At 42.7% G+C, this 57,500-nt stretch overlaps 2 protein-coding genes across 5 annotated transcripts in view; both read right to left on the bottom strand.

Moving 5' to 3' along the window:
• The window catches only part of LOC310822446 (cone cGMP-specific 3',5'-cyclic phosphodiesterase subunit alpha'-like), a gene marked incomplete at both ends in the record, with an annotated part of 33,561 nt that extends 30,085 nt beyond the window's left edge, over positions 1–3,476 (bottom strand). The window contains 4 exons of the mRNA XM_083694783.1: positions 51–191; positions 382–471; positions 1,055–1,207; positions 3,009–3,476. Of these exons, the coding sequence (XP_083550909.1) occupies positions 51–191; positions 382–471; positions 1,055–1,207; positions 3,009–3,476 (852 nt within the window). The remainder of the gene's footprint in view (positions 1–50; positions 192–381; positions 472–1,054; positions 1,208–3,008) is intronic.
• A 4,777-nt stretch (positions 3,477–8,253) lies between these two features.
• Positions 8,254–16,372, bottom strand: LOC310822531 (centrosomal protein of 55 kDa-like). Of its 4 annotated transcripts, none has more exons than XM_083694899.1 (10): positions 16,247–16,372; positions 15,672–15,887; positions 15,287–15,568; positions 13,779–13,844; positions 13,349–13,499; positions 12,639–12,762; positions 11,989–12,181; positions 11,183–11,254; positions 10,561–10,686; positions 8,254–8,842 (listed from the first exon to the last, which is right to left on the bottom strand). In XM_083694899.1, exons 2-10 carry the CDS (start codon positions 15,846–15,848, stop codon positions 8,645–8,647), a joined length of 1,389 nt encoding a protein of 462 aa, XP_083551025.1. In that variant the 5' UTR covers positions 15,849–15,887; positions 16,247–16,372; the 3' UTR covers positions 8,254–8,644. The 4 variants fall into 4 exon arrangements, with proteins under 4 accessions (XP_083551025.1, XP_083551027.1, XP_083551026.1 ...); XM_083694901.1 differs by having other exon boundaries at positions 8,254–8,839; XM_083694900.1 differs by having other exon boundaries at positions 16,252–16,365.
• Between the last annotated feature and the right edge of the window lie 41,128 nt (positions 16,373–57,500).

Here is a 57,500-nt window from a genome sequence, read left to right as displayed (position 1 = left end):
GAATATATGTAAAGTAGGAATATACTTTCTAAGACATTTCTCGAACCCACCTTTTCTTTGGTCATGTCCAGGAGGCCTACAGAGTATCTCTCACACTTGAGGTAAGTCCTCACTGTGTACAAAGCTTTGTGGAACTGTCTCTCAATATCCGTCAGCTCCTCAAAGACTTTGCTGGCCGACCACAGCAACACCTACAGTAGGATGGAGAAGGGGTGGAAATCGTGACTGAGGCCTTTGTACTTTTCTTTTGTTCATTTTACAAAGCATCATGACTGGGGGCCAATGGGTGTCTCATCTTTGAGAGGTGAATATTTGCATTGTTCAGGGTAGACAACAGGACTGTCTGACACTAGAAGAGACTTCTTTGTTCCATCCCTTTACCTGACTTCTTCTGCTCTCCACATCCCACATGCAGAAAGAATGGGCCTGCCCTGCAAACACACTGGCGAAGTTCACATACTTATTGAAGACCTGAAAAGATGTGGAAAACAACAACAAAACAACAGTGTTTATAATGTAATATTGACTTTTCACTTAAAAATGTTTATAAAAGAATGACAGACAGGTAAACATTAAAATAATATTGAGGGCAAATATGACAGATATGATTATGCAAGATCTCACTGCAACTGAGACCAGAGACCCTGTCTTTAAAAGCCTATGGAGGGAGAGGGAAACCCTGGCTTATCAGTCATAACAGTCCCAGTTACTGTCTCCAGTTTAGCCCTACACTTACTGGGTCAGGGACCGGAAGCTAATGAACATGACGTGAGACCATACTGGGTCAAATACTGATTCTAGCTTCACTGCACTAGACTGTTTCTGTTCCATAGAGCAGATGTTCTACCTTTGAACCGATGCAAATATTGCACCTGCTATTTTCAGAGGGGAATACATGACCAGTGACATGACAGACAAGTGTTTTGGATTGAGATCTGAAAAGCGTTATCATCTTAACTTATCCCTTTCTTAATCATCTCCTATTGAAAATAACAGCTGCAAACTGTGTGACGGCGAAAGTGTTTGGACGATCCGGTCCAAGTCTCCCACTCACGTCCTCATCGCTCTTTGAGAACTCTTTGGCCCCTTGCTTGTTCAACGCCATGACCACGGCTATGAGCTCTTTATTACAGAAGATGGGGGCGGTGAGCATGCTCTTGGTTGTGTATTTGGTCTGGTTGTCCACAAAGTCACAGAATTTGGAGTTCTGGAGATGGTAACAAAAAAACACAAAGATGAGTATTAGAATGAGAAACTACAAAAAAAGTAAAAGTAACAGTAACAATACACATCTTAATATGCATCAGAAAACACAATACAGGTCTTAGAACTGTGGAAACACAATACAGGTCTCAGAACTGTGAAAACACAATACAGGTCTTAGAACTGTAAAAACACAATACAGGTCTTAAAACTGTGGAAACACAATACAGGTCTCAGAACTGTGAAAACACAATACAGGTCTCAGAACTGTGAAAACACAATACAGGTCTTAGAACTGTAAAAACACAATACAGGTCTTAAAACTGTGAAAGTGATACAATTATAATCCAATATAGCTGTGCTTAGGTAATCAAATGGCTGCAGTCCAGGGCAGTGTATTGAGGGGTGACCATGAGCATTGCACTTTCAGTTTTGATTCTCTGGAGTCTATAAAGTTATTCAATTTGGATATTTCAGGGCTTTAAATCATGATCACAACAATCTAGCCTGGATCTTTGAATTTGAGGAGTGATTTCATTGGTCAATTCTGCCTCTCTGGGTCCTGGGGAAACATTAAAGGCTGTATCACAGCTGGTATACTCTGTGAGGGGTTTACATGGAACTACATGATTAGTGTTATGCTGGTCTAGCTATAGTGAGGTTGTTCTCACGCCTCTTTTGGAGGTCAGCTGATCTGGCTTGGATTGAACTTGACAGTTACAGCGGATGGGAGAATGTGCTCCCAATTCCATTGGATGTTACATTCCAAGAACCCTCCCCCAACTTGCCCGTAGGATGGTAGCTTGTTGTTAGAGTATGTGCATCCTCTTTCCCGTCTGGGTAGGACTATTTTGTTGTTGCCTATGCTAGCTTGCCACATTGATTGAAATGGAAGAAAACCTGAAGGAAAAACTGAATTCAGTTTTTTTTGGAGCTCCGCCAAAGCAAGGCATTTGATTGGTTTGATATGTTCCGAGGCGTCACTAATTTCCAACCTTTTGTAGCTACTTTCTGCAAAGATTTCCCCAGGCTTTCTGAACTAGGAGCCTGGTCTCAGAATCAGAATCAGAATTATTTTATTTGGCCAAGTATATTTGCACATACAGGAAATTGGCATGGTGGGGTTGGTGCATGGACATAAAAAACAAATAGCAAATATTGACAAGAAATTTACAAAATAGCAAAATGTTAACAAAATAGCAATATAGAGGCTGTGAAATGGTTGTGGGGCATGTACACTATAAATTAGAATAATTATAAATTACACTGTCAGTGCATTGTGTGTATGACAGGGTGGGCGGGGGAGGGGGTGGGGTGGAAGTCCCAGAGTCAGTGAGAGGCAGGGGGCTTGTTTGTGAGCCCCACTGCCATGGGGAAGGCAACAAGGTTAGTGTTGCACTGGCGCTTAGATACTGTAGCTTTCAGACAACTTGTAACTGACAAGCACCGAAAAGATATCCCAGTAGAAGTCCAGGGCTGTTGTTGTTTTTTTTCTGACCGGAACCATTTTACTCCAGTACTAGATATTTAGGCTTTACTAAGTTCAAAAATCTCATAGCACTGAGTAACCCTAACCCTACCCTAACCCTAACCCTAACCCTAACCCTAGGGGCCGGATTCCTTAAGCCTGGTCCTGGACTAAATAACGTTTTTCAACGTAAAATCTCTATTTTAGTCTAGCATTAGGCTTAATCTATGTCTGAGAAACCAGCCCATCGGGACAAACAACAAACAAACAAACAAACAAATAAATATCTATTGGAATTGAGTAAACAATGGCTACCCTTCCACACACTTTTACTCACCTTCTTCACATCTGGGATGTTAAAGGACTTCTTGGAGTGTGCTGTCCAACCCACAATCCCCATATCAGTGGGGAAAACTATCTCCACATTGGGGTTCACCAGATTCTTCTCAAACTGAGAGGTGGCCGTCACGTCAAAGAGGATGTTCGACAGCTCGGGCGTGCCGTTACGTGACCTCATGCCAAAGTAACTGCAGCGGTCGGCCCTGACCACCAGAGCGATCCTCTGGATGATCTTGTGCAAGGCCTTCTCCTTGACCGGGTTGTGTATATCCTTGAGCAGCTCAAACATGAACTGAGCCTCCTGGATCTCGGTGGCATCCTTGAACGAGGAAGCACCTTTCACCGGGACCTGGTTGCCGAAGGCTGCATTGATCACGTCCGCTTTCAGCAGCTTCTTGTCGTAGTACTCCTTGGTCACCTGAGGGTTATTGTCCAGGAACTTCTCCACACTATCCTTGTCTGCCATTTTGGTTCTTGTTTTTTGCTTATATTATTCCCCCTGTCTCTGCTCTCATAGGTGCATCCCTTGCAAAGGGAAGATGTAAGATGTGAGTTGGTACAATCAGGCAGCAGAGTAATAGTGTTGGTGATGGTGTCTGTCTGTGGCTCCTACTGCTGCATCCCAAAATCCCAGCTCAGCTCCAGCCTCCAGCCTCGACCTGCTCCTCCCCAACAGAAGGTAGCTGGTGGCTTACTGGGTAAGGGGATCCGGAGGAGCCCACTAATGACCCCTAACGCATAAGTCATAAACCCCTTTGAGCTTTCTTAACCTGTAAATACAGCCCCTCGTCATTTCAGAGGGCCAATCCTATCAAAGGTAATGACAGCTGAGTTATGACAGGTACAGCTATGACTTGAGAGAGAAAGACAGACAGACAGACCTGAGATTTCCCTGTACACACAATATGTAATAAGCTGTAATAAGCTGTGTTACAGCACACTTGATCATAAATACATATGTGTTACAACATGTGGAAATCATCAGGTGCTGAACAAGCAACGTAGTCAAGAGGAAACAATCTCTATTCACTCTGGTGGCTGAGGAGAATACCTTATGTAAAGAAGGTCATAGGACAGCCTTCATAATAAAAGCTGTTCTAAAGAGCCCTGGTTAGGAGCTGCAGTCTGAGGGGGTTTATTTGAGGAAGAGCAACCCTGTGGAACAGAGAACTGTATGCAGAGACCCTTGTACACAGACAGGCTACTACTGTATACATACTGTCATCAAAAATGAACCTCAGATCAAAACACATTTTAATAAACGAAGTGCGTGATCATTTGTCTTGTTTTTACATACATTTCCTATACATATTTTGCTTCCACAGGGCTCTTAGCTAAAATAGTGTTAAGTAGCAGAGAAGGCCATCAGCCTGTGATCTAGCAAGATTGTCATACTCACCACCTGAAGTGACCTGTACTCTACAACAGAAGGACAGCTCTGTGTGCACGCACTGGCACTGTACTCTGTTGTGATCTAATTCTAGCAGAGGTCACGGGGCACTGATCCCAATAGGGATGTATGTTTACCTCACTGGCTCGGCTCTGCTTAGCTAAAGTCCATTTCTGCACATTAGTAGCCATGTACACTCATGAACACTTTATTAGGAACACCTGTACACCTTCTCACGGTGGAGGTGGCATGATGGTGTGGGGAATGTTTTCTTGGCACACTTTGGGCCCGTTAATACCAATCAATCATCGCTTGAATGCCACAGCCTATTTGAGTATTGTTGCTGACCATGTGCATTCCTTCATGGCCACAATTTACCCATCTTCTAATGGCTGCTTCCAGCATGGAAATGCACCATGTCACAAAGCAAAAGTCGTCTCAAACTGTTAGATAGTGTTCCTAATAAAGTGTTCAGTGAGTGTATATCCACTGCTAATGCCCAATATAGGACTGTTAATCACTGCTCTGGGTGTAATTCCCTCGGTTGGCAACGGGAGCACTGCTCCACGCCAAGACCTGCCTGATGTACACATGCATCACAGAGAGAGAGCTAATATCACTACTGATTAACTGAGCTGGAAATCATACAGGTAAACGCCAATAAATAAAGTTGCATTGTACATTAATTGATTGATAGAAATTGAAAATGTTCAAGGCCGTATACATGCAATGACCAGTCCCTCCTCTGGATAGGGGATTGCTATGGTGAGGGGGGCGGCAGGTAGCCTAGAGGTCAGAGAGGCTGGCCAGCAATCAGTGCGCAAAAAATGACCACATTCCAACAATGGATTCGATTCGATTGCATGGCAAATAAAACATTGTGTGTTTGTTTGTTTTTGCAGTGAGAGGGGTCAGGAGGATGAATCGTTCCCATGGATAGTGGATGTGTGTGGGGCGGTGGAGCTGTGTTGCTGGGTGATAGTGGACACTACCGGTGGTCCCTCCCATGTCCGTTGGCTCTGATAGTGGACACTACCGGTGGTCCCTCCCATGTCCGTTGGCTCTGATAGTGGACACTACCGGTGGTCCCCTCCCATGTCCGTTGGCTCTGATAGTGGACACTACCGGTGGTCCCCTCCCATGTCCGTTGGCTCTGATAGTGGACACTACCGGTGGTCCCCTCCCATGTCCGTTGGCTCTGATAGTGGACACTACCGGTGGTCCCCTCCCATGTCCGTTGGCTCTGATAGTGGACACTACCGGTGGTCCCCTCCCATGTCCGTTGGCTCTGATAGTGGACACTACCGGTGGTCCCTCCCATGTCTGTTGGCTCTGTACATTCCTCTGTGTGAAACATGGGGGTAAAAGCACACATTACAGTCGTAAACCACTTGTGGATCTGTTACCATTAGCATGAAATTAATAGAAATAGAAATAAGTGAACCCCACGACCCATCCATCCATCCATCCATCCATCCATCCATCCATTCATTCATCCATCCATCCATCCATCCATCCCTCCACCCATCCATCCATCCATCCATCCATCCACCCATCCATTCATCCATCCACCCATCCACCTATCCCTCCATCCCTCCATTCATCCATCCACCCATCCACCTATCCCTCCATCCATCCATCCACCCATCCACCTATCCCTCCATCCATCCACGGCCCATCCACCCATCCCTCCATCCATCCATCCACGGCCCATCCACCCATCCATCCACCCATCCATTCATCCATCCACCCATCCACCTATCCCTCCATCCCTCCATTCATCCATCCACCCATCCACCTATCCCTCCATTCCTCCACCCATCCATCCACCCATCCACGGCCCAGCCGCCAGGACACAGCGCACTGCCACAATCGGCGGGATCATACTGACGAACAGCAGGTCGGCCACAAGCAGGTTCACGGTCAGGACCGTCTTGTTTGCCAACTGACTGCGTTCCCGGAACACTAGGATCACGGCTTCGACATTCCCGGCCAGGGAGACCAGGAATATGGCGATGAGGGCCAGGGAGACCAGGAATACGGCGATGAGGGCCAGGGTCTCTAGGGTGGCGGCCAGCCGGTCAGAGTGGTGAAGCTCTGAGAAGAAGGTGAAGTAGGAGATGTTGTTGAGACGGAGAGGGAGAGGGTGAAATGGACCATCCATTTAGGCAAAAGGGCGGACAGAGAAAGACCAGAGAAGATATCCACAAAGTTTAGTGCTGCAGTTACTGGACAACGGCTGACCGGGTAATCGCCTAATGAGAGAGAACACCAGAGAGAGAGAGAAAGAGATAGAGAGACAGAAAGAGAGAGAGAGAGAGACAAAAAGAGAGACAGAGAGAGAGAGAACCCCAGAGAGAGAGAGAGAGAGACAGAGAGAAAGAGAGAGAGACAGAGAGAGACAGAGAGAGAGAGCATCAGTCTGCCTTTGCGATGCTGTGTTTACTCCATTTGCCAGACTTATCACACCATTAGGAGCTAAGAGTCGCCCCGGTGGTGGAACAAGTTTCCCACTGCTGTCAGGACTGCAGAGTCACTACCAATCTCCCGCCGTAGACTGAAGACCCATCTCTTCAGGAAACATCTTGACTGTCCCTCCTAAAGACCTCTTCATCCCCACTACCCCCCTGTACAGTTAAAAAAAAAAAAAAGGCATTGTGACTGCCAATAGCCTCTGGTCCTAGCATAGATATTTTTTCTTATGATGACTGATGGATAGATTATTCACTTACTTTAGACAAATGTACTTGTTGTAAGTTGCTTTGGATGAAAGCGTCCGCTAAATGTCAAAAATGTCAAAATGTAAAAGAGGGCCATACAAGGGTAGGGAGATTAAACAAACTCAGACTGCGTCTTCTCTGTGTATTAATTCTCATTGGTTTCTTCAAAGCTACCTGATAATTTAGGGCTATGTACTGTAAGTGATGAAGGAGGAGACTTGAAGCACAGGTCTTCGATGTTCTTTATGGTTTTATTTTTTATTTTTGATGAATGGTTGACCTAGTAGTGGACTGGCCATCTGGAGCACCGGTAGAATTCCCAATGGGCCAGTCGATCTGTAGGCTGCGGGGCTGGTGAGCTACTCCATCCCCCCGGCCATTTTGTTGTCCCAGTCCGTCTCTGGCTTGACCCACATTCTAATCTTCAATCAGCGGCTGGCTTTGGGGCTGGGTGGATCTTGAATGAACCACAGTTGATCTCATTACACACCACTCTTTTATTTACCTAAAATGCCAGCAGCAATCAGATTAACACACAGACTGCTCCAAAGGGAGTAATCAATGAATGCCTGTAGTAAAGGGTCAGGGTTAGGGTTAGAGTTAACCCATTCAGCTGTACACCCGAGAGGATGAAAGTTCACTGTGTGTTAAGTAAAATATCACTGAATGAAACCTGAATCCAACATTTGTAAAGAAATGAAGATACGTGGGGAAGTGCTTGCAGATATTTCTGGGGGAAATTAAAAAAAAACGTGCTGCTTGTGCTTCTCAGATGGGATAATCTTATATCCCAATTTTCGATGAAGATGTTTCTAAAAGAAAGGTGAAAGTTCAGGTTTGCGTCATATAACCAGCTTCTTATAATGCAGTTAGCCCCAGAGTAAAGTCCCGGGTAAAGTCCCAGTTGTCATGCTCCTTTTAAAACCTGTAGTCTGAGCAAAGATTCTTCACCTCCCCCATCCTACCCACCCAGAAATGCAAATCCCCTGCTGTAAATAGTATGGAGGCGGGCTTTGCTCATATAATCTTATTTTAACTATTGATCTGGTTTGAAGAGTATAAGACTAGGCTGTAAGGTGATGGCCAGATAAAACCTGTGAAAAAGGCGGTGAGACAGAAAACAACACAGGCGGTTATATCAACAGAACTTGTTTAATGGGCAAAATATCATTTTATTAAACTGACAGACTATCATCGCATCTGGAACCATAAACTTTGAGAAAAAATATTTGTATCTTCTAACAGTTGATCTAGATCTAGTGGGAGTGACAAAAAGGGTCTACAGAATTTAATTGGAGAAAGCAACAGAACAATTCACAACAGACACTAAAATGCCTCTAAATCTGATGTTTCTAATGTATATAATGGTTTTAAAACAGATAATCTAAATTAAGATAGGCCTACTCCTAAGCCGACAACTGCTCAAAGATTAGGCCTACTCAAAGAAGAGCAAAACACACACATGTAAATTCAAAAACTCTGAGTAATACATATCAAAATACACATTAAGCTCCCGGGCCTTGCTCAGCCCAGACAGTGGTCAAGGTGAGCCAACAGTTCTCGATGGTGGCTGGTGGGGTACTGGGCCCGACAGCTGGGACACTCCAGGAAACTCTCGTCCAGCAGGTTGGGGAGGTGGGAAGGGGAGGTCACACTCTCTCTGGCTGTCTTTGGGGGAGGGTGTCTGGCCTGGTTTGGGTAGGGTGGTCCCCTAAGCTCCTTCTGCCATAGGGGATAGGGGATTGTACTTACAGTGCTGCTTGAAAGTTTGTGAACCCTACAGGGATGGTCATAAATATTAAAATTAACTTATAAAATCTTTATCTAAACCCCAATTCGTAATAAAGACATTCCATATAAATGACACCAACAAAAAAATATGATATATTTTCATTGTTTATTTAACAAAACTCTGATTTCATGTGTGCAGAAATATGTGAACCTCTTTAGTCAATAGCTTGTGGCACCTCCATTAGCAGCGATAACTTGAAGTAAACATCTTGTATAGCCACTAATCAGTCTCTGACATCTGTTTTGAGGGATTTTTGCCCACTCCTCCTTACAGAACTCAGCCAATTGAGTGAGGTTTGAGGGGTGTCTGCCCGCTTCAGGTCCTGCCACAGCATCTAGATTGGATTTAGGTCAGAACTTTGACTTTGAATCCAAAACACAAATCTTCTTTCTCCTGAGCCATTCTTTAGTAGATTTGCTTGAATGCTTTGGGTCGTTGTCTTGTTGGAAGACCCATTTTCAGCCGAGCTTTAGCTCCTTCGACTTCCTTGACTTTCTGTTCAAGAATCTCCTGGTATACCTCAGAATACATGGTTCCCTTAATGATGTGGAGTCGTCCAGGTCCCAAGGAGGAAAAGCAGCCCCAGATCTCGACATTCCCACCACCATGCTTGACTGTTGGGATAAGGTTCTTTTGGTGGTAGGCAGTGTTGGGTTTTCGCCAAACTTAGTGGTTTTGATTGTGACCAAAAAGGTCAATTTTGGACTCAACTGTCCAGAGAACGGACTTCCAGAAACCTTCAGGCTTGTCCAGGTGGTCTCTAGCAAAGTTCTTTTTTGACAGCAGAGGCTTCTTCCTACCAACCCTCCAATGAATGTTATTTCGATTCAGTGTTCTTCTTATTGATGAAGCATGCACAGTTGCCTGAGATGCAGCAAGGGAGGTCTGCAAATCTCTAGATGTTGTGTGGGTTGGCTTTTACCTGATTTATTATTTTTCTTGTGGCTCTTGGGGATATTTTTGAAGGGCGTCCACTTCTAGGCTGAGTTGTAAATGTAAATGATTTGCCTCACAGTGCCACACAGTGCCACTTGTAAATGATTTGCCTCACAGTGGACTGATGGAGCTCAAATCATGTTGAGATGATTTTATAGCCTCCTCCAGACTGATGTGCTCTCACTACCCTCTTCTTGATGTCCTCTGAGATCTCCTTTCCTCTTTGCATGGTGTGTTTTGCATTCACCTGTATGAGTAACACGAAACTGACCAGGTTTCTTATCTCTATTCATCTGAGTCCCGCCAAAACTCTCTCCTTTGATTGGTTCATTTGGTACCCAATTATTTACCCACCTGATTCTACTTACCTACTTGATTTAACCAATGCAACTTGGGGTTCACTTATTTTTGCACCTGCACTCATTTCTTTATAATTGAGTTTTTCTACTATATGCATGACTTCCTCTAAACCAACATATGGAATTGGTAAATATAAACCTGTTATGTCAGATAAAAAAAGACTAGTTCTGATTAAATAAAGATTTCATGGTGAAAACTAAAAAAGTATAATTGCACAAGGGGTTCACATACTTTCAAGCACTGTATGTTCGGGGGGGGGGGGGGTCATGCACATCATATGATCAGAAGAACTGGACTGCATGTGAAAACAAAATGGCATGCACACTTCATACTATACTGCTCCTGTATTAACCTCTGACTCCAGTTTGGCGACATGGTCCTTAGCTTTGCGGAGCTCCCTCAACACCTTGTGTAGCTGTTTTTGTAAATACTGGCAATCTCTCCTCTCATCCTCCAGGTCTTTGGCTGACACCTGGATCTAGTCAGGGAAACACAAAGCATTTGAAACAGGGTTGTTATTATTATAATAATGACACTTATAAGATAATATTCCGCACAGCTCAAAGTAAATACTGCATCAGGCATTTATGATAACAAAAACAAATGTTCTAAATCTTCTTAGTACAGAATTGTTTTTAAAGCAGAGCATTGTGATACTTTTGTAGAACCATTACATTGTGCAACACTAGTTTACTACCCCTCTTGAGTTAGGGTTAGGGTTAGGGTTAGGGTTAGTGACTAGTGAAGGCCAGCCACTCTGAATGAGCAGCAGGTGGATTGACTGATGGCAGGAGCTGATTAAGGGAATTCACAGGCAGTACCTTTAAATGAGCAGGTGGATTAGCAACAACCCAGTGTTTCCCTTTAATGCAAGGGGCTTGACTCAGTTAAGCAAGTGATCAAAGATGCAGGCACGATGCAGGAAGCGGAGGACGGGAACCAGGGCATTGTGGCATTGTGCTAGGTGTGTGTACCTGCTGTTCTAGGACGGTGATGTGTTTCTCCTCCTCTTGTTGACTCAGCAGAGACCTCTGCAGTAGATTCACCTTCACAGAGGGGAGGTTCAGTTTGTTGGTTGTAGCCCAAAATAAGCATTAGTCAGATGTTTTCACCACCTTTAAAACAGTTATTCTCTTTTAGGTTACTGTGCCCCCAATCACATGTTGTTCTACCCAAAGAACCCCCTGATTTTCATTGGGTCCATAGGTCCACCATTAGGTCTAGACTGTTAGAAAAAATTATTAATTTGTCCCTGTAGGGGTACCCTTAGAAGAACCTTTTGGGTTCCATGTAGTCCCTTTTGGGTTCTATTTAGAACCCTGGGTGGAAAGGGTTCTACATGTTTTTTAAGAGTGTACTGTATGCTCTATGAGTCTTCCCAAGTACTCCCTGTGGATAGACCAAGTACCCCAGTACTCCCCTGGGGATAGGTCAAGTACCCCAGTACTCCCCCGGGGATAGGTCAAGTACCCCAGTACTCTCCCGGGGATAGGTCAAGTACCCCAGTACTCCCCTGGGGATAGGTGAAATACCCCAGTACTCCCCTGGGGATAGGTCAAGTACCCCAGTACTCCCCTGGGGATAGGTGAAATACCCCAGTACTCCCCTGGGGATAGGTCAAGTACCCCAGTACTCCCCTGGGGATAGGTGAAATACCCCAGTACTCCCCTGGGGATAGGTCAAGTACCCCAGTTTAACTACAATGTCCGTTGTGTAGACTCTGCCACTCACGTAAGTGGATCACATCACAGTCCATCCCGAGTCCTGAACGCTGTCGTACCTGAAGCAGAAGCTCGGCAGACCTGTGTCTCTCCTCCTCCAGCCTGCCCCGGAGGTCCTCCGCCTCAGCCCTCAGCCTGCCCTCTCTGTCCCCAGAGCGGCGCCTCTCCTCCTGGGCACTCTTCCAGATGCGCTGCCTCTCTGCCTGGAGCTGTTGCTTGATCTCAGACATCTCTTTATGCTTCTCCTCACATCTTCCAGGGAATTCCATTTCAATGCAATCAATTCAGGAGATTAATTGATAAAGAAATTCTAATTAAAATGTGAAAAAAAAATCTAATTGAAAGTACACTAAAATGGCATTTTTCAGTTCTTTTTTAAGAGTTCTTTTTTGGAGTGGGGCAGTTCCACTCTTACATTTTTATTTTTTATTGGATGGAGACAGTAGAGACAGACAGGAAAGTAAGGAGGAGAGGGCATGTCAGCAGGGCTTGGGCCGGATTCAAACCCATGCCAACATGGGCATGTGTGTGCACTGTAGGCCATGGTGCTAGATCACACATTTTTTTTTGTTCTTGAATTGGAATTTAATTTCACTCAGCAGGTGCCCATGACCCTCTCTGACCTTTGTTTTTGTCAACAAAACGTCATTGATTCTAACAGGATAAACAGCACACATCAGCAGTGGACCAACACTCTGGCCTAGGGTACCTCCACTGCATCTCAGTCAGTTCTCTCTGGGCTGTGTCGACCTGCTCCCTCTGACCCTCTAGCTCCGTCTTGGCTGTCAGCAACAGTTTATCATAGTGCTCCTGCATCTCGACTGACCTTCTCTCTGGGGGCAGGGGTTCAGGGTGAGGAATGAAGCGTAAAGCATATGTCTCTTCAACAAGCATTGCATGGACTATCAAAGCTCTAGTGTGGCACAGGGCATACATGTGTACCTACAGAGCAGCAGTGAAATGTTTCAAGAGTCTTTCCAACAATATCTAGAAATAATAATAAAAATAATAATAATAATAAATTACATTTGTATTGTGCTTTCTCACGGACTGAAAGCACTTTACATATCAAAAAGATGAAAATAAAAATATAGGAGGACAGTCACAGAACAAGCACAAGCATAACAGCTCTATAAGCCTGCCTGAACAGCTGTTTTTTAGCAAGGTCTTAAAAGAGTCAACATGAAGGATTTTTGCAACCCAACACCCCGTGTTTAGTCTTTACTATCTGTTATTAAGCAATTCTGGAGGGTTTTTTGCAAATGTTGAACAAAGGGTTGGAGAGAGACCAGTCACAGCCAGTCCACTGCCCACGAAAGGGACTTTGACCTCTAGAAACCCTTGTTTTGACAGTTTGTTGTGCCCCTGGATTGTGGATGCCCCGGCAGTGAGTGTCCCCTGCCCACGGCCCAGTCTCACCATCTGAATGCGCCTCATTGTGCTGCTGCGTGAGAGCCTGCTTGGCCTGGTTCAGCTGCTGCTCCAGCCCAAACACCCGGGACAGCACCGCCTTCACGTAGCCCTCTCTCTGCTGGTCGTACGCCAGCCACTGCTGGTTCTTCTCCAGGGCCTTAGAGACACACAGAGGCTTGAGGATACGCATAATACAGAGATGTTTTGAACACACACCCACCCACACACACAGAAACGTGTGCGTGTGCGAACACACGCACGCACGCACGCACGCACACACAGCCAAATAGGTTGTTGTCTGAATGGAGGGTGGTCCAGGGTGTAATCACCTCATTTAGGACTGGTTTAAGCTCACAAAGGAGTGGCCTGATTTAGAAACAGAGGAAAAGAGCTTAGGTCGGAAGAAACTCTACGGCTCCGGTGACATCATACTCACATCTCTGAGGTGCTCTTGCATCACTGCAGCACTGCTGGAGGACGCCTGTCCATCTGAAGGGCCGCTCTGTGAGGCAACAAACAGCCACTCAACACATCAGTCAGCATCACTGATTTCAGATATCAGCATATTCGGAGCCTATGAGAATAACAAGGCATCCAGAAGAGGAACCAACACCAACATTCTATTGGTGGGGCTTGTATCAATGGTTTGGTAGATGCTACTGTATCATTTCAATCAATGACTGTGACATGAGACGTCCAGGGTTTACCAATGAAAAACTGCTGGATGATTGCTCTCTCATGTACAGCTGAATACTGAATAGGAATTGCCCCCAACAGGCCATGCTGAGAGCTGAGAGACACACAGAGAGGGTTGACATATACGCATAATAGAGAGATGTTTTGAACACCCACCCACCCACCCAGGCCAGGCTGTTGAGAGGAGAGATCTATATGCTCTTTGTCAGCTACAACTTGCTTTTAATACTGATCTAAATCTTGTTTTGAATGCTGACAAAACAAAATTCATGATGTTTTCAAATACAAAATCAAAGCCACTGAACCTTCCATCTATCACCACTTTTCAGGGCTCTGAGACTGAGTCTGTATCTCAATACAAATATCTAGGAATTGTAATTGATGATTCTCTCTCTTTTAAGCCTCACTTTCAGCAATTGGTGAAAAAACTGAAGCTGAAATTGGGTTTTTATTTTAGAAACAAGTCTTGCTTTTCCTTCGAGGCCAAAAGGAGACTTGTTGTTACCACCTTTATGTCTGTGCTGGACTATGGCGGTGTTATACACATACATGCATTTTTGCAATGTGCTGGATACTGTCTATCATGGAGCAGTGAGGGTTATTACACATTTTAAAGCCCTTACTCACCAATGCTCTTCGTATGCTCGGGTTGGAAGGTCTGCCTTGTCCACCCGTAGACTTAACCATTGGTATATTTTTATTTATGAGGCTATTCTTGGTCTGCTTGGAATCAGTTGCAAAATTACCTGAATCTTCGGGAGCTTGTCTCACTTCTAAATGACTTGGAGGCAGGCACATCTGGCTGTAGATGTTTTGGCTGATTCATATTGCTCCTGTTTGGTCCCTGATGTTGATGACTTGTGACGAATATTGATGAATATTTTTGATTCTGTAATTTATTCTTTATTTTCATCGTAAATTCTGATATGTTTTTGTTTTGTTTTTATGTCTGCAACCCTGTTAATTGTGCTGCTGACTGTCTTGGCCAGGACGCTCTTGTAAAAGAGATTTATCATCTCAATGAGACTTTTCTTGGTTAAATAAAGGTTATATATGAGACATGGGATGGTGTAAAACAAATGTGTAACCTAAGACAGCGACAAAAACACCAGTGCTATGTCCTCAAATTCAGGAAAAACATCTTCTCCTTGCAACAGTCTCTCACCAGTTCACATGGGTGTCTCTCTGGTGCATATTTAATGTAAATGCTGCCATCTAGTGTTCATACTCATTCTTGTTGATACATGCCTGCTGCCCAGCATTATTTCTTCCCTCCAGCTCTTGGCACTTAGCAGACACTGCCACCAGCTTGTTCTTGACGTCCTCCGTCTCGGCTTGGAGTGACTGGAAGAGTCTCTCTCTCTGCTCTGCCTCCCTGAGGTAGTGGTCTATCTGGGCCTGTAGACCCACCACAGTCTCCCTGTCTCCTCTGCCTGTAAGGAGCTGCTGTGTCAGGGAAGCTATGTCTTGGTCCTTCGCCATCAGCTGTTGTGAGCTCTTCTCTCGCAGAGTCTCAAGTGACAGGATTCTCTGAGGAAATACGAAATAACTTATAAGCAAAGGCAACAACTGAACAACTTACAACAACAACAACAAAACATGACAGAACATCTAAGAACAACAGTAGTCTTACCTCTAATAGCTGCTGATTATTTTCAGAATCTGATGGCTCTCCTTTCTGACGAGCAAGTTCATCCAGTGACTTCCTGAGATACGCATTCTCCTTCTTGATTCTACTTATTTCAATGTCCGTTTTTGAGCAGCAGCACAGCCTTCCGCCTGTCTTGTTGTTGTTCTTTTTGGACGCCATGGCATCGATGTTATCAGCTAGCTCGCTAGCAACTGTCACCTGAGCAGGAAGTGAAGATATCCATATTTCAACAGTAACTTCTACTGTCAAAGATAGCTATTTGGTAAAGAAGATTTTGACTGAGTTGTATATGGTTATATACTGTAGCTTATTATGGGTAATAGAGAGATAACAATTTAGCTAGCTGGCTAGCTCGCTTAGCAAGCCACGTCTTGACAACAGCAACACACACACACACACACACACACACACACACACACACACACACACACACACACACACACACACACACACAGGGGTTACATTTGACAACAGCTGCTGATATTAGCAAGTACGAACTAGGTAGTTTTTTAGCTACGTAGCTGCGACAGACATAGATAGACAGATAAATTGGGTACCTTACGGAAAGTCGCTGTTCTACTTGTCACAATCTGTCGTATATCATCATATTAGCTACACTTCTTTAATATAATAATCATCTTCCAAATGCTGACAGACAGACTGGCCTCAAAGCAACTTCCGAAGATCCACAAGGAAGAATTTACGTCACTTCCTAATGTCTAAACTTGGGTACCAAATCAAAGATTATAAATCTACTCAGTATGTCTCTTCCCATCGGCACTAGGTGGCGCCACATCATAAATTATAGTACAGAATAGTCTTGTTAAATATATATATATATATATATATTATTGTAAAAACAACAACTATTGTAGGACTAGTATTATAGCCTAACACACGAATAATCACGTATACCCACAACACCGTGCAGCCCATCTTGCAGACCCAGAAGTGAGTGCACTGAATTTGCCTAGTTTATTACTTATGCAATGTAGTTTTAATTTCAAAGAGCAAGCTATAATTAACCTTTTTTATGTCATGGTATGAGGGTGGCCAACCTTCATTCCACTTCCTATTTTATCATCTGGTGGTGATACACTGGCTGGAGTATGCTGCGAATCTCACGGGAGTAAAAGCGACACACCATTTCTCCAAAAATACTGTATACAGTACTGCCATACTGTAAAGATCATATTTACTGTACCAACCGCCCTCAGCATCTTGTATTGCCACTGTATCATTCTCACACACTTTGTTGTTTGCAGAAATTCCACTAACATAATAGATAACAGTCAAACTTATTTGAAGCCCAGTGTTACGGTCCCTCTCCCTGACCGGCCCTCTGGCACCACCTTGAGGCCCAGGCGATCATCGCTGGAGCGTCACTCTCCCAGTCGACAGCGCACCTGTTCCCTGTCTCCACTCAGGACACCTGCGAACCATCAGCAATCATCTCCCTATAAGAACCCTGCCTGAACTCCACTCCGGTGCCAGAACGTACTGTGTCGGGAGTTCGCTGGTTTGAGCTCCACCCCAGGGGGAGCCGGATGTGAGCTGATGACTGGAGGGTTGCTGGCATCATATCTAAGGTACCTACCACTGCCGTTGTGCCCTTGACACCCCACCGCACGAGACCCTCAAGCCCAACTGCCTGGCGTACCTCTCCAGCCAAGGCACCCAGGAATCACCAACTACCAACACTTCCAATTTGTTTAATACAATGACAAAGAAGCGCGAAAATGTAGAAATATGAAACCTTGGGTCTGTTAAACTCGACTGCCAATCAAAAGTGCTTGTGTCGTTATTGGCCAATCAGTAGCCCGTTGCTGTGCCGCAAGTTGCCTTGACTTCGGTTTTAGCTTTAGTTAAGGTTTTAGCTTTAGTTAAGGTTTTAGCTTTAGTTAAGGTTTTAGCTTTAGTTAGGTTTTAGCTTTAGTTAAGGTTTTAGCTTTAGTTAGGTTTTAGCTTTAGTTAGGTTTTAGCTTTAGTTAGGTTTTAGCTTTAGTTAGGTTTTAGCTTTAGTTAAGGTTTTAGCTTTAGTTAGGTTTTAGCTTTAGTTAGGTTTTAGCTTTAGTTAAGGTTTTAGCTTTAGTTAAGGTTTTAGCTTTAGTTAAGGTTTTAGCTTTAGTTAGGTTTTAGCTTTAGTTAGGTTTTAGCTTTAGTTAGGTTTTAGCTTTAGTTAAGGTTTTAGCTTTCGTTAAGGCTTTAGCTTTAGTTAGGTTTTAGCTTTTGTTAAGGTTTTAGCTTTAGTTAGGTTTTAGCTTTCGTTAAGGTTTTAGCTTTAGTTAGGTTTTAGCTTTCGTTAGGCTTTAGTTAGGTTTTAGCTTTAGTTAAGGTTTTAGCTTTAGTTAGGTTTTAGCTTTCGTTAGGCTTTAGTTAGGTTTTAGCTTTAGTTAAGGTTTTAGCTTTAGTTAAGGTTTTAGCTTTAGTTAGGTTTTAGCTTTAGTTAGGTTTTAGCTTTCGTTAGGCTTTAGTTAGGTTTTAGCTTTAGTTAAGGTTTTAGCTTTAGTTAAGGTTTTAGCTTTAGTTAGGTTTTAGCTTTCGTTAGGCTTTAGTTAAGGTTTTAGCTTTAGTTAAGGTTTTAGCTTTAGTTAGGTTTTAGCTTTAGTTAGGTTTTAGGTTTTAGCTTTAGTTAGGCTTTAGGTTTTAGCTTTAGTTAGGTTTTAGCTAATAACTGTGTGTAACTAATAACTATGATCAACTGTCTGTCAAGGTGAGAATGATATTATGACAACTATTCCACTTTGCTGAGCCATACTGAGATAGTATAGTTGTGATATATGATAACTAGATTGAATTGTTTATTTTCTCTGTACATTGGGCACACAGAATGCTTGTTGAGCTAGTTAGCTGCGTAGAAGACAGAAGTTAAATGACAGCCTCCTAGGTAGTTATTACTTCTAGAAAATGTACACTTAGGCGCCGAAAGTGCACCAGGGACACACGCCTCTGATTGGTTTGGAGTTTTATGTTCTTTTTTCAGCTTTACGCTCTTTATCATCCAATGATAGATGGATAGATTAGAAAGCTAGATGGATAAATCGATTGATCGATATAGAAATATTTTTCTCTTGGACAAACTTTAGGTAAAACTTTGACTTGACTTTGGGTGTGGCAATGGTCAGGCTGTAACACATAATACATGTATAGCAGTCAGATAACTACATACTACCTACAGTGTTTATTTAAAAGACTTATTGATGAGTATATATTTACTAATATATACCCATCAATTAATATAGGTTTAAGACATTTGAATACATTGATTTACTTATAGGCTATTACATGAGGTTACACTTCCCTAACATATTGAGGTTACACTTCCCTGACATATTGAGGTTACACTTCCCTAACATATTGAGGTTACACTTCCCTGACATATTGAGGTTACACTTCCCTAACATATTGAGGTTACACTTCCCTGACATATTGAGGTTACACTTCCCTAACATATTGAGGTTACACTTCCCTGACATATTGAGGTTACACTTCCCTAACATATTGAGGTTACACTTCCCTGACATATTGAGGTTACACTTCCCTGACATATTGAGGTTACACTTCCCTGACATATTGAGGTTACACTTGTGGTGGAAATCAAACCAAGTTTAATAAATTCTTGGAGAGAAACAGACAACTGTCTTTGTGTTATTTATTGTTAGTCAAACAGCGAACACAGATACAGAATAAGTCATACTGCAGTATGGATCAGAGTAGCACTGTAGGCTGTCTGACCAAGAGCAGCACTAACACAGAGATATTAATACAAACTAGATAAAGAAACAAAGCATTAGTACATCTGGTGCAGAGAACAGGGAGTACAGCCTTGAAAACTGGCCTTGTGGATTCACATCCGTGTGTGGCGAGTTCAGATAGGAACTTGCTTGTTTGTCACATTACTGTGATAGGAGTTGTTTTTCTTCTTTTCTTATAGATATTAAAGTCATCTAAGGATACATTCGTAAATTTCCTTCACAACACTTCCCTGACATATTGAGGTTACACTTCCCTGACATATTGAGGTTACAGTTCCCTAACATATTGAGGTTACACTTCCCTGACATATTGAGGTTACACTTTCCTGACATATTAAGGTTACACTTTCCTGACATATTGAGGTTACACTTCCCTGACATATTGAGGTTACACTTCCCTAACATATTGAGGTTACACTTCCCTGACATATTGAGGTTACACTTTCCTGACATATTGAGGTTACACTTTCCTGACATATTGAGGTTACACTTCCCTGACATATTGAGGTTACACTTTCCTGACATATTGAGGTTACACTTTCCTGACATATTGAGGTTACACTTCCCTGACATATTTAGGTTATTCTTCCCTAATATATTTAGGTTATTCTTCCCTAATATATTTAGCCTTTTTTGTCTTCCCAGCTTTTCGTTGATCCATTGCTGAACGGTGCCGACTGTACTGTTACCATTATTACTGTATAACTACAGTGTTATACTGTTACCATTACTGTATAACTACAGTGTTAAACTGTTACCATTACTGTATAACTACAGTGTTAAACTGTTACCATTACTGTATAACTACAGTGTTAAACTGTTACCATTATTACTGTATAACTACAGTGTTAAACTGTTACCATTACTGTATAACTACAGTGTTAAACTGTTACCATTACTGTATAACTACAGTGTTAAACTGTTACCATTACTGTATAACTACAGTGTTAAACTGTTACCATTACTGTATAACTACAGTGTTAGACTGTTACCATTACTGTATAACTACAGTGTTAAACTGTTACCATTACTGTATAACTACAGTGTTAAACTGTTACCATTACTGTATAACTACAGTGTTAAACTGTTACCATTATTACTGTATAACTACAGTGTTAAACTGTTACCATTACTGTATAACTACAGTGTTAAACTGTTACCATTACTGTATAACTACAGTGTTAAACTGTTACCATTACTGTATAACTACAGTGTTAAACTGTTACCATTACTGTATAACTACAGTGTTAAACTGTTACCATTATTACTGTATAACTACAGTGTTAAACTGTTACCATTACTGTATAACTACAGTGTTAAACTGCTACCATTACTGTATAACTACAGTGTTAAACTGTTACCATTACTGTATAACTACAGTGTTAAACTGTTACCATTACTGTATAACTACAGTGTTAAACTGTTACCATTACTGTATAACTACAGTGTTAAACTGTTACCATTATTACTGTATAACTACAGTGTTAGACTGTTACCATTACTGTATAACTACAGTGTTAAACTGTTACCATTACTGTATAACTACAGTGTTAGACTGTTACCATTACTGTATAACTACAGTGTTAAACTGTTACCATTATTACTGTATAACTACAGTGTTAAACTGTTACCATTACTGTATAACTACAGTGTTAAACTGTTACCATTACTGTATAACTACAGTGTTAAACTGTTACCATTATTACTGTATAACTACAGTGTTAAACTGTTACCATTACTGTATAACTACAGTGTTAAACTGTTACCATTACTGTATAACTACAGTGTTAAACTGCTACCATTACTGTATAACTACAGTGTTAAACTGTTACCATTACTGTATAACTACAGTGTTAAACTGTTACCATTACTGTATAACTGCAGTGTTAAACTGTTACCATTACTGTATAACTGCTTGCCCTTTCTTTCTACTGCAGTGTGTTGTGCCCCTAGGTTTCTCTCTTCTCTCTTTTCATCAATCTTAGGACCTGGCACTAGCCGTTGGTCTCCCAGCAGAAGACCCTCCCGGAGGAAGGACACTCCTGTTTGAAGACTACAGTCCCTCACAGCCAGTGGAAACTCAAGGTAGAATTTTTGTATTGCTCATCTATCTACCTGCTCAGTAGGCAATCACTAGGGCCAGACTTGTAATGAGTCCTTGTTAGATTAGATTTACTGCAGTGTGCATCATGTTCTGGCTTTCTCTTCTGATCTATTTATTAGGAACGTTGATCTTTTAGGTACCGAGACCTTTGACCTTTACTCACAGCCAGTGAGAACTTGAGGTAAAGTTGTAGTAAAGAGGCAAATGTTTTAATAAAGCCATACTTATTGTGAACATTCTCTCTGTGTGTATGTGTGTGTGTATGTGTGTGTGTGTCTGTGTCTGTGTCTGTGTCTGTGTCTGTGTCTGTGTGTGTGACAGTGAGTGAGATTCAATTGTGATAATCATAATTGATAATTGTGGTGTGCACAGGTTGTTGGGAGTTCAGTGGAAGCTAAGAGTAGCCTACATGCCCCTCTAGTGTGCTCCTTTATCCAAAGAGACTTACAACAAATATATTTGTTTAAGTAAGTAAATCATCTATCCATCAGTCATCATAACATAATCAAGTAATCAATGTGTTCTCATTTTAGCTTTCTCTCTGGAAGGTGGGTGGAAGCACAAGTATTACATTCACATCTTTGGCTTATTTGTTCATTTATTTGACTTGACTCTTCTAGCATGTCTTGAAGAGGCTTTTTGTAAAAGGTTGGTTTCTGTTATAGCCAAAGTATTTATTCGATTCCCATCATGTGAAAGCTATGTGTGTTAAAACATTTGAGCATTCATGTAGTATTTTGACAGTCAGTTTAGTGTCTTACAATTTGTGTTGTCTATGTCTAGTGAACACAATGGAGTTTTAAGTTTTTTTGAGGAGGTAAGATTCTACATTGAAAATGATGTGTACCACCAATCCACCATTTTCAAAGGCGATGCTATGAATGCTACTGTCAGAAAGGCAACCAGGCAGTAGAGTGCAAATACAGTAGTGGTAGTAGTAGTAGTAGTAGTAGTAGTAGTAGTAGTGGGTAGTACAGTTTTTGGTAGTACAGTTTTTGGTCGTACAGTTTTTGGAAGTACAGTTTTTGGTTGTACAGTTTTGGCAACACTAAGGTTCAGTTGTTCAATGTAGTTTAACCTAATTGAGTGTACATGTTGACACCTCAATAACTTTTGACTTTAATTTAAACACTATTTATTAGCAAATCTTCAACAATAGCAGGCTCTAATTACATTTTAGTTTTTCCTAGACAACCACTTGTATTACATTGGTAGTAGTGGACTGCTAAAGCATCTGGTTGTGATGAGCAACGAGGAGAGGGGGAGAGGGGGAGGGGGGAGAGGGGGAGAGGAGGAGAGGGGAGAGGGGGAGAGGAGGAGAGGGGGAGAGGGGGAGAGGGGGAGAGTGCTCACCGAGGTACTGGTGGACACCGAGGCAAAAAAAGGACTCAAGCAAAAGTCAGCTCAGCCTATTAGTGTGAATATGTCATTGTTTCTGTTTTCAATTCCAATAAAGGACAATGGCAAATTAATGACTAAATATAATTCTGATGTAATATGTAATGTATATGTTTTCAGTGTCCAAAGTGTCAACTCAATGACACCATAAAAACCCAGCCCTCTATAATGCACCCCATCGTAGTTTGTGAGGCGTGGTCAGTCCTCTGCATCGATTTGATTGGGCCTTTTCCCACCACACCAACTGCCCTCACAATGACCGGCCTGTTCACCAAATGGGTGGTTGCAGAGCCCCTGAGGAGCGGGTCTGCAGCAGATATGTCATCTGCGACTGTTGGCAAGCTGTTTGATTTTGGACTGGTGGACAAAATCACCACTGACCAAGGCAGGGAGTTTGTGAACCAGGTGTGTAGTTTTACCCTTCCTGTGCTGCTTTATGTTGGGTAATGAAAATGTTGAAACTTGGAACCCTGCAGCTGATGTAATTTATTTGAGATCAATTAAGCCGTATTCACGATCGTCAAACAGTGCGTCACCTTAGCCTACCATCCTCAAGCGAATGGCCAAGACGAACGCACAAACCAGACCATCGAGAGGACTCTGGCAAAGTACACTAATGAGACCCAGAACATCTGGGGTGTCCATTTGAAGGCTGTTGTGTACGCCATCAACACTTAAAAGCAGGTCAGCTAAAGAGATGGGGTTTTTTGCAATTAAAGTGACAATTTACAGTAACAAATTCATAAGGTAGACATTTTTTCCACCCGCACCCAAAAATGCCTCTGGCTTTGAACTTTGAAGTCCTATGGGTGATGACTCTGTCATCGGTAATCCAGCTGATGACATAGACAACACGATTGAGCAGGTTGAGGCCTTCCATGCAGAGGTTAGTTTTCTTTGAATGTTGGTCTTCTTTCAGCTGTACTTATGGGTTTTGGTCAACATCGAAAAGGCCCAGGGCATTCAGAAGGCAGCCTTCGAGTCCAGGAAGAGGAAACAAGTAAAATCGTTTCACATACATGAGGGAGAAGAAGTCCTGAAGGCCAACAAAAGGAAACAGGGTTGGAAAAGGGGATGCTTGGAGAACAACTGGACCTTACAGAGTGGAAGCTGTCTCTGGGAAGGGTGTTGCTACTCTGGCAGACAGTTCAGGAGTCATTCTTCAACAGAAGGTTAATGTTTCTCAATTTAAGCTGTTCCTGAAGTGAGAGCAGCAACAAGGTATGAAGAGAAATAGTGAAAACTTAGAAATGCTCAATGCATATTTATTTTTACTCCCTTAACTTTTTCCAGAGACTGGTCCGGACACGGTCCATGTGGAGGTTTTGTCAGATCCGTCAGCTACACAAACCTCCACGGCTCAGTGTGAGTAGATTCAACATATTCTAACTATCTTTTGAAACATTAGGGACAGATCAGGGTTTTTTTCTTGTGTGAAATGTGAAAGATTATTTTTTTCCCTTTATGGTTTCTTAACAAAGGGTCAGCCATAGAGGAAGACCATGCCTACTGTGGCATCAGTCAGACTGAGGCTGAGACAGGTCAGAGGTCAGAGCAGGTTTCAGCTGAGGGAGTTAGTTCACCTGACAGTGTTATGCTACACTAATGTACTGTATGTGTCTCCATAACATAATGATTGGTTTGATATAACTAATCAACTCCTTGAAACATTTACAACAGGACAGAAAGCATTTTTCTACTGAATGTTTCCGAATGCAGCTAGTGGCGAGCAATTCTATGGTATTCATTTGTTTCTTGGTGGCGTGACTGGACTAACCTCCGAGAAGTTGGTGACCATGCACGATCTTGCTTGAGGGTATGAAGGGCAAGAAAACTGCATTATATTAGGTGTATTACGTTATTGGGTTTTATCGTCAATGTCTTAATCACCTGATATTGCTGTATTGACATGCGCAATCCAGAAATAAGTCATCAAGTTAATACCCAAACAGGGTCTCCGTCCAGACACCAATGCCGGTCCTCTCTACAGTTAGTCCATCAGTTTATCCAGTCCTCTCTACAGTTAGTCCATCAGTTTATCCAGTCCTCTCTCTAGTTAGTCCATCAGTTTATCCAGTCCTCTCTCTCTCTAGTTAGTCCATCAGTTTATCCAGTCCTCTCTCTAGTTAGTCCATCAGTTTATCCAGTCCTCTCTCTAGTTAGTCCATCAGTTTATCCAGTCCTCTCTCTAGTTAGTCCATCAGTTTATCCAGTCCTCTCTCTCTCTAGTTAGTCCATCAGTTTATCCAGTCCTCTCTCTCTAGTTAGTCCATCAGTTTATCCAGTCCTCTCTCTCTAGTTAGTCCATCAGTTTATCCAGTCCTCTCTCTACAGTTAGTCCATCAGTTTATCCAGTCCTCTCTCTAGTTAGTCCATCAGTTTATCCAGTCCTCTCTCTAGTTAGTCCATCAGTTTATCCAGTCCTCTCTCTCTCACTCCTAACTCTGATTGTGTTAACTCCTAACTCTGATTGTGTTAACTCCTAACTCTGATTGTGTTAACTCCTAACTCTGATTGTGCCACTAGTTTATAAATTCTGTTCTTCTTATTATCATGTTTAAAATAATACTGCAGATCTGCACGTTTGGACCACATAAGTGATTTTTGGCAAAACAACTCTACTATTCTATTCAAAATCTATTCTACTAAGAACTATTGTGTGATGTTCATATATTTATTTATTGTAATATTGTACTTTTATTCATCTTTATTCTCACATCTTTAAATGTTCCAATATATGAATTGTCATCTCACCTGTAGCCTAAGCAACAACAAAATATAATTTCAGGAACTGTAGTGGAAGACATCCTAATTTTCCACTGAAGTAGCCGCCATCTTGTGAATGTTTGGTGAAGGAGGATGGTAGAATTCCCTCAAGGTGCTCTGCCTCTATTCTAGTACAGTAGTTATGTTGCCAGTTATATTCTGCTAGGACGCAGTTCCCTGACTCCTTGCAAGTGTTTCAGGTGCCTACTCAAAACCAGCAACATACTGAATTTTCGGCTGGACCACAGCCAGCAACAGGGCAGGTTTCAGAGCCATGGAGCCTTCTGTCCAGCACCTGGAGGAGGAGAATGAGCCCAGCTGCAATCACTGGGTCAGTCCAGAGGCTCAGATGCAGCAACAGGCAGAGCTGTTTGCTGAATGTCAAAATGTCACAGCTAGTGAGAGGAGGTCCCTCTCTCGCTCTCACTCTCCCTCCCCCACTTACGACCTCTCCTCCTCACCCCCGCCCGTGTCCTTCTGTAACATGTACCCCTATGTCTTCTACAGACCCTCTCCTCCTCACCCCCGCCCGTGTCCTTCTGTAACGTGTACCCCTATGTCTTCTACAGACCCTCTCCGCCCAGCCCTCTTGCAGAATCTGAGGAAGATGAAGGTGAAGAAGGCTTGGAGTATGCAGCATCCCATGCTGCTCCATGGTGCCAGGATTTTATGGAGAGTGTCAGAAAGAAGGACTTCTCCAAACTCCGGGTCTGACCTAGGCCTACCTGATGATCCCCACTGCTCTTCGGGGAGTCCGGAGAGTATGCCAAGGAAGGTCTACAGCGGGACATCATACCCCAGCCTGCAGTTGAAGACAAGAATGAGGGGGGGCGCTAGTGTGCAGCGGATGGAGTAAGACGTGCTTTTGAGAGCTCCTCTCAGTTTGGTTTTAATTGTTTAAATTTGCCGTCTAACCCTTTCAGTCAAGTTTGCTCTCAAAACGTATCATAACCTGTTTATCCATCTCTACATGATCTAGACCTGCATAAAAAGTCCCGAAAATGCCGAACAAATGAAAGGAAAAAGCTAAAAATGAACACCTAGCAAGCTTCATGGCTAACGAAGGTGAAGCTGATGAATCAGACTCTAATGGCGAACACTGCCCACCAACAGGTGCAAAGTGGAAAGAGGTGTCAGACGCAATTCTGAAAACCATTAACGACTGGTTTGACCAATTTGAAACGAAGTTTGTATCTCTTCATTCCTCACAAAATATTTTAGCTGGCTGAATGGATTCCATGGAAGAGATGGCCTCAGACCATGAATCCCGCCTGACTGTAATGGAGAAAACCATAAGCGAGCTACAAGGAAAACACTCGCCTCCGAGCCAAAGCTAACAACCTAGAGGGCCGTTCTCTCCGCAATAACATCAAAATTGTGGGCATTCCAAGAGAGGAGAGGGGAAAACCGACAGTTTATGAGCGCCCTTATCCCCAAACTGCAGGGTGAGACACACTTCCAAAAACCAGTGGTCACTAATAGTGCACACCGCACCCAACAGCCAAAGCCCACGAAGGGAGCCAGGCCTCGCACGCTCATTGCCAGGGTCCACCACTACCAGGAGAAAGAGATGATAATACGACGTGGTCGACAACGACCCCTGGAGTGCAACGGACAGCGAGTTTTCATCTACCCAGGTTACACAGCTGAGGTGATGGAGGAGCGGCGCGGGTTCCGCGAGGTTATGCCAGCCCTGCGGGAGTTGGAGCTGAAGCACAGCCTGCGTTTCCCTGCCGAACTCCATCTCCAACAGAACGGGCAGCCGAGATTTGTTGACGGGAACCTAAGACACAATGCTGGAGATGGATAGTCAGGATGGCTCCGCTGGACAGTGGAGATATTTGCTGAGAGCATCAAGGAATACCTCAAAATATTTAAAGATGGTATCACTTTACATTTTCTATATTATTTGAACGGCGGAGGGGGCAACTGACTTGCCACAGCTTGATATTTGTTTATAGGCTGGTTAGTTAGCGGGCTTTTAGAGAGGCGCTCTTACAAGCCACACGCTCGGCGGTCCTCACTAAGCGATATGTGGAAGGTGATGCTTCGTTTGGGGAAGTGTCTGTGGGGATGGGGTTTGGTGGTTGTTTGCTTCAATGTTGTTCAGAGCTGCCAGACTTTCTGTTTCTTTTTATTGCCAATTTTCACCCTGGTGTACCTTTTTAGGCTGTTTTTATTTTCCCAGCTTTATACATGTCAGGGCTTAACGGTGTAAATCAGGTAGATATGAGTAAAATAACATTGGTTTCATGGAATGTACGTGGGCTTGGACATGCAGTCAAGCGGGGTAAAGTGTTTGCACATTTAAAATCTCTTAAAGCTGACATCATTTTTATACAAGAAAGTCTTATCAAAGCTACAGAGCAGAGGCGACTGAGAGCTAACTGGATATCTCAAGTATATCAGTCACCTTTTACATCAAAAGCTAGAGGTGTTGCCCTTGTTTTCTGCAAGAATATCCCATTTCAGCTTGCTTCAATTGCCACAGATCGAGATGGCAGGTATATTATGATTCCTGGAAATTCGCTCCCTGTCACACTACTGAATATATATGGTCCAAATATTAATGATCCAAACTATTTCCGCAAAGTGTTTGATTTAATTCCATACCTCAGTACCACCAGTCTGTTAATGGGCGGCGACTTTAACTGTTACCTTGACCCATACCTTGATAGGCTCTACTCCTGTACTCCACCCGCCATTGCATCTGTCCAAACATTAAATAACCTGATTAAGTAGAAATATGGTAGATATCTGGAGACTACAACACCCAATGGACAAAGACTATTCGTTTTTCTCTCATGTCCATAAATCCTACACAAGAATTTATTATTTTCTAGTGGACGCAAAATGATCTAACATTGATCATACTAAATATCATAACATAGTAATATCAGACCATAATCCAGTATCACTAGAATTGAAGCTTGCTTTGCCCAAACAAAACTATTGTTGGCGCCTTAACCCGTGGTTGCTTACAGACCAAGTGTTTATTAACTATATGACAGCTCGGTTTGAGGAGTACCTTGAGGTTAATGATACAGGGGAGGTGGCAGATTCCACACTATGGGAGGCCCTTAAAGCAGTTATGAGAGGTCATATCATTTCCTTTGAAGCCTCTGAAGAAAGGGAACAACGCCATCGACTGGTGGAGATTGAAAATACACTCCCAACTCTTGAACAGTCTTATAGGAACTCTCTTTTGCAAGAACATTATAATAACATCTTGAATTTAAAATATGAATATAACCGCATTCTTAGTGGAAACATTGGTAAACTCTTACTCAAGCTCAGACAGAGACACTTTGAGTTGGGTGACAAACCGGAGAGGTTGTTGGCCAGACAACTGAAGGGAGCACAGGCATTTTGTGCAATCCACAAAATTAAATCCAAAACAGGTGATTTGTTAACTAACCCTAGGGAAATAAACAACTGCTTTAAAGAATTTTATTCAGAATTATGTACCGCCAAGTCTCAGGCCACTAGTGCAAACCTTGCCATCTTCTTTGATTTGCCAAAGCTGGATGAATCATCTAGGTTAGAACTAGACTCAAATTTTTCTTGCAGCGTGTGGTCAGACAGGAAGACATCTGTCTCCCTTACTCTTTGATGTCGCTCTGGAGCCCCTCGCTATAGGAATCAGGAGTCACCCCAATATCAGGCGTATTAAGATAGGAAACCTGGAAGTCGTGTAAGCCTTTATGCAGATGATACATTGTTATATCTCTCTGACCCAGAAGACTCTGTTCCTCCCTTGTTAGATTTTATTAAATAATTTGACAAGCTCTCTGGCTACACAATCAACTGGGGTAAGAGTGAGTTCATGGCTCTATCGGACAGTATAGATTCAGATTTCCTTAATGCTCTACCATTTAAACTTGTATATGATCACTTTACATACCTAGAACTCAAAATACTCCAAAATCCTACTTTTATTTAAACTCAACTATGCTGAGATGGTCACCAAGCTAAAACTGAACAGAGAAGTGGAGGATTCTGCCCTTACCTATGGTGGCGCGTATCAATGGTGTACAGTAAACATGTTGTCCCCCACCAATGATGTAGTGTCCCCCTATAAAAGGAGAGAAAGCTGTGAATGAAGCAAGACATTTATTTATAATGACAGTCCGATTGTGACCACCATGCTGTGACCAAAGAGAAAAATTATTTGGACGCCATTAGGCCACTATCGTACAAACACTGTTTTGATATAAGATGCCTTCACTTCAAACACAAATTTCATCAATAGGTGAAGACAACAGATTTGCACGGCCAATATTTCCACCAGTCTTACTTCTTACAGATTTGCGCTGATTTCTTAAAATGTTCTTCCCAAATTCGTGAGGCGATATGCCAACTAGGAGCCGTGTCCACCAAACGCGTTTTTGCCTCCAACAATGCGGAGTGGAAGAAGACGTGACTGTTGTTGCTAGGCAACCTCATACCGTGCTTTAGCGGTCAAGGTGGCTAGCAACGATTAGTGATTATGCAAACGTGAACTTCGTATACATTTCTATGCAAGTAACAGAGTAGCTTGCTAGCAAGAAGGGGTGAAATACATTTAGAGAGTGTTTGTTTCATACAAAGAGTGTAGATTTATTCCAGGAATTGTACATCCTAACATCCTACACATTGACATCCTAATTTTCCACTTAAGTACCCGCCATCTTGTAATGTTTTTGTTTGTCGCTCCTCCGTCAATTTGATTGGTTTCTTGGCCCCAAGTGACGTAGATGCGAGGCGCTCCACTCCAAAAGTTGAAAACAATTCAATATGAGAAATCAATAATAATAATAATAATAATAATAATAATAATAATAATAATGACAATTCAATATGAGAGCAGCACTCTCTGACCCATCTTTCACTGTTCATCGGTAAATACTTTTGCAAAGAAATTTGCTGGAGAGAAACGTCAATATCAAGAGAGGTTGAATCCACTGCACTTTCCTAATGAGCGGTTTCCTAATGGCGGACCTTTCAGCGCAAGCCCTGCCAGACCTTGTGTCGAGCACAGCCAGACTGAAGGTGGAGAAGGTGAACAAGACAGAGCAGGTACAGATGAAATAAGATTGTTGATATTTTTAATATATGTAAATTGTCTCCCGGTAATTGATCCTATACAGGCCTCCAACTAATGGGTTAAATCCTCTACCTAAAGGGTCTTACCCTACTAGGATTCAAGAAGATAAAAATAATCTAGTGTCGAACAGACTCACCCTGCTATTGACCGTCTACTTCCCACAGTTTCCCCTGCTACCGGTTAATACCAAGCCCTGTAAGTGACCTAGAAATTAGGACTCGAAAGCCCCAGTGGTTAAGGACGGCTCTATTCTTCTATGAGTGGCAGTTGGTGTAGTTGCAGGAATCAGATTTATAGATGAGGACAATTCATCCAAAGGGCATATTTCAATACAGAGGCTAGAATAACCATCCAGATCCTTTGGTGTAATATGTACAGTGTAATCTATCTTTTTATGTTTAACAAGGAGGATAACACATCATTTCAGGTGGTAAGTACTATACTACAAGTATAAATCTACTAAAACTTTTCCTTGGTTTGCAGAGTTGTTCTTTATTCAAGCATTAAATATGACAGCAGGATAATACAAGATATCAATAAAGTGATTTAATTGAAAAAGAATAAAAATACAAAAGAAGATGAAAAGTAATTACTGTAAGTCTAAATACCGAGGGTTACAAATTCTCCCGTTCTCTCACTCTGGTCCATCACCGCCTCCGCAGTCGAAGGACTCCGATGGTTCTCAAAGTAAAAAGAAAGAAAATATATTGAAAATGCGATTCTGGTCGATTCTGGTCGATCACCAGACCCTCGGCCGAGGGATTCCCGATCTCCGAGTAAAAAGAAAAAAAATAGAAGACCCAAAGTAATTAAAGCAAACCCACGCGATAGAAAAGGAAAATCAAAGGAATTAAAGAAATCATCGAAATGAACTAAAATAAAATAAATCAAAGAAATTGAAGTGAAAGTAAATAGATTGGAGTAAAACGTCTTACCAAAAAGTAAAGGAAATAAAACCAAATACTGATAGACATTATACGTAGTTCTTGAAGTAAAATAAATCCCGATCTGGCTGTCCCTAGTCTGTCTAACTTGTAATCACTTTAGAGAGGCACAGTACAGCGACTGTGGCCATTGCCGAAATACTCTCGAATCCTCTATCAGCCCGGCCGATTTCCCCGAAGCAGCACTGTATCCTCAGTCGAGAATCTACAATGGCCCACCTCCCAGTTCAAGTGAAGTGTCACTCAACCCGTAGCAATCCCTTTCGCTGATTATAGGCAGCCAAAAGAGTGAGCCCACTTCTGATACTAACAGCAATTCAGACTGGGGGCTTTCCTTTCGAAAACTCTCTCCAGAGAGGATTTTGGTCGTGGAACCCCGATTGGGCTCGACCTCTTGGTCTCTATAGGGATCCGTCCTTCTGGGGGATCTGTGGATCCCCCCCCCCCCACTAGATGGAGCCAGCCCCCCACGCCTGAATATCTTTTTTGTTTTAAAGGGTAGATCAGCTTTGAAATTAATAAATATAATTTAAGTTCTATCAGATAACCTCCCCTAATTGGAGAACATGAAAAGAAAATTATTATTATACTTCTACTTACTGTACAGTCTTACTGTAAAGTGACTCAATGCAAGAGAAATGAGACAGACAGAGAGGTAGTGCTCTAAAGGACCTGTCTTAAGGCGCTCCAGTTACCCAAAACTGACGAAGCTTAGGAAATCAGGCATCCTCACCAAACCAATATCTCAGGCGCAGCTGAAATCAGTTGTCAGGCATGCTGTCTGAGACCATCTAGGCACAAAGGGCATCAGGAAGCAGCTAGCTGAGTCAGTCAAGTGTGAGGTGAAACACATAACTTCAGCATGAGGGTCGAAACCAGCAGCACAACAGCCTGCTAGTGCCAACACTGCTTCTGACATGTTGAAGTGTGTTTCTCAGGTGGTCAATCCATTTAAACCCAGTGAACCCGTCTCCCGGAGGATCCTTCAGTCCTTCTACTCTGGAGCTGTGGAGAGCATCCTGGCTGGCGACATCACCGTCTGGTACGGTAACAGCACGGCCCAGGACAGGCGAGCTCTGCAAAGGGTGGTACACCTGGCAGAAAAAACCATGGGAGCTCCAACCCCCCCTCTCCATGCCCTGTACACCAGGAGGTGTAGGACCAGAGCCTATAGGATTATGAAGGACCCTCACCACCCGAAACATGGACTGTTCCAGCCGCTGCGGTCAGGAAAACGCCTCCGCTGTCATGCAGCAAGAACAGAGAGGCTAAGGCTGAGTTTCTTCCCCCACGCCATCAGAATCGTCAACGATGACCCCACCAGTGCCCCCCTCAAGTCACTCACACATGCACTGTCATCTTAACATATATGCACACACATAATCATCCATCTGCTATTTATATTGCTTACTTATATGCTTACTGGTTATACTGTTCATATTGTTTATACTGTTTATACTGTCCATATTGTATATTCTTTAGTACTTCTATTTTATTTTATTTTATTCTATTTTAAAACGTATTGTTGCACTACTCTGTGGCACTGTCACTTTTGCATTTCACTGTATACTTGTATGCACGTGACAAATAAAGAATCTTGAATCTTGAATCTTGAATCACACAGCCTACGAGATGTATTGTTCTGCTGCTCTTTTTTGTAAATTTGTGAATTTGTTATTGCTATTTTGTTAATATTTTGCTATTTTGTAAATTTCTTGTCAATATTTGCTATTTGTTGTTTATGTCCATGCACCAACCTCACCAAGTCAATTTCCTGTATGTGCAAATATACTTGGCCAAATAAAAGAATTCTGATTCTGATTCTGATTCTGATTCTGATTCTGATGACCTGTCTGGAGGATTCTCAGGGGGAATAAAAATTGCCTAAAGTACAGTGATCAATCTGATGACCCTTCAGAGGAGGTGACTGTGAATAGAGAAAACCTCAACAGCGATGTGACAACATTGACCACCAGTATTTTGGAGGAGGTCAAGGTCCAAGTCATTATAAAGATTTAACAGGTCCGCCCTAATGCATTTAGAGTGGCCACCGCAAAGGCAAGTGAAACTACCCTGGATGTGGTTCCCAATATGCTGGAGGATGTGATATTCTGGACCATGTACTGCAGGGCAACATTGGATTTATCACACATACCAGTGACTTTGAAGAGGGAATTCCAGAGCTATTAATCACCTACATTGTCGGCTTTAGAGGTGGCACAAGATAGAGGAGGCTTCCTCAAAAGTAGAAGTGATCGCCGGTGAGTTTATCAACAGCGCTTATGGCCACATCCTATGTGAGCCAGATATGTCTGAGCCAAACACCGCCGAGGGCCACGCCACTGAAGTGAGTGCTGTTCTTGGACCAATTCAGAGTGACCTCTCTGAAACTGCTGTAAGCCACACACCGTCATAAATGTCCCTCTCACAGAATGAAAGCAACAGCGACATTATTGAGGTATGTCAGGTCCCTGCAGGGAAAACAGAGGAGCAAAAAGTGATCCAAAGGAGACGACCGCCTGTGAGCGTTGTCAGCGCCATGCTCCACCAGCTGTAAGCGTTGTCAGCGCCATGCTCCACCAGCTGTAAGCGTTGTCAGCGCCATGCTCCACCAGCTGTAAGCGTTGTCAGCGCCATGCTCCACCAGCTGTAAGCGTTGTCAGCGCCATGCTCCACCAACTGAGCCACAGAGGACACATTGCTGTTTTCTTACAACGTGGTTAAACAGATGTAGCCTACAACACATTTCCCAGAGGCCTAAAGTTATGCTAAAAGATATCACTTAAGAGGTGCGTACACACACGCCCACACATGAACGTGAACCCACAAATAATGACAACTGACAAACAACTTTTGGGGCTGATGATTGACACCACACGACATACAACCACCGACAATAACTGAAGGAGTTTCGTCTGAGACATGAGGCTGTTTTGTTTGATGTATGACGTATAGCTCATTTTGATGTCAGAAGGGAAGCCAAAAAGGCAGAACAAAGGATGAAACTTGTGTGTTGTGCAACTGTTGTTCTACCCACTGGTTATAGACGCACATATAGCGTAGATATTTGAGATATCTTCTTGACACATGTTTGCAAAACAGGGTATTTTTCCTGTAAGTTGTAAACCACACAAGCACAATGTTGTTCAGACCACTTCTTTGTCAGTGTTTGGCTGTAGGTATATGCAGAGGTGTCAACTCAAACTTCAAGAAGCACGGAGAGAGATCGGGCAATAGCAAGAATGTGACCGAAAGTCAGGAACAGCTCTATTTGACCAGTATTTGCCACATCGCTTACATTGCCACAAGCAATAACTTCCCTTCTTGCCCCAGATGAGCAAAAAAAATCAAGGCATTAAAGCAAACAGACCTAAAGCAGCAAGTAGCAAGTTTAAGCAGGTGCAATGATGAGAGCAACTGGAATCACAACTTCTCTGTTAGAGAGCAGTTAAGACTGTATGTCACAGCATATACTGATATTCTATATATACATGCAAATACATGAGGAATCCGTTCCTTGCATTACAATGAGCCCATCCTCTGATTTCTACCTCCACCAGCCTCCCCTAATGTTTAGACACTGCCTCCAAAACCTGTTATTACACCTGGTTTATACTGTATATATACTGTTTCAGCTTTATCCAACATACATTTTTTGTGTTTTTTAGGAATTCATAAATGACCGCACTGAGTTTTACTTTGATAAATTCCATGGATACTGGATCGGCTTAAGTCAGTCAGCTGGAAAGGGCAGATGGCTTTGGGTTGATGGAAGTAACCTGACTGGATGGTAAGGACAATACTGTAGCCAATATTAAACATATAACACATAAGCATGTTAACTTTGACAGTGTATCAAATCATCACATCATTATCATCCTTTTATCCATGTATCTCTTAAAATCATTTTTTCATCATTTTCAATTTTGGTACTTTTCCCAGGTATTGGATGACTCAACCTTTTGGTGCCAGTGGCAATTTTGCTTTATTTATCCACAACAGTACAGGTTTGTATACCTGGGATACAGCTCATGGGAACATGAAAAACAAATGCTTTTGTGAAAATAAAGCCTTGATACTGTCTAATTAAATGGCACATTAATAGTTAATCTCTCAAAATAATTTGTTTAAAGCTTTTACAGAACATGGGATTACATTTATGTTCACATACTGTACAGATTTCTGCAGCTATAACAAAGTTTGTGCATCTCAGACTTAGATCTCAGATGTGTAATATGTCAAATATCTGTGTGCAATGTAATGAGTTCATACATAAAATAAACTATGCAATACTTTTGCTAAAACAGCAGGTTTGATGGGCACTTTGTTTTTCATGCATTGCGGCAAATTTGACATAGAATGTGCATCCTAGCATTGTGACACCATAGGTATGTGCTCATATCTAGCAACCAATATCTGAGATCTATTTCATGTTGTTTAAAAACATCCATGTCAAAAGGATGTGATCGCATAATGAGATCATATAAGAAGTATTTACTATTCAGAATCAGAATTCTTTTATTTGGCCAAATATATTTGCACATACAGGAAATTGACTTGGTGAGGTTGGTGCATGGGACAGAAAAAACAAGCAAATATTGACAAGAAATTTACAAAAAAGCAAAATATTAACAAAATAGCAATAACAAATGTACAAAGTTACAAAATAGAACAATAAAACAATACAATACATAAAACAATACAGTACTCACTGCAATGTAAGATGCTTTGAATGAAAGCATCAGCTAAATGTCATATATATATTATTAGAAATGTATATTACACAATAATGAACAGGAGAATCATATCAATGTTTGGTGCTCTTTCACATCTTTTTTTAGAGGTACTCTGTTGACTCATCTGTTTCCTCTTTCCTCCTTAACAGTCCTCTTTCCTCACCACTGTTGCTGCATCCCTTCACTATTTATGTTGCAGTGTGTTCAGTCTTTTCAGCGGCGGGCGGAGTCCCCTTTTTGTACTTCGATGACTTCTTCTTGGTGCTAGCATCGGTCTGCTGATAGAGGTCTCCAACACTTCTTCGTTTAAGTGACAGCTACAGTGTCCCCTTAAATGACTTGCTCGCTCGTCTTTGGACGTTTTCTCTTTATTGGTCGAGCGTTGTCAGCTAAACGATCTCCCGTGAGCGTTGTCAGCTAAACGATCTCCCGTGAGAGTTGTCAGCTAAACGATCTCCCGTGAGAGTTGTCAGCTAAACGATCTCCCGTGAGAGTTGTCAGCTAAACGATCTCCCGTGAGAGTTCAGGACCGCCGCCACCGTCCCTTTGGCTCTTGTTGACCTTTCGACCTGTCACTTTTTTTTTTACCTTACATTTGCATTTACATTTACATTTATGGCATTTAGCAGACGCTTTTACCCACAGCGACTTACAACAAGTACATTTGTCTAAAGTAAGCGAATCATCTATCCATCAGTCATCATAAGAAAACAAATCTATGCTAGAAGCAGGGGCCATTCACAATGCTAGAGGAAGAAAGGATTACTTTTTTTAATTGTTTTATTATTAACAGTAGAGGAACTGTACAGAGGGGTATTGGGGGGTGAAGAGGTCTTTAGGAGGGACAGTCAAGTGGTCCTCTGTGGCTCAGTTGGTAGAGCATGGTGCTAGGTTGTGGGTTTGATTCCCACTGGGACCATATATACTGAAATGTATGCACTCACTGCAATGTAAGTCGCTTTGGATAAAAGTGTCAGCTAAATGGCAAATATTATGTATTCAAATGGGAATCCTGATACTGTAAGTACTGACATGGTCCTATAGTCAGGTCAAAAAAATAAGAAGTAAAATAAGGGAAGTTCAAACGGAGCCAACAGGAAGGTGGAGGCTGTCATGAACTCAATCAATCAATCAACCTGTATTGTTGTGTCATGAACTCAATCAATCAACCTGTATTGTTGTGTCATGAACTCTCCAGTTAAATCTTCTTTTTTATCTTTTTGCTCCATTGTACTCAGCAGGCTGAGTGGTGGTGGGTTACCAGTACAGCCACCAGTACAGCCACCAGTACAGCCACCAGTACAGCCACCAGCATAGCCACCAGTACAGCCACCAGTAAAGCCACCAGTACAGCCACCAGCATAGCCACCAGCAAAGCCACCAGTACAGCCACCAGTACAGCCACCAGTATAGCCACCAGTACAGCCACCAGTACAGCCACCAGTTAGAAGCTATACTTTTCAGACAGAAAATACAGGTTAAATTGCGCTTTGATAACTGTATTGATCATTCCAACCATAAGCTTTCAGACAGAGGAAAAAGTGCCACTTCTGAAGCATCTGTACCCTTTCACAAAGCGTTCGGTCAAGCTAGGTCGATACAAATGCATATTGGCTAAATTACAACTAATTTACAATCAATAAATACAAACACATATTAGCTAAATTACAACAAATTTACGATCCATAAATCCAAACGCGTTTAGCTAAATTGAACCAGAAATTACGCGGAAATTGACATGCCGGGCATCTGAGCACGCTACCCATGCCATCTGTGCACCCCAAGTCGGATATATCCCTGCACCGGCTTGCCTTTCAGACAGAGAAAATGGGGTAGCCTTAGCGCTACGAAACTATCCCCCGAGTATGTGTAGCAAAACAGAGACTCAAGAGTCTGGCAGGAGACACTAATGTTGAACTGACCGGGAACACTGCACGAAGCAGAAGTATTATTTCAGTTCATATAAACAATAAAACAGTAACTGTCAGCATTTTCAATTCTTTATAACTCCACCATTCAGACCACATTTTAGTGTTTCGGACTACTAAGGTTTGTCCATACAGTATTTCTATCTGGGGGGAATAGCACCCAGCTGAGAAGCAGTTAGAAGAATGGGGAAGAGGTTGGATTTATATAAGCTCAAAGGTGAGTTTCAACCTCCTTTATTGATCACATCTCTCTTCCTTTCTCATCAAATTATTTGTTAAGCTTGCACGTCAAGAATGACCACAGAGTTGAATTAGAAAAAAAAAGTTTGACTGCTTAGACTTTGTACCAAAGCACAGACAGATATGTACTGTAAATGGCTGATTCAGGACTATTTTCATATCTTATTGACTCTATTCTGGATAACACCCTGCAGTTTTAATCTATTACCTCCCACTTTAGTTGTGGTGCACCTCACTGATGGAACAATCTGTAGAGAACGTTTCAGTTGGTTGCTCTGGTGCCTCGAGGGCAGTTTAAAGTTTTGATTGAGCACCTCTTGGTTGAAAAATGTTTTTGTTTTTTTCTTGATTGTGTTCTATTATGTTGTAATTTTGTATGTGTATTATGTATTATTGCAAACGGTGTGAATGCAGGGCTTCCTTGTAAAAGAGACCTTGGTCTCAAAGGGACTCCCTGCTAAAATAAAAGTTAAATAAAAACTCCCATGAACAAATTACATTCTTACCACTGCAAAAATGAGCCAATGTCTTTCTACTCCACAGAGAAAGAAGAGGAAGAAACTGCATTTATGAAGGGATGGAAAGCGAGTTCATCCAGCTTTGCCACAGCAGGTATAGGTTGAGAGAAAATCATTGATGTCCATTTTTTATTATTCAATTGAAGGAGTTTCTCTTGAGTAAGTTGTTAACTGACTTAGATTCACACATGTTTTATATACTTATCATGGACTTTTGTAAATCAAGTACTTCTTATTAATAACATCTATCCACTCCTAGTTTGATTACTAAACAAATGTTCTAAACAAGTGTGTTTTTCTTGTGTGTATGCTGACTAATTGTTATCTTACAAAAGTAGTCTAATTCTATAATCTTCTTTTCTATATCTAGTGGATGAGAAGCCTGCTCCCCACTCTCAACAGTTTAGACTGGTAGCAGTGTGTTTGGGGATGCTTTGTGCTGTCTTGCTGTCAGCCATTATAGGCCTCTGTGTCTACTGTGAGTATGTTAATGAATAATCTAATATGTCAGAATGAACAAGGGATTAATCCCATAGGAAAAGGGTATATGGTGAATACTAAACAGCAGCTTCAAACACCTCTCTCTCTCTCTCTCCCCTTAGTCAGCAGCGTCATCTCTGAACACAACGCAAAGTCGAAGCTGACAGAGAACTACACTTCCTTACTGGTGTCCAATCATGACCTTATGAACCTCAACAACAATTTGAGTGCAACCAATCATATTTTGCAAAACGATTACAGCAGCGCAACCTCTGAAAACCAGCAGTTGAACGCAGAGAGACAAAATCAACAGTTGTCAATAGAGAAGGATGGATTTAAATGTCCCCTTCTTTCCACAGCCAGCAGTACTAGTACTATCATCTCTGAGGACCGAGCAAAGTTGGAGAGTGAACTGAAGCATCTGACAGAGAACTATACAAACCTTCTGGTGGCCATTCAGGATCTAATGAACCTCAATGACAACCTAAGCTCAGCCAATCATGTTTTGCAAAGCAATTACATTAATGTGACCTCTGAAAACCAGCAGTTGAAGGCCGAGAGCACCCATTTGGAGAGACAGAATGAAGACTTATCAAGAGAGCGAGACGGACTAAACTGGACTATTGGGGTCATATTTCAATTGAACAACTTCTCAATTAATACATATTGCCCACGTAAAAATGCTGGCAACAAAGGTGAGTTATCATCAAACCCTGTGTTTCTGTGTAGTCCATATTTACTTATGTATTTAAAAAGAAAAAACATAACTTATTGTGTATGTTCCTCTGCATGTTTTATAACGCACAGAGAGAGTGTGTAAACCGTGTCTAGATGGCTGGGTGCTGTTCCAGTCAAGCTGCTACCTGTTCTGGCATGATGACGAGAGTTGGAAGACCTGGGAAAAAAGCAGAGAGTACTGCAGAGAGAAGGAGGCAGATTTGATTGTCATAGGCAGTCAAGAGGAACAGGTGGGTCACCGCCGTCTGTTCAGCCAATTAGACACAATGTTTTGTATTTAGTTGCTAGGTTGCATTGTTCAGTTGCTAGGTTATTTAAACATTCTGCCAGGGATCAAATCTGATGGTACGCTTCTTTTCGTGTTCTGATAGTTTGGTGTCGCTGGGGCCTTAGGGGTTAGAGGTTATCTCCAATGCAGAAAATAAAATAAAAATTTAAGAGGAACAGAAAGACCATTACACAGCATTGGGAGGCTTGTGTCTCTGAAGGATAAATATACTTTGATAGTCCATTTCCTACTTATGACTAAATAAAACCCCTGACCCTGTTGCCGCTGGAAATTTTTATGAACCATTTGATAAGTGGACACACAACCAATCTATACTGTACTAACAAGGCACTTCTGGCTCCCAGGATGGTTAAAACGTACAGTTCGCTGTTAGCCTTTAGTCTATTCATTACCACTTTGGCCTATTGTAGGTTCCTGCCTCCAAAAGCTGAATACTGTTAAACCGTTTTAATTTACATTATATTTACATTTAAGTCATTTAGCAGAAGCTTTTATCCAAAGCAACTTACAATAAGTACATTTGTCTAAGTAAGTGAATGAACTATTCATCTAGTCATCTTAAGTACAAGTGCCATCGGCAGTCACAGTGCTAGATATAGCAAGAAAACAAAAACACATTTTTTTCTCTCCTTTTTTGTATAACAACTGTTGTTTGACATTCACCTCCTGTCTTTAGGAATTCATCAAGAACAGCGTTAAATTCTACTACGGTAAACATCATGGATACTGGATTGGCTTGACTGAAGTAGTAAACGGGCAATGGTTCTGGGTTGATGGAAGTCACCTATCAGAGGGGTGAGAGCACTACATTCTGTAAACAATAGGAACAAACAAGACAATAAATAAGTTTTTTCAATAAACAAAATATTTTCACTAATTGGTCATGTTTTATCCCAGGTACTGGACGCCTCACCTTCTTGGGAGCCGGGGTAACTGTGTTTTAACTGTCCAAGACAACACAGGCAACTGGAATAAAGCACCGTGTGCCATGTATAACCGATGGATCTGTGAGACTAAAGCCTTAATACGGTCTGATTAAATAGAACAGCAATGACATCTAGGCGATGTCATCCAACGAGCACTTCTCCCAACAAGACACATACTCGAATGTACAGTACCAGTCAAAGGTTTGGACACACCTTCTCATTCAATGGTTTTTCTTTATTTTTTAAAATTATTTTCTACATTGTAGATTAATATTGAAGATATCAAAACTATGAAGGAACACATATGGAATTATGTAGTAAGCAAAAAAGTGTTAAACAAACCAGAATATGTTTTATATTTTAGTTTCTTCAAAGTTTCTTCCACCTTTTGCTTTGATGACAGCTTTGTACACTCTTGGCAAGTTTGTGTCCAAACTTTTGACTGGTAAATATATATATATAAACGTATATTGGGTATATATATAAACGTATATTGGGTATATATATATAAACGTATATTGGGTATATATATAAACGTATATTGGGTATATATATAAACGTATATTGGGTACGACATCTGACAGACGTGTGTGCTGTCTGGGTACTGTGCCAGTAAGGACGTCCTGATGCAATTTTCAGAAATTGGTCGGAGACGGGAAAATTCTTCTAAAATTGCGGTGTATTCCCGACATTAGTGACAGTTGTGTTTCCTGGATTCCAAACAACCTTGGCTTGTGAACTACTGTATATGAATTAATGAATATGTAACATAAAGGAGCTTATTCACTTTACTTGCAAAATGCTTTCATCTTCATTCATCTTTAACCCTCGTATTGTCTTCACTTTTTGGACCCTGGCATACACTTTTTGGACCACACAATTTCCATTAAAAACTCTTTAACATATATTGTCTTTATCTCAATTCCAACATGTATGATTAATATTTGCAATTAATCTCTGCTAGATCATATTTAACAATGGAAGTGTAATTCGTTTTTTTGTGATAAAGTTATAATTTATGTAAAAAATCTGCTATAATAAGGACTTGGGTGGAATAAATCATGCTTATCTCTGAAAAGTTGAAATGAAACAATGTTTTCATTGATGTTTATTATTTTTGAACAGATATTCTCAATTGATTTTCACCTTATTATAATCAAAGCTGTAAAAAGCAAATACTGGTGATGAACAACAATAGAAACACGAGTACCAAACTTACCAAACAATCGATTTAGTCACTGGATATGAAATACATCTCTCAAAAATGTCTAAAAAATAATTTGAGATGATTTACAATAAATAGAAACACAAAACATGAACAAAATGTACACTGCTTTATTCACTGTCAATGAAATACAGTACACGTCTGAAAAATACATCTCTCAAACAATTCTGAAATAATATTGGATACATGTGAATTAGAAAAATGGTGTGTGTGCATGGGCATGCCTGTCTACACAACACATGATGCACAGAATTTGAGAGTATGTGTACTCCAGATGTACTTTTTGCAGTTTCTGCATGTGGTTTGTGTCTTTGAGTCCTTTGAGGGTTCACACACCTCGCAGCGCTTCCTCTTGTTGCCACCAGCTGCAATCTAGAATGAAAATGAAAATGAAAATACTTTTTTTCCCACCACATCTCCTAATACTCAATTTCAATTTGACCCACATACACACAGAGACACTCAGAAACATGCACGCGTGCGCACACACACACACACACACACACACACACACACACACACACACACACACACACACACACACACACACACACACACACACACACACACACACACACACACACACACACACACACACACACACACACACACACACACATAAACAACAACAACAGGACACTTACTTCAGGCACTGGAGGTTGTGGTTGTGTGGGTCGTGCAGGTGGGACAGCAGGAGCCTCCTCCACCCTCCTCACTATGGCTAAAGAAGCTGGGTTCCTGGGTTGTCTCCTCTGTATGTGCGGTGTCACCGGTGCCTTCCCTAGCTCCTCTAGAAAAAGGTGTCTTCTTTGGAGCTTCTTTTGGTTCCAGTCTGCGTTCATTTCCATCCAGATTGCAAAAGTGTTGTAGGCTGAGACATCTAGGATATTGAAGAAGATCACAAGTGGCCACCCTAAAGTTCTTCTAAAGTGATGTTGTGGCCACTGAGGCCCTGTGACATATCCAGTACCACCCGTGTCCCCTGGTGTCTCTCAGGGTTTCCTCCTCCTCCTTCCCAGAATGTTTTGTAACAACATTGTGCAGGTTGTTTGTGTGTGTGTGTGTGTGTGTGTGTGTGTGTGTGTGTGTGTGTGTTTGTATGTGTGTGAGTGAGTGTGTGTGTGTGTGTGTGTGTGTGTGTGCATGTTTCTGTGTGTCTGTGTGTCTGTGTGTCTCTGTGTATATGCGGGTCAAATTGACCTGAACACCCTGTGAAGGACATAAATGTGTAGGGGGGGTGTAGCATGTGCACTCAAGAATGAACTCATTAATTTTTTTTCTTTGACATGTTCTTCACAGTAAATAAGCCACGGTCATGGAGTTTCAGTTTGAAAAATTGTTTCCTTGTAAATTTTTTCTTCAAGTAAAAATTTAAAATGGGTCAATTTGACCTGAACACCACACAAGGGTTAAACAATTAATTAATAGGCTATGGGAATATTGTACATGACATCACAGAAAATTCCATCGAAGTGAAGGTAGTTCCATCGGAGTGAAGGTAGTTCCATCGGAGTGAAGGTAGTTCCATTGGAGTGAAGGTAGTTCCATCGGAGTGAAGGTAGTTCCATTGGAGTGAAGGTAGTTCCATTGGAATGAAGGTAGTTCCATTGGGTAAAAAACATTGACGTTGTACATGCGCTCATATCTCGTCACCTCGTCAAATCTGTCTTCATTTTGTTTAAAACATGTCCATGCTAAAAATAGGTAATCGCCTTATGTGACAAGGCCCCAATTCAGTGTGATTTCACATTTGGAGTGCAATAGGGATCTATTTTTCAGACCTTTAGATGATTTTTCCAATAAATGTTTACCTATTGTATTGACCAAACGTATCTAACTTAAGGGTGTAGCAGAGTTGATCCCCCAGGAGACACTAATGTTGACCTGACAAGGGAACACTGCAGGAATCACAAGACCTGTGAATTTGGTTAAATCACTGACATGTATGCCACCAAAAGCAGAAGTATTATTCATATAAACAAACAACAAGGTCATATAAACAATAAAAGTAACTACAGTATTTATATCTGTGGGAAATAGTACATAGCTGAGAAGCTGTTGGAAGAATGGCAAAGAAGTTGGATTTATCTACAGCGGTTTTCACAAACCACAATGTTTATCAGCTCAAAGGTGAGTTTCAATCTCCTTAATTGATCACAATCGCTCTCTTCCTATCTCATCTGATTATTTGTTAAGCTTGCACATCAAAACTGACCACAGAGTTGAATTACAAATGAATTGCAATTAAAACATTTTTGACTGCTTAGAGTCTACATATAATGAGTAGTTTTAAGCATGTCTTCATTAAGTAGAAGCCCAGTCACATTTGAAGGTAGAATCTTTCCAGTGTTTTTGTTGGGATATTAGCAGCTGAGTGGACAGTGTCAAATGTTTCCAACTGACATAACGGTCATATAAAACGCAGGGACCCCAGAGTTCCCTCTGTTAACAACCGGCCGTCACCATAGCCTACTAAATACCATATTATAGTGGCTATTAACATTATTCTTCAAGTAGGAGCGTTCAAAAACCTTTCAACGGCAGTCCCATGACTGAAATATTTCTCTAGTTTTAACCAATCTTCCTCCGCTGCTCTCTGTCACACGTTATTAATATTATTATTATTATTATTATTATTATTATTATTATTATTATTATTATTATTATTACTATTACTATTATGATTATTATAATTATAATTATTATTATTATTATGATCACACATTATTATTATTATTATTATTATTATTATTATTATTATTATTATTATTATTATTATTATTATTATTATATAAACAATCCTCCTCTGCTGCTCGCTGTCACATATAACATTGTTGGAATAATCTTCCTGCACATGTCTAACTGGCTGTGGCCTTCTTTGACTTCTGGACCACGTGGCTGTCTTATTATTTGTGAAATGAGATCTGTTAACATTTCCTAATTATTTCCTCATTATTAATTACATATTTCAACCCGAACCCGCGGTTTCCATGCTTATATTTAATTCTTGTAATGTGGTTCACGAACTAATTTGAAATAAAGTGTTTAAATCCATAACTTAACTTGTGTTTTAATGTTTATTTTCTATTGGATGGTTTTTTTTCTTGTTTTTTTTTCAATTTGTGCGCAACAATGATCCTGACAAACTTGTTGCTTGGTAACCAGCGCCATCTAGTTGTGACATCACAAAGTGTTGATGTCACTGGGTGAGTTATCCTGTCTGAGCGCAAGTTTAGTTTGCCATACAGAATAAACCATTGATACACATACACACTACATACGATTTACATGGCTATCCTTCTTTGATGCTCAGCTGTATAGCGTCTGTGTCAATATTCATGGTCAAAGATACGCGAAAGGTATGGTACATGTATTTTTAAGAATTGTTACTGTACTTTATTATTGTCTGAAAATGTAAATTGAAAGATTATGGATTACAAAAGATTGTGGTATAGAAGATAACATATACTATTGAGGCCTATAGAAAGTGTATCAGACAAACCTCACAGCCTCTACATGTCTTTTGGACTATACTGTCCATTAACCTATAACTCATTATCAAAGATCATTGCCAAACATTTTTGAAACCACAAATTATACTTATCTACTGTTTGTGGTCCCAGGTTACTTTGGAGTAAACATGGACTGCAGCACCATTCAAGCAAATTCTTGGGTGCAGTCCTATTTTGATGAGCAGGTAATTTTGCCATTGGAAGATAACTCTCTTGTTTGAATGATTGCTCCACTAATATTGTTTGGTTTTGGTTTGTTTAATACAAGGATCTCTTTTAGCCCATAATAGGCTAGTTACACAATGAAATTACAAATAATAAATGTAATCTTATGTACACAGTATCTTAATCATTTAATTCTTGTTAAGTTTTGTGTCTAAGTGTTTCTTAAAACATCTTATATTATCATGTTATTAGGTCATGGATAGCCTCTTGGATTCTGTGGCCAATCAACATGGGGAGAAGGCTGAGGTCCCCATGGTGAAGGAGGAAGTCAAAGACGTCCCTCTGGCAGAGCTCAGGACCTCTTCCGCAGAAGTGGACCTCATGGCTGTCATGGACGGCCTGGTGTATGCTGCAGCAAACGATGTCCAGACTAGGGCTGAGCTCCGCCAGGCAGCTAAGGAGGTCTTTGAGCACCTGATGAGGCAGGTGGACAGTGCAAGGGGGTGCAAGTTGCTTGACCATGTCAATAGCATGAAGGAAGCGTCACAGACCATGGTGCCAAAGAAGATCGTGGTGCACAGCTCTACCGTGAAACACATAATCTCCCATGCGTATCTCCAAATCAATCCGGTGGTCTTGCAGAATGGTATCAGTCTTAAGATCAGTCCCCTCTGCAAAGAAACCCAAGATCTTCTCCTGGCCTTCCCATGGGTCCGAGAGACTAACGAGAAAGAGCTGGCCAACACTCTACTGCAGCCCACCCATGTCTACGAGGTCTCCACGGCTGTCGTAAAGAGATTGGAGAAGGTGCTAGGCCCCAGATCTGTGCTTGCTAAAGCGTTGGAAATGGATTCATATATTCTAAAGCACTACATTGTCCATCTAGTTGCTCTTCACATTGCTCAGCGGGTGCCAGATGAGTATTTGACCAATGAAGAGGAGAGCAATATTAGTCAGAGCATGGTGATGAGCTGCCCCCTTCCCTGTAGATTTGTCATAAGCAGTGAATTGGTTGAGGACTTTATCATCAAGTCCATGCTGAAAATGCACCCTCTGAATGCCAATGACACTAAGCAGCTGAATCAGCAGGGACTGCTGGCCATGTGCGTGAAAATTAGTGCAGCAACCTTCAAGACATTGAAGACAATCCCAGGCATAACAGTGGATGAAAAGTTACCGGCCCCAATCTGCAACCTGAGGCGCACAGTGCTTCACCTCCAGAGCACCATGATCAAACAGTGTGGAAGCTCAATCAAGCTTAAGAAACTGGTTGCAATGAAGGACCCTGCAGTTCTTGCTACCATTCCACATTGCATTATTGAGGAGATATTGAAAATATATCAGTCTCTTAGTAATGCATTCCCAGACGGCACCCCCATCCCATGCCGTGAGGTGACCAAAGGAGCTGAGGACGCTATGGAGAGCGAGCTCTTCTCCAAGGTAAGACATTTTAGTGTTGAATGGAGTATACTATGTTTACGACCAATGTAGATTTAAATTGTTCTTACCGCGGCATGAATATGTCCACCACAAATTTGCTAAGTTTATCTTATCTTATTTCATCTTAAGGTTCTACCAGAATCCTTGAGGGAGACCATGTATGACCACTATGAGACCAGAGTGAAGTACATGAAGGTATTCCAAAGGGCGTTTCCACCAATGTCAGATGACGATGTGATGGAGTACAGTCGCAGAGTGACGCAGCCGCGTCTATCCAACAGAGATGTGGTTTGGGTCGAGGCAAAGTACTGTGTGGGTGATGATGAGGGAAAAGAGGAGGAGATACCAGACAACACAGTGGTTAAAAATCCACTGGCTCTGGACTGTAGTCTCGCTGCTTTTATAGAGTTGTTTCCAAAAACGGATATTTTTGCAGAGACAAAATCTGATCTGGCTGATTTCAGTAAGAGCCCGAGCTCTGAAAGCATTGTCTATGTCCCAAGAGGAGCTGAGGTTCTAACACAAGATTCAGCACAGGGTCACATCCAGGGTGACACAGAACCAGAAAAGAAGCTAGTTAGTGACCCTGAAAAAGACTGTGTTCCTGTGTCTGTTGTGAAACATGTCCTCAAAGGTATCTTTGGCATGGAGGGCGCGCTCCATGACAGGGTAGATGGCCAGGTACTCTACAGGTTTGATGATGAGATGATTGAGCAAATACATCTGCAGCTGCAGATAGAGACAGCGAAATACAAAGCCAATCGAGTGTTTCTACGGAAACTGAAGAAGCTCAGTGACCTAGAGAGTCAGATCGCATTTGCCAAAGAGTTGGAGTTGTCTATCAGGCAGGCATTCGCAAGGTTCTTCCCTAAATTAGTTCTATGCAGAAGGGCCCTCATGGAGACACCACGGATAGCTTTGACTGCCTGTCACATCATCACCATGGAGATTATGGCTGTCTTGAAGCCATCTTTGACCTTCGCAAAAGGCACCAAGAGTGGAGACCACACGCCATACTGTGTCATCCTCCCTGCAGAGAAAGATAAGACCTCCCCCCGCCTTACTAACAGGCCCAATACCAAGCTGGAGCTACGCATTAAGGGAGAAAGGCTGGAGCACTTGGACAAACTAGACACACCAATTGTGCAGGTAATCAGTTGATAATCAAAAAATGTACTCTAACAACTAACCCTATTTTTTAACTGTTTTTACTACTCTAACAAATGCATTTATCATAATATTGTATTGACTGTTTTATAAATGTTCCCTGTGAAGTGCCTTGTATTGCATTTGTGTATGAAATGTGCTATGTAGAAATAACGTTTGATTTGATTTGATTGACAATGTAACACATGAAGTGTATTTTCTGTCAATTCTGAAGAGCTGCTTCAGGGCAGGAAGGCGCACATAACTTTTGCATTTTTCCACTTATTTGTTATTTTTGTTTGCAGGATTACAATTTTTGGTATATGTATAACAAAGACTATAACCAAGAGGACATTAAAGACTTGCCAGAAGAATTCGCCCACTTGGACAAGATATACGGGCCCTGGCCCGAGGGCCACAAGAAAAAGAAGTGCTGCTTGGCAAGATTCTGTGGATGTTGTCTTTGCGGCTTGTGTTGCAAGAAGAAGCGCAGAGCATCTTACTAAGACCCTGGACCATCCGACAAGGACCCACAACAAACCACACCACACCACACCACACCACAACACAGACACAACACAACACAACACACAGACACACCACACCACAACACAACAGAGACACAACACAACACAACACAACACAACACAACACAACACAACACAACACAACACAACACAACACAACACAACACACACCCCCTCTCACCTTACATACGTCACCCACCACCATACTGAACAGCACCACACACACACACACACACACACACACACTACTGATTTTGTCTCATTTCGATATGAAATAAACTTTCTGCATATTCTAACTATTTAGCAGTGGCTATGTTGTTCCTTGTAACCGTCCAGTGTTATTTTTACGTACAAATGATGCAGTGATGCAATGATTTACAATGTTGTTATGTGATAGTGATGATGACACATTTAATGTAATAATGTGAGTAATGATAGTCATATGACAGCCTAGTGATAGAATGATAGTGATCGATTGCTTACATTTGAGTAGGATGTCCCCTGAGTGTATAACATATCCCATTTGTAGAGGACAATGCATACAGTACTAGTACTAGAAAGGAGAAGTAAGAATTTTGGATAGTCAATAAAACATTATGGATCTGTAGTTCTGTAGTCATTGGTGCACGGTCCTAAAGTTGCCCCCTAATCACTGGTGTGTGATCCTAATGCTTCCCCCTGGTGCGTGGTCCTAATGGCTCCCCCTGGTGCGTGGTCCTAATGGTTCCCCCTGGTGCGTGGTCCTAATGGTTCCCCCTGGTGCGTGGTCCTAATGGTTCCCCCTGGAGCATGGTCCTAATGGTTCCCCCTGGAGCATGGTCCTAATGGTTCCCCCTGGTGCGTGGTCCTAATGGTTCCCCCTGGTGCGTGGTCCTAATGGTTCCCCCTGGTGCGTGGTCCTAATGGTTCCCCCTGGTGCGTGGTCCTAATGGTTCCCCCTGGTGCGTGGTCCTAATGGTTCCCCCTGGTGCGTGGTCCTAATGGTTCCCCCTGGTGCGTGGTCCTAATGGTTCCCCCTGGTGTGTGGTCCTAATGGTTCCCCTGGTGCGTGGTCCTAATGCGTCCCCTGCAGGATGCCAGCCTACAACTCCAGCCTGGTGTTTGCTGTGTTCTTCATCCTCTACATCCTCATCAACACCTACATCTTCATGTCTGTGTTCCTCGCTGTCGTCTACAACAACTACAAGAAGTACCTGAAGGTGAGCTGGACATATTGAGAATAATCAGCATATCAATAATAATATTAATATTAATAATCATTGTCATTAAAAAAAAACGTTTTTGTGTAGTTCACTCTGGGTCTCCAGACTCGACGATAGGACACTTACACGAGTCTTACAAATTAAAAGAACAAAATTTAGGATTTGAACTAGAGCTGTTGGGTATTTCAGAAAATGTACATAAAATAACTGTTTTGGTCTTGGGGGTACCACCATAAAGCTCAAGGTAGGGTCACTTGCTCAAATCCTACGAATGTGTTGTCTTGGGGAAGTGTATCAACATAGGGCAGAAGTGTATAAAATCGCTGTGTTGTGTTGTGAAAGTGTGTCAACAGAGGGTTGAATAGGGAGACAGAAATCCTGTTAGTTTTAGGTGGAAAACTATATTTCCTTAAACGGCCTTAAACACTGTTTTTGACATTTATATTGTGTAGTACGTATATGCTGTGAGAAAGTAACCTTTTGACTTTGTAGAATCCCATGTCTAAGCCCAGATTGATTATTTCAATAAGGTACACACACGCTCTCATACACACACACACGCTCTCATACACACACAGACATACAGACACACACAAACAGACACACATCGACACACACAAACAGACACACACAAACAGACACACACAAACACACACACAAACAGACACACATCGACACACACAAACAGACACACACAGACGCACACACACACACACACACACACACACACACACACACTCACACATACAAACAGTTGTTAGTTTTACCCATTACTCCCTCCCAGGGTGTTATACACCAGATGTGAACAGGATAGCTCTAACTGTTTCCAAAGCTGCTTCCTAACATACTTCTTCAGTCTTACAGTAATATCCCAGACAAACAAAATTACAATATTGCTCTCATGTAATAAATCATATTCCTTATAAAAAAAAGATTAGCTTACCTAATACATGTAGTATTAAAAAGGGAAGGCTTATGTTGTTCTTAGCTGATCTGATAGAGGCAAAACGGGTTAACCCTAACCCAGAAAAGAGTGGAAAATAGGACATTTTACGATCACCCTAAAAACAGTGTACAATACCGATAAATAAGGGTGAGATTCCGGTGAGATTCACTCACTGGGTAGAGATACGGTTGGGGCAAGAGTTCATTTGGCAATGTAGTATTACCGCACCCCGCAGAGTATTTTAAAAAGGTACGCAAAGCAACACAGCTGAGAGAAGTACACTCCCTACAGTCTTTACATCAAATAATACATTGGTTACTAGAGAGTACATGGGAAATAGATTTTAAGGAAAAAAGAGAACAAACACAGGAAATAAAACTGTGTTTAATGGATCATTTGATAGGCAGAAAAGAACAGCAAATTAGATTGTTGTCCAATTCAATGAAAACAGAAAGAGTGCCAAATTCAACTGTGGGGAATATTAATTGAAGTAAAGATGAAGGAAATTGAGAGTGAGTTGGTGACAGCGAAAGGACAGCCGTCTTCCCCATGTGTGTCTGTCCCTCACTTTAATATAAAAGGTAGAAAACTAACCTGTGGAGGTAGACAATCCATGGCTGCCTGTGGAGGTAGAAAAAAGGAGGAAAAGACAATACCTGACATACATGAGGGAGCAGGAAAATGGATTAGAATCTTTGAGGAAGAGACAATAGGGAACCTGCAGGCAGTAGGAAACCTCAAGGCCCTGCTGGCCAAGGTGCTGGGAGTGACAAAGATGGAGTACATCCTGCAGGCCTGTGGACTGGGACCGGCAAAGGACAATGCCACACAAGATGGGGTGGGATTTGATCGACACCGTCCCTCGATGTGGGCAACTGTGAGAGGAGAATATCCACAAAAGCTGGATCCTAAGACCCTGAAGGGAGACCCACTGGGAGAAACCGAGAACCCTGCCACATATCTGCACAATCAACTGAAGAAGTGGAAACTGAAGCAGACCCAGAGGGAGACCCTCTGATGACAACTCTGTTCAGAACCGCAGTGGTGGAAGCCATGTCCCCTCAGGTAAGAAGCCGGTTAGAGGATGTGGTGGGACTCAAAGACACACAAAGAGTTCTGTGATTATGTCGTCCATGCGGTGGAAAAATACCAAAAGGAGGAACTGAAACAAAAAGAACAGGAAAAGGAGATCCAGAGAAAACTAACACAGCTCCACCTGGGGGAACTCACAGAATGAAACAAAAAGAAAACACATGGGGTAATGTCCGCCGAAACCGGGAAACCAGTTCCACACATGGCCGTGCCAGAACCACCTCCAGTGCTGAGGCCTCAGGGACAAGAGCAATCCTCCGTACCTGTAATCAATGTGTATGCCCAGCAGCCCCAGCAGTCTCAGCCATGGAGAGGCAAACAAAAACCCCAAGGAGGGTTCCAAAAGAAATGCCCACAAAGCCCACCCGGCGTGTGCTGGGGATGTCAACAAGCAGGACACACCCGAAGGCAGTGTACAACTAATCCATGGCAGCCAAGGGAGAATAGACAACAGGGTTATAGCCAGCATTAGCAGACACCTTTATCCAAAGCGACTTACAACAAATGCATTTGCTCATTCCACCAGCTCATTCCGCCAGGACCAAAAAAAAAAAGCCGTGACCGAGTAGTGCGGCTGCTGCATCCACGTAGAGGCGGCGGTGCCAGGCGGCCAAACGAGGTGGAAGAGTGGAGTGATCAGGCTGGGGTTTGGGGGCTGACCATTGCTTCAAGTAGTGAGGGGCTGTTCCCTTTGCCGCCCGGTAGGCGAGCACCAAGGTATTGAATCTGATGCGAGCTTCTAACGGGAGCCAGTGAAGGGTGCGGAGGAGGGGAGTGACATGGGAGATTTGGGGAGATTGAACACCAGACGGACCGCAGCATTCTGGATGAGCTGCAGAGGCCTGATGGTGGAGGCAGGGAGACCGGCCAAGAGTGCGTTGCAGTAGTTAAGGCGAGAGATCACAAGTGTTTGGACCAAAAGTTGTGCTGCTTCTCTAGTGAGGAATGGACATATCCTTCTGATGTTGTAGAGGAAGAATCTACAGGAGCGTGCTGTCGCTGTGGTGTTCGCCACACAGGATAAGTGGTTGGCAAGGATCACCCTAAAGTTCTTGGCTGTATGGGAGGAGGTCACATACAGTTCTCTACTGTGACGGAGAAGCCTTGGAGAGGGCAGGCTTTCCCTGGGAGGAAGAGCAGCTCAGTCTTGTTAAGGTTGAGCTTGAGGTGGTGGGCTGACATCCAAGCAGAAATGTCTGCAAGACAATGCAGAGACATGTGTTGCCACCTGTGAGTCAGGAGGGGGAAAAGAGAGAAAGACCCCAGTGGTGAGGGCTCGTGGAGAGGACAGCGATCCTATCCACATCACCTGGTAAGAGCGATTGGTCAGGTAGGATGCAAACCAGGAGAGTGCAGAGCCAGAGAGGCCCAATTCTGAGAGGGTGGAGAGAAGGATCGGGTGGTTTACTGTGTCGAATGCAGCGGACAGGTCCAGAAGAATGAGAACAGAGCAGAGGGAGGAAGCTCGAGCAGAGTGGAGGGCCTCCGTGACAGCAAGGATAGCAGTCTCAGAAGAGTGATAGACTCTGTAGTGAAGGGTTTAAAACTAAGGCCACGAAGTCAGTGAGCGAGGTGCTTCTTAGATCTCTCAGAGATGTATCCGCCCACGTCTTCACCAATAGGTCTGAACCGTCAATCCGTCTGTCAAGCCAGACCAGCCTGAGCCCCCTGGTTGTGGAACGTGAGGCCTCAGAAATCATTGAGATGTTCGCCTCTGACTTTAAGGCGGTTTTCCAGTCAGCTTGGCCTGGTAAAAAGATCAAATCTTTATCCGTCGCTATCAGTCTCTTTAAGAGACTACAGGCTAAGGTTAGAGGGTTTTATGCGCGTTATGGGGTTATGGCTCATGATCAGGTCCCACTTCAGGGAGAAGAGCCTCTGGCATCGGTGGAAGTTAATGCCGCCAGGGTTTTAAATTCAAATGTGAAGTCCCCTCAGTCTAGCATGAGCCAGCCTATTCTGTCAGGGGTCATGAGGGGTCAGGGGTCATCAGGAGCGGTGCTCCGTAGGGGACGTAGCGAGCCTCTCAGAGGGTCCTTCCAGGTCAGTCAAGTGTTCCTGGACACCCAAACTAAAGAGGTGGTCCGCAGGCTTGTGGTGTCGGCTAGGTCTGACGTGTCAAAGGAGGAGGAGTCGTCCTCTGTGCCAGTGACGTGGTCGAATGAATCCCTGGTGATCTCTCAGTTTGTCGAGGGTGTCATTGGCTGCCTGGAGGACATCTCCTCCTCCAAGACGACATCATCAGAGGGTGTGAATGTCGCTCCACAAGAGGTCGTTAGAGAGCTGACGTCCATTAGGTTTAAGAGGAGGGGAACTCGCGCTGTGAGGAATATCCTCATTAAGTCCTCAAGGTGCTCGGACTCTGAGTCCCTCACCAGCAGGGTCGGCCGCTCCCATTTGGACCTTTTACAAGGTTTCTCCACCACGTCCACTGCCGGTACGGACTCTGCAGCGATGGATATTTTGGGCACCGTTGTTGAGGGTGTAAAAGGTATTTTCCAGAGAGGCGAGTCTCCTATCACTGTTGGGCCCGCAGACCCGGAGGCCTCTGAGACTGGGGTTAGCGTGTCCGAGTTGGACATTTGGTCCACGGCACAAAGGCTGTACAACAGTTTGCGGCACAGGTTGAGTGTTTTTTTGTCTTTACGTAAGCAGCCCCAGTCCAAAAGCCAAATAGTGCAGGCCAAGAAAAGTGTTAGCCAAATCCTGGGTGTAGTCCAGGAGGAAATATCTAAGTCAGACCTGTTGAATAGGACAGGGGAGCTCTCTGGGTTATACAGCTTGGTCGGAACTATGCTGGAGAACTTGGAGAAGGTTTACTGTGAAGACAGTGAACCTAGAACCACCTCCTCTATAACCACGTCCTCCTCGAAAACGTTGAAGTCAGAGAGGACATTGGAAGACATGTTTTTCACACTCCCTGGGACCCCCTCTCAATCTGAGCTCCAAAAGGTTATTAGCTGCCCCTTTGTGCATAGCTCAACAATTGACGTGAGTAATGATGATGATGATGATCAGAATGATTCAGTGCTGGAATCATCGTTGGCTAATGCTAGGGACACCATGGCTGCCATTGTGGACACACTGTTCAATCCTGCAGAGCTACAGCAGGCCTCTTCCCCATCATCTGACCTCACTGCCCCTCTGGGTAGACTGGAGGAGCTCCTGTCCCAAGGGAAGATTCAGGCTCTGTCCCGTGACCTGGTCGACCGACTGAAGAGCCTGATGATTGTACACAGAAACATCTCTGTGCACCATGCGGGAGCTGGCAGAAGTCTCTCAGACTCTGTTTTGTTAAAATACGCACAGAAAGGGAGAGTTACAAGGGGGCTCTGTCCCTCTGAGCTGATTTACGCTTTCGCTGAGGAGTCGGTGAAACGTTTGTTGGCTCCTCTCCTCATCCCTCCCACGTCCTGGGGCTTGGACCAGAAAGCCTCCTCCTCCAGTGTCTCCTCCACCCGCGGAAACTCCATGGTCTCCGACAGCAGCTCACAGATCTACGACCAGACTGTGAACCTGTTCACGATGGCCATGGTCCAGCAAGTCATGGACGCGGTCTCTCTGGAGCCAGAGTCGCCCATGGAGCCCGGGAGGGTGACAGCTCTGGGTGATGTGATTGACGGCTGTCAGCCTGTCACATGTTCTCCATGCCCCACGCTCTTTGGTACCGGTGGGTGCCAGAGTAGCGTGAAGGCGAGTGGCTCTGTAGAATCAGGGTCAGTTAGGATGTGTGTGTTGCCGACCGGGAGTGAGGCTGAAACTGAGACGGCCCAGGCTGAGCCCAAAGGAAAGAGGAGGTCCAGGTTCCTCACGTTCCTCCCTAAGCTCCGCCAGCTCAAGGCCAGCTTCAAGGTAAACTGGATTTAACTATACTTTATACATTCCAGTCCGAGTTAGTCAGTTTCACATTAAACAGTCTCTGTGGACATTATGACTGTTAAATGTTATCTGTTGTCTATATACACAATCTCCTTTCATACACAATATTTTAGGAGTTATGGTGTCTTACCAATTTCATTTATTACAGACAGGCCTATCATTGCCCTGTTATTTTGTTTTGTAATACTTGTTTCTTTCACAGAACTCCAAGAAGAGCAACAGGAAGGACAGCCAGGACCCAGAGGCAGCACAGGAGCCGAAGGTTGAACACTGCATCCGTAAGTCCACTGATAAGAACATCCTTCTGCTCCAGGGTTGATATGAGTTCAACTGCATGAATCAGTGAATCAACAATATTACTACAATATCAATCCACTATGAGACAAAATGTAATCCTTGTAAAACATGAACTCTGTGTTAAGTTAATGTCATCTCTGTCCCCTCTCCTCCCTCTCCATTTCTCCCTTTCTCTCTCTCCCCCTCTCTCCAACACCCTCTCTCTCCCCCCTCTCTCCCTCTCCTCTCCCTCCTGTCTCTAGCGGCCCTCTCTATTCTCTCCCCCTCCCCCCTCTCTCTCCCCCCTCTCTCCCTCTCCTCTCCCTCCTGTCTCTAGCGGCCCTCTTCAGGAGGATGGTGTCAGCTGTCAACAAGGGCCTCTGTAACCCCTTCAAGAAGACCTCCAAGAAGACCCAGAAGCCCACCTAAATGATTCACTAAATGTGTTTGTGTTGCATCCAATATATTGAACTTGTCTTTTCTTATTTCACAG

This window comes from Argentina silus, assembly GCF_951799395.1.
Source record: "Argentina silus genome assembly, chromosome: X".
Taxonomy (NCBI): Eukaryota; Metazoa; Chordata; class Actinopteri; order Argentiniformes; family Argentinidae; genus Argentina; species Argentina silus.
The sequence above is the reverse complement of the archived record's forward strand: the minus strand, read 5'-3'. Positions and strand labels throughout refer to the sequence as shown.

What these genes read in the sequence shown, in the direction of transcription:
- LOC310822531 (XM_083694899.1), bottom strand. Translation starts at nt 15,848, where the DNA reads ATGGCGTCCAAAAAGAACAACAACAAGACAGGCGGAAGGCTGTGCTGC. An exon ending in GAAATAATGCTGGGCAGCAG is followed by an intron (nt 13,845 to 15,286) that starts GCATGTATCAAC and finishes GTTGCCTCACAG; the next exon opens with AGCGGCCCTTCAGATGGACA. An exon ending in CAATGAGGCGCATTCAGATG is followed by an intron (nt 12,763 to 13,348) that starts GTGAGACTGGGC and finishes CCCTGCCCCCAG; the next exon opens with AGAGAAGGTCAGTCGAGATG.